This window comes from Centroberyx affinis, unplaced genomic scaffold (assembly GCF_046629955.1).
Source record: "Centroberyx affinis isolate AG114_WGS23_722 - 3 ecotype Tasmania unplaced genomic scaffold, CSIRO-AGI_Caff_v1 ptg006586l_1, whole genome shotgun sequence".
Lineage (NCBI taxonomy): Eukaryota > Metazoa > Chordata > Actinopteri > Beryciformes > Berycidae > Centroberyx > Centroberyx affinis.
The window spans coordinates 7,326-79,414 of NW_027283338.1; the positions used below are offsets into that span (position 1 = coordinate 7,326).

The following is a 72,089-nucleotide window of genomic DNA, read 5'->3' on the forward strand; positions in this document are numbered from 1 at the left end:
AGTAGTACTAGAGTAGTAGTAGAAGTGGTGGTTGTACTAATGGTGGTAGTAGTAATGGTAGTAGTAGTGTTGGTGGTAGTAGTAGTATTAACAGTATTTCTGGAGGCTTGATTTTGTTTACCTTTCTCTAGGTGAACCTTTAGTTCATGTGCAGTGTCTCGGGTGTCTTCGTCAGCTGCTGGTTCAGATGCTGTTTGGCCTTTTTCCTCTGGTGACAGAGTTTCTAAAACACCTTGATGTCCTGCAGGAGGAAATGATGTCAAAGACAGAGATCTCGAGCCTTCTTGGTTCTCTGAACTCTGTGTTTCTTCCTCAGCCGATGTCGCTGCAAGCCGCTTCTCCGCTTCAGCTGAAGTGTCCGATCCACGCGATGTCTCCAACGGTGGTTCCCCCTTCGAGTCCTTCGATCCCACGGCCGATTCTTCTGTGGGATCGGTCAGACTAAGAGGACCGAGAGAAGGGGCCTCTGTCTCTCTCAGAAACTTGGGAAGAGTAGTTAGAGTTGGTGTCAGGGTTTCAGCGTTGGGTTCTGTGTTGGGATCTGAACAGTCCCTGCTTGGCAAAGAGTTCTCGCTCTCATTGTCCCTGCTCAACGATGTGGGACAAACGTTGGCGATGTGGGTTTTGGCAGCAGCTCCGGCGCTATTCTCTTGATCCATAAGGATTCTGGGAGCTTCAGCGTCATTAAGCGGTGTTTTAGGGAACTTGAGGTCATGTAGGGGCGATGATGATGATGATGATGGTGGTGACAGCGATGATGTGCGTAAATCTGATGGAGTGCGCTGGATCTGAGAACTCTCCTGTACCACGTCATTTGGTTCCTCTTTCTCCGTCTTCTTCTCTACTTCCTCCTTGGCTTTCTCTCCTTGTTCCCTCTCTATCTCCTTCTCTTCTTCCTTTGCCTCTACCTCTTCTTCCTCCTTTCTCCCCACGTCTTTGTCTGCTTCCTTCTCTTCCTCTGCCTTGTCTATTTCTTTTTCGTCTACGTTTTCTTCCCGTCTTTCCATCTCTACCTCTTTCTTTCCTTCTTTCTCTTCCTCTGTCTTCTCTCCTTGCTCCCTCTTTAGCTCTTTCTCTTCTTTCCCCTCTACCTCCTCTTCTTCCAACCTTTCAACCCCTTTCTCTTCTTCTCTTTCCCCTACCTCTTCTTCCTCATGTCTCTCTATATCTATGTCTTTGTCTCCTTCTTTCTCCTCCTCTACCTCCTTTGCCTTCTCTTTTTGTTTCCTCTCTACCTTCGTCTCTTCTTCTTCTTCTCCTACCTCTTCTTCCTCATGTCTTTCTATTGCTCTTGTTTTCCTTGCTTCCTTTTCTTTCTCATCCTCCCATCCTTGTTCATTAGCTCCCTCCTTTTCTTCTTCCTTTCCCTCTACCTTTTCTTCCTCTATCTCTTTTTCTGCTTCCTCTACCTCCTCTTCTTGTTCCCTCTCTACCTCCTTCTCTTCTTCTCTTTCTCCTACCACTTCTTCCTTGTGTCTTTCCATCTCTATTTCTTTCTCTGCTTCCTCTTCCTTCTTTCCTTGCTCCTTCATAACCTCCTTTTCTTCTTCCTCTACCTCCTTTACCTTTACCTCTTCTTCTTGATTACTCTCTACCTCTTTCTTTGCTTCTTTCTCTTCCTCTGACTTCTCTTCCTGTTCTCTTTCCACTTTGTTCTCTTCTTCTTTTTCCTCAGTCTCTTCATCCTCCTTTCTTCCTGTCTCTTTCTCTTCCTCCTGTCCTTGATCCTTTACAACCTCTTTTGCTTCTTTCTTTTCCTCTACTCTCTCTTCTTCCTCTTGTCTCTCTATGTTCTTTTCTCCTTTATCTTCTGCTACCTCCTTTTCATGCTCCCTCACCTCAGTCTCTTCTTCTTTCTCCTCTACCTCTTCTTCCTCGTGTTTCTGTACCTCTTTTTCTTCCTCCACTTGTTCCCTTGCTGCCTCCTCCTCTTCCTCTTTTTCATCTTCCTCCTGTCTCTCTATCTCTTTCTCTCCTTCCATCTTCCCCATTGCCTCTCCTCCTTGTTCCCCATCTACTTTCTCCTGTCCCTCTTTTTCTTTCTCATCCACCTCTTCTTCCTTCTTTCTCTCGGTCTTTGTCTCTGCTTCTTCAATCTCAGTAGTCTCCTCTTTTTCCACATGTTCTTTCTCCTTCATGGATTTCCCATTTTCCACTTCTCTCTCTTCTTCTTCTTCTTCTTCTTCTTCTTCTTCCACCTTTTTGTCTTTCTCTGTCTCCACTCTGTCCACCTCTTCCTTTGCTGCTTCTACTTTCTCTCCTTCAATCTTCTCCTTGTCTCCGCCTTTCTCCGCTGTTTCCTCTTCCTTTTCCTCTATCAGCTTCTCTACCTTTTTATCACTCTCTTCCTCTTCTGCCACCCTCACCTCTTCCTGCTTTGCTATCTCAATTTCCACATTTCCGTCATCTTCTTTTTCCACGTTTTCCTCTTTCTCCACTTCTTCCTGTTTTTCTTTTTCTGCAATGCGTTCCCCTTCCTTTCCCCCCTCCTCTTCCTTTTTGTTTCCCCCTTTGCCTTCATTTTTATCCTTCCAGTCCTCAATCTGTTTTTCTTTTTCTGCTTTTTCTTCCTTCTCTCTCTCTTTCTCCAACAGTTCCTCTCCATCTTTCTCCATTGTCACTGTTTCTCTCAGAGTTTCCTCATCTTTTACATTTTTGTCATCTGTGTCTTGAAGACTTTTTGCCAATTCCAGCTCACCTTTTGTGGCCCCTTCAACATCGTCAAGACTTTTGCCAATCCCATCCTCTATTTGGTCCTCAGAGAAGAAGTCTATCGGCTCCATAGTGTCCTCTAAAGAAAGAATATCTCCAAAGAGCCCGACTGCCTGAATTACCCGAGAGACTATTGAATTCTCCTCCAGGTCCAGGCTGTCCAACACATCTCCTGCATTCCACCAGACCGCCATAATTCCTTTGGTGGGAAAATAGTTTTTTTTACAGCTTAGTTTGCTGAATATGTTGGATAGAGGAAAAGTAATGCAAAACGACGAGTATTAGAGTCTGCAAACGCCCCAAGTTTACCAAAAGGAAACCTTTCCTCATAGGTTGAAGCCAATCGAAGCTGTTTGCCTTGGATTTGGCTCGGTCAATCCCCGGTTCAATCCACTTGTCAATGTGATGAAACAGTTCACACTCAGAAAGGCAAGAGGTGGGATTTGATTAATGCTGATTGGCAGAAATGCACTACACGTCACCTCACAGTGCATAGTCTGGTGACCGTAGGCCACGTTTCCAGCCTCAGGGACTCGTGTTTATAAGACTTTAATCTCTCAGGTCTGATCTCTCTCCTTTACTTGAAGCTTTATTTGAAAGCTTTATTTATTTTGTAGCAGGAATTATAGCTACACCAGCTGTAAATTTGATTTGATTTATTTGATGACTTTTAAAACACCTTAAGCACGTTAAAAATCCCCAAGAAAGTCATAATATGGTCTGATACTTATTTCCAGTGTGGCCCTCGTTATGTAAAGAAGGCACGGCAGGTTACACAAAATACATTTACCGTTAGCAAGAATGTGAGAATCAATTCACAGTCATACAATCATCATCAAAAAACATTATGGTACCTCTATCAAAAAACTGACTTTGTTAGTAATCAATATCTGATTTTATAGCTACTGAGTGCTTGAAGACCTATAAAAAGTAACTTAATTTTTTTTAGTTTAGGACACTGTTTTCATAAATTGTGACCCAACATTATAAACCCAGGCTCCTTTAACTTTAGAGGAGACACGTTTTACATCAGAAAAAGTTTGATTAAAATTAACCTTTTTGATTCAATAATCAATAAATCTAGCAAAATAATTTATTAGTCCCTATTATGTAATATACTATTGTAAAGGTCTGAATGTTTTCTCAGGTTGGGCCACAATTTTAGAATGAAACCCCCCCCCCCAAAAAATCTCCATTTCCATGTTTTGATTTGCCATTTGGTTCCATTTTGATCACAGATTAGGATTTTAAGTGTTCAGAGAAGTATGTAGATTAACATTCCCCCATGGTTTATCCCACTGTGGTTTGGAAAGCTTCACAATAAGCTATTGTGTGTCAGAGTCTCACGTGTTTTAGCATTATGTCACCATGTGTAGACCAACACACAGGATCTGATGTGATCTGTACGCCTTCATTCATTCCAAAATAAAACCTATAGCACAAAATTAAAATAAATCATGGCAAATCTTTGCAGGACAATATGGCGGATAGGTAATTTAACTCCTTGGTTGACAAAATGACCAAACTTTTAGAGAAATGGTTATTTTTTATTTTAGAGATAGTGAATAATCTTTTGAATAATAAACTTCAGGTAATGTCCAAAAATGAGCTTTGACAATGAAGTCTTCAGTTGCTGGAGCACTGATTATTCATCAATCAATCACCAAGCATTCCTTGGATGACATTATATTCCTGAAAATATCACTCAAGAATACTGGGAAAAGGTTATTCTCTAGATATTTATCTCTGGAAAACCACTACATTTCTGTCCACTAGATGGCACTATGGCATGTGAAATACAGAGTGAAATGCACTAAAGTTTTTTTTTAGTTTTTCTTTGGTTACTTTGGTTTGATTTGATTTGAGTGTCCCAGCCCACATGGGCTTACAAAACACATTGACACATGAAATGGCAATTTGTGTATAACGAACCTGTTTCCAAACACACACAGATATCATACAAACAAAGTATGTTTTCTCAGGTTTTACTAACATATTTCAAGTCTTTCATAATCATCTAACCAAAAGAAATAAGCAGAATTAGAAGTAATTGTGATGAAATACACTTCCCGGCTCATCATATCAGGGACAATAGAGCATAAAATGACTTTAATGCTTAATTTCTCCCAAATCACCCAAAACAAAAGATTCTGTACCACTGATCCTTTGTGTTTCTATTGCTAATGAAAATGTAGCCTACTTATACAGTAAATTATCTTAAAGAGTTGAAGTGGTGATTGAATTTAAAAAAGCAAATGTGACTAGATACTTGACCGTATCTAAAATTCTGTATTTGTATGTAAATCTACATTTGAAACAATTAATAAAACTCAGTTTTATTCTGCATGAATGTGTGGCTATGGAGAAACAAATCAGATCACTGTTTATTCTGATGTTAATCACAAAAGAACAGTTTTCTCACTTTGTCAGAAAATTTATTGCAATAATAAAATAATGTAACAATACAAATGGGACTGAAAATTTGTTTCAGGAATTGCACAGCATCTTTCATGAAAACACGTAGTAAATGTGTTTTATCATCATCGTGAATTTCACATTCAGTGATGGTACAATCAAATCTTTAGTTTAGGGATAAACCATTTCTGTATAGTCATATATTAATGTAGGCTATGAACAATAATATCACATTCATCATTATACAATGTTAGACTATGCTGAGTATTTCTGTCCTGTACCTTTTTCACTGATATACATACATCTTTGATATGGATAAATAATTTAGATTACTGTAAACAGATATAATACTGTGTGTTGTGCCAACCTGCTTTACACTATATTGAATTACAAATGAAGAGTTTTGTTCCAAATTCAGTTATCCACCATTTGACAAAATTGACACCTACTTTTACATAATTATTGATAGCACAAATTTAAACACATTACAGTATTTCTTAAAGGACATAAAACAAGTCCTTAATCTACAAAGTAACACTTTTACAGAGTGTTTCCTTTGTATTTTAGATATTTTGAATGATGGACTTCAAGTAATTATTTTTTGAAAATGGGTAAATAACTTTTTGGAAACAAACTCTTCAAATTAATGTCCACTCTTTAAAGTTAAAAAGAAAAAAAAAAAGAAGAAGAAGAAGAAAGAAGACGAAGCAGAAGAAGAAGATGAAGAAGAAGAAGAAGAAGAAGAAGAAGAAGAAATTCTCTGTGCAGATGTCTGTGAACTAGCAGCAGCATGATTAGTGATTCCCTCTCATTTTATTCTCTCAAAATTAAAGGGAATTCGCAGTTAGCTCTCATTTTCCTGTATCATTACTATGTGAGATTCCATTGTTTTTTTTTATTAAGATTCATTCCTACTGTGTGACTTTGATTCCTGCTGCGCCCTCCAAGCGGCGAGCACCTCGTCGTCTTCGGCCTCTGCAGCGGCCCGAGCTCGGATCCTCTGCCTGGTTTGGGCAATGAAGGTAGAAATGTCGTCCTCGTCCTCCTCCTGGGCCTCCTCTCTCCTACTCCTCCTCCCCTCCGTCTCGCTGCTTTCATACCGCGACTGATGAACGAACTTTCTCTTAGCAGAGAAGTCGTGGTAGCTCTCCGCCCCCTCGTCGCTCTCTTCGTAAGCTCCGTACGACCTCCCCGCCCGGCTGTAGCTGTGGGATTGCGTGAATCCGTTATCTAAAGGTGATCTTGTGCCCCGGTAAATATGCTCTGGACTGGTGTCTCGACTATATGGATCTGAATCTGCATGAAACCTTGACCTGTATCTGGATGTAGAGCCGTACCCCTCTTCGTCTTCTTCACCGACAGCACAGGAGGCCCTCCGGCTTGAGAAGTCAAATTCGGAGGCGGAGGCGTCAAGATCATCGTAGGGATCCTCTGACGGGCCGGCTTCTGGTCCGTCTGTGTTCAAAGAGGAGGCCGGTTTCCTTGGTGGAGGTCTGACACTCGTCAGCCAGTCGTCAATGCTGGTGTTCTTGTCTTTCTCCAGCGCTGTGTTGAGATTCAGGCACCCAGACTGGCCATAGGTCCTTGTCGGTTTCTCTGCTTTTTTCTTCTTTTCTTCGAGAAAATCCTCCTCTCTCTTCTTTTTCTCCTCCTCCTCCTCGTCTTCGTCCTCCTTTGGTTTCTTCTTCTTGTAGAGAGTGCTGCGCTTGTTGTCCTCCAGGATCTTCTTCTTTTCGTAGGTAGCCATCTTGTCCCTCATCTCAGACTTGATCTCTTTGTCCATCGAGTCCAGTTTACTCAGGTTGACCTGGTCCCGGAAGAGGCTGTAGAGGGGAACGCTGGTGGTCGTGATCTTGTTTTTCTTGGAGGCCAGGCTGGAGCCGAGTGCAGAGCCTCTTCCAGTGAGGCCTGAGACACTGGACGACCCGCCGCCTGAGAGAACTGACTCAGTCCTGCCACGACCGCGGGACAGTGCAGTGGAGTACGAAGCTCCACTCAACATGGACGCTTTGTCATCGTCCACGCCCCGCCCTGAAACCACGCTCGAGGCACCTCCAAAGCTAAGCACTGATCCAGCGCGTGAAGGAGGAGGCAGGCTCATTTCACTCTGCTTCTGCATGATCGTTTCTGAGACGACATTAGCGATCCAGTTCTGGATGCTGGCCAAGTTGACCATGGGTTCACCTCCGGGGCCCTGAACAGTAGGCACTGGGACAATGGGAGGAACAGGCATCATAGGATGAGGCGGGACCATAGATTGCCCTGATCTGGTACTGCGAGGCTGTGATACAGAAGATATGACGGATGATCTGCCGCTGAGCATGGACATGTTGTCATCGTTGACCACGCTCGGCGGGCCCGTGACCCCAGCTCCAGCCCAGAAGGCAGAGAGTGGGATGGTGCCTCCGCTGACGCAGCTCTCCGTCTCCCAGCCGCACATCGACTGACTCTCCTCTAAGGTTTTCCTTGAGCGTTCCAGAAGCTCCTCACGCCTCTGCCTCCTCTTGGCCGTGGCGGAGTCCTCGCCCCGGCTCAGCTCCACAATCTCATCCTTGTTCTCTTCCCCTAGACGTTTCTGCTGCTTCAGCTTCCAGGTCTGGTAGGCTGTCAGGTTGACATCTTGCAAGGACGGTGTCCGAGCTACTCCCTCGCCGTCAGCTTTGTCTCCATCACTTCCTCCTACAGAGCTTTTGTCTCCATCCTCCCCTTCTTTCTTGTTCCAGCCAAACTGGATCCTCTTGATGCGCCAGCGCTCCAAAGGCGTCAGCTTCTCCTTGTTCCTCTGGCAGAAGTTGTACATGGAGCTAGTGTCAGAGAGAATGCTCTCCACATCGTCATCAACCTTCTTTGCTCCTCCCCCTCCTCCTTCTGTAGCGGTGCTCTCGCTTGTTTCATCGTCGTCTTTCTTGCGGTAGCGAGCAGCGGCCTGTTCCTCGATCTCCCTCAGGCGCTGTTTCCAAAGATCAGAGTAACTTGTGCAGCTGGAGGTGGACATTGCGTCTGAGGGCGGCCGTCTGTTCCGACGCTTCACCCGCTCCTTCACAGCTCGTACGTCCTCGCTGGTGACGCTCTCCAGGTCGGCGTCTCCGTCTTCTCCCCGCTTCCTTGGCTGGCCCCCAAGGAGCGATTCCCCGTCCTCCCCGTCGCTGTTCAGCTGCGCCTCCCACCATTCATCGCTCTGGTATTTCTCATTCCTCCTCTGCCAATCACGGATCATGCTGTCTACACCGTCGTCATCTTCCCCCTCTTCCCCGTCGTCTCTCTTGGGCAGAACGAGCTCTTCCTGGGGGTCAGTTGGTCCTCGCTTGTCCAGTCCATTCTGCGCTCCAATCAATCCACTTCTGAGTGCTGCAGCAGCTGCAGAGGAGGCCACGCTGCTCATCACACTAGCTCCATCCTCCTCCTCCTCCATCATGATGGACTGCGCTTTCACCCCTATCATGCTCTGTTCTTCCTCTTCATCAGTATCATCATCATCATCATCATCATCGCCGCCCTCACCAAAGATGCGGGCGCGAGCACGTGCGTCGATAACGGAGCACTGGCTGAGCGTGTCGTCGTCATCGTCGCGCTCTTCCATCAGAGTCTCGTTGAGCTCTCGCAGCTGCTTCAGGAAGCCTTCGTTGGGGTTGATGGCGCGTTTTTTCCTCATGGCAGTCAGGGCCTCCATGATGGTCATGTGCTGGAAGATCATGAGGTAGCACGCCACCAGGATGGCAGAGCGACTCACACCCATCATGGAATCCACAAGCACCTTGCCTGCAAGCAAACCAAATTAGACAAAACTGTTACATGATTCTTGATGTCAAAGAAAGTATGTACTGTAATTGCATGTGTATGAAAATTAAATAGGTAAGAAAAATGGCTATAATATCAAGTATGCTGATTATATATTTTATACCATTTCAACATTTTTGCCCATGCAATTAGTATTAGATTTACTGCTTAAATGTAATGTGTATGGCTGGATTTACAATACCAAAACTTTTTTTTTTAAATATCTGATGCAGATTTGACCTTTTCATTGCTGTATAAATGTAGGAATGCATGGAAACTGATATTCTCTGTTAAGCTGACAGGTTGAGTCAATCAGCTTGATAACTACAGTATACCATGCAGCTTGTGTCAATATTCTAATATTCTTGTAAACTTTCTCACCTGCTGGGGGCAGCCTCCACCCTTTTAAGCATGGGCTGTTTACCCCCCCCCCCAACAGTATTTGTTAACCCCCGGTTTTAAACCATGAAACTTGACTAGGAACATTTCTTAACAACCTATTTGGCCTTGTAAATCTAGTCTAGTGAAAGGCTTCTGTTTAAAATAGCCAATTGTTTAGTGATACTCTATATTTGTAGTAGTAGTAGTAGTAGTAGCAGTAGTAGGCTAGCAGTAGCAGTAGAGTAATGGTAGTACTGGCAGCTGCAGCAGCATCAGTAGCAGCAATAGTACTGCTACTACTGTAGTAGTAGTAACAGTAGTAGTAGTAGCAGTAGTCTGCTACTACTGTAGTAGTAGTAACAGTAGTAGTAGTAGCAGTAGTAAAAGTAGTAACAGTAGTAGTAGTAGTAGTAGCAGTAGTAAAAGTAGTAGCAGTGGTAGTAGCAGTAGTAGTAGTAGTAGTAAAAGTAGTAGCAGTAGTAGTAGTAGTAGTAGTAGTAGTAGTAGCGGTAATAGTAGTAGGAGTAGTAGCTAATTCTAGCAGTACTAGTGTTATTATTGTTAGTATTATTTTAAAGCTTTAGTATGATTATTACACAAGACAGTGAGAGTCAAGGGTTTTGTTGGTGATGTCATCAGGCAGCTCTTTCTGAAGCAGCTCCAGTTATAATGAATAAGAGGCTTTATGACAACACTGTGACAGGAACCATTATCCTTTTCCAGGAATCCATGGGTACATCTTCTGTTTCATAACTTTTAACTTTTCTAAGAAACAAAGACCATTAGGTTGTGTAAGCTGAAACATTTTGTGTCATTGTATCTTAACATTGTTTTGCTGTTCAGTGTGATGGTCCTGTTTTTGAAGGGTCTCATTGGGGGCGGGGGGGTGGGGAGGGGGGGTGATTTGTCAGTGTACTCTATCTTTATGTGGACACCAGGGAGAGCAGCTGTCACCTTGGTGCCGGCTAATGACTAAAACTGTCAAAGCAAAAAAAAAACAACAACAAAAAAACTGTGGTTTCTGGTCACTGGCTTCCATCAAAGTGTCTCTTGTTGTCAGAGAGTCTTGGCTCTTATGATTATTGATTTTACGATTGCTCATGTTCTCCAGTAAACTTCAAACAGAAAGTAAGCAGAAAATTGTAATTCTTGCATGGGTATTTCTGGATTTGCCTGAATTCCTCTTTTCATTCAAGTATCATTCTTTCAGAAAAGATGGAAAATATATCATAAACAGGCAAAAAAAAAAAAGAAAGAAAGAAAGACATACAGGAAAGCAGGAAGGCAAATGGGCAGTTCAGTGTAGTTGCACAAATGATTTCACCAAAAAAAGAAGAGAGAAAGAAAGAAACTATGCAAGTGAGACAAAGACACTCAAGAGGCATAGAAAAACGAAAGAGAAAGAAGGAAAATCCCCATCCTGATCCCTCACCTTTGTGCGTTAGCAGGGCCTCGTCCAGGAATTCCGCGGTCGTCCGGAAGTGCGGGGAGATGTCGGCGTCGGGGAAGTCGTCCACCTCGATGCCCATGTACCGGATGTTCATGCTGGCGTAGAAGGCCTCGCCCGTGTAAACGCCTGTGCCATGCGCGGCGTTCAGGATGTGGGTGATGCCCATCCGCTTCAGACGAGCCTTGTTGACCGCAACGGATCTGAAAGAGACAAACGCGTAAAGTCATGCGTTACTGTAATCACATTACTTTTTCCTGCAACGGAGTAAAGTAAGGCATTACTGTTCCAATGTCAGTAATCACATTACAGTTACTGATCGAACAGATCGGTCGTTACTTGCATTACATTCTTTAGCCTCTTTAACCTCTTTATTGGTGTAATATCTATGAACGATTCCCCTCGTACTCTCCTGCCTTCAAGTTAGAGCTGAAAAATTAATTGAAAAATAAATTGAAATCGCAATATGAACTTCTGCAATTTCCAAATTCACAGAGGCTGGTGTTTTAGAGCCGCAGGTAATCTTTGGTCCATGAATCAAGTACAATGTTGGTGAATCATACTCAAACTCAGTAAATCCAGCACACTGACATCTATTTATTTTTTTTTATCACCCTTGTTTAGACAATTTTAAAGTCCTAAAAAATGTATGACAAGAAATCAATATCTCAGTGTCAATATCGTTCAGCCCTACTTCAAGTCATGTTGGAAATATCAGAATTACAGTAGAGCGCAACAAAGCCAACAAAGTGGTAAAAACATAATAGAAAAACATAATATCGACAGAAACATTTCAGGCAATTTCAGAGTGTCAATCAGAACTAAACAGCCAATGATGTACAAGTAAATTAGTACCTTATTCTGCACTATTGTATTCTACAAGTAAACCCCATTAACTATGGGTTTTCCTTCAATAGCCTCCTTAACCCATAGTTGATAGTTAATATGTGTTCCTTAGTCTAAAGTGTTACCAAAAAATGTTGGGGTTGGCCAATCAGATTCCTCTTCACTCAGTCTAAACTGTGACACCCTGCTCACCCTGCCTCATGTGGACTCACTTCTCGCCGATGAAGATGTTGGGCCACACCTCGTCCACGGGGTTGATGGGCGCCTCCAGGCGGTCCTGCACCATGGCCCTCTGGATGTCCAGCACACAGGGCGTGTTGTAGGGGCTGCGGTCGTCGATCATGTCCTTGACCCGGTTGTACAGGTCCTCCACCATCAGCTGCTCGGCGCTTTCCAGCATGGACTCCGGTATGGACTCGGCCCGCACGCCTCGAGACGGCAGCTCTGAGGAGGAAAAACCATTTAACACGAGTGCGATCTCGGAACCCATCGTCTATCGGTCTGACGACGATTAGACTCTGGGGGCGACCGCCAATATTTCAGGGTTTCCGGTGTAGCCAGCGGACATCCGGGCCAAGACTTCCTCTCCAGTCCAATTAGCAACTTGAGACACGAGAATGGAGTTGGAGTTGAGAGACGACATCTCATATGCAGATATCTGTTTATAGAGATTAGCCGAAATGTTGTCCGGACCTAAAACACCTACAAAAAGTAACGATGTTTCGGACTGTAAACAATGACTGCCGCACAGAAGAGGAAGTCTTGGCCCGGATGTCCGCTGGCTACACCGGAAACCCCGAAATATTGGCCATCGCCCCCAGAGTCTAATTGTCGTCAGACAGATAGACGATGGGTTCCAAGATTGACACGAGTAAAACGATTGGTGAGACACGCTCCAATCCTTCTGCTCATTCCCCTAAAAGCTCCTCCATGTCTAACAATGATTTAATGGTTGCTATGCCAACTCTTGTGGTAACCAGAGAGGTAGTTAGTGTTTTTTTTCTTTTGCTTTCACCTATTTTTTTTATGTTTATGAATGTAGACTACGTTGGAGGACACATTTCAGATAGTATGCATACGTTGATTACTGTGATTACGGGGACTCCGGTGCTGCCAAAGCACCCATAATCACAGTAAAGGACGACTTCCTGGGCGTAATTGCTGTAATATATGGTGCTTGACGAACACTTTCATGCAGAGTGCCTGACATTTGCATAAGTGCATACAGTTTTAACCCAATGAGAATCAAAACCCCTCAATGTGGCAGTTTTAGTGTCATGCTTTGCTCAGTTCTAAAGGGTAAAAGCTGCCTCCTGAGCCACCTGAGCTAAATATGGAGAGTTCAGATATGCATGCACACAGGCATGAATACACACACACACACACACACACACCTAATTTCTTTGATCACAGCGCCGTGACGCTACACAACATCAAAAAAACTCATTAATGCAAAGCTGGATGCCAATTCTCCCCCCTATATCAAGCATGCGTTATACATTAAGCAACCTCTAATGTAACGCCGGATGAAAAACACTTCCTCGCTGGTGCAGAAGGTCGCCTGTCATATGAGGCGGAACTAATTTTCTCAATCAGAGTGGCTCCTCATCTCGCATGAAAACGTCTCAATCTCACCGTCCGATAACGAGCCGCAGGAAGGCAACATGGCTCCACAGTAATTGCAGAGTGTTTGACCAGATTCGATTTGTTGAATATGGAGTTATAAGTCATTAGTATTCCAAATGCTGCAGTTGGATGAGTGGCATAGAGTGCTGAGGATGAGCCCAGTTCTCGTGAAAATAGGGAATGGGCACAGTGATGTTTGGGAGAATGATGACACTGACACCTTTTCTTTAGGAAGTCTTCAGTATTTTTAGTCTTTAAACCAATATAAAACAGAACAGACTTATATGTTATTCCAGTGATGAGTCTTAGTTTATGTAGATGAGCAAGTCTGTCCAAACGGGGTTCAAGTCTGTCAAGCGACCCTCTCTGCATCTTTTCCACTGACAACAAATAGGAGGCCAGATTTGTGGACACTTTGACATCGCTCAGCATGTTTTTCAGGGTGAAATATTAGCGCATTTGTTTTGTTTTTCTTCTTTTAGGCGCTACATGTAGCATTTTTAAACATCAACATATAAAATGAATTGTGATACCTTGGTATAATCATCGTAAACAAATGAGTCCATGGTGGAGACAATTGGCCTACTGTACTCTATCTCACACCAGCTGTATTGTTCTAGTGTTTCTCCACATTACAGTAAGACCACATTTCTTCTAAGCCTTGTTGCTTATGGGAAGTCTCTAAAAAAAAGTCTGTAAAGCAAACCTTTCTGTACCTTTTCCTTTTACAGTGAATAGGAGGCTAAATCTGTGGACCAGGTGACAGAGTCTGTACTGTCAGTTTAGCGGCACTATGCACACTTTAACCTGTACTTAAGCAGATAAGTGAATTGAGAACAGCTTCTCCTTCACAATCAGCAGATAAAGTGAAGTGAACTCTATCTAAAAGCTCTCTTGCTCTCTGTGAGCAAGGAAAAATAAAACTCAAACAAAACAATAGTAGACTTTTCTGTCTTTGCATTTCCTCATCATGTCTCACCCTCGTTGATGATCTGCTTTGCGGCGATGGCTGACGACAGGTGGATGGGCTCCATGAAGATGCTGTCTGCATCAGAGCCGGAGATCATGGAGAACCTGGACTCTGACAGCATGGAGAAACTGGAGAGAGAGAGAGAGAGAGAGAGGGAGAGAGAGAGAGAGAAAGAGAGAGAGAGAGAGAAACAATAAGAGACCACCTTCGTGACTAGTACAGTTTTGGTAAATGAAACCACAAATTCCAAAAAATATTCTCAATACTCAGACAAATCTAATACCGCACGTAATAACAATCATATTTTAAGGGTTTCATTCCAAAATGATTCTATATCCATTTCCATCTTTTTTTTTTTTTTTTTTTTTTTTTTGAAAAGCACATTTAATTCCATCTGCAAAAACATAATTATTTTGCAAAGAAAGGTTTTAAAGTGGCCCCTAACATTAAAGATGCACACTGGTGGCCCCAAATGGCAGCAAGAGGTACCAATATCCAGAAATCGTGAAACACTTCTAGGACTTTTTAAAGTGCTTTTTTTTAATATATTTTTTTTTTCTTAATCAATTGTGTGAAGTTTGAAAATGCTCAGAAAGAAATTATTATCTTCAGGACAAAGTTTCTATCACTGCAACGACTCATTTGACTTGTATTGTCCAATGATTATTTAGGGTGAAAAACAGACTATGGTCTGGACTGTGAAATGATTAATTTCACAGAAACATAATATCATAATATCATAATATCATCATATCATAATATCGACACCTGTCACACTGTTCAGCACTTCTTTCTGTCAAAAAAGGCACCTTGGTCACTTAAAACAATGTTACAATTCAGGCAATTTCAGTGCAGAGTATACCCAAGGGTGGCCAATCAGATTTCAAGGGTAGCCAGTGCCTCCCTGGCCACTCCTTTGGCTCCGCCCTCGACAGTAAACTTCCACTGACACCAGAATTTTATTTGGGCGAACAAGACAAATCCACAGCGTCTCAATGAGAGAGGATGGGACGCTCTTCTCTACTGCAGCCCCACTTTGTGATTTCAGCTAATAAACCAGGTGGATTTTAACACAAAAATCTTGCTTAGTGCAGCTTTAATAGCAACTCATATGTGCTTTACTGTCATTTTGCGAAAGCAGGTGTCAGTTTTTCCAAATATCTGGTAGCTTATCTCATGTTGCAATGAAACTCTTGGTTCCACAAGCTGGTAAACGAACTGAAACACGACAGTCTTGTGCTCATGAAGCTTTTTGGGCCCCTACTTGCTGGGGGACGGACAGCGGAGGTAATGAGACTGGACGTCTTTGACGCTGCTCTCCTCTTCGCCCCCATCGGGCACCTTCTGATCCCCGCTCTCGTCGGCTGACGCCATGGCAACCGGGACCCGTCCTTCCTGCTCGTGTCGAGACCAGATCCCTCTGTTCAGCAAACGGAGAGAAACAGAGATGAAAACACAAAGCTACAGCTACAGCTACAGCGGCCCTTTAATTTACATTTACAATTTATTCTGAAAGGTTTACAGTGAGTGCAACGGGAAATAAGCTTGAATTCCTCAAACAGCATCTTGTTGAAAGCATCCTGACAATATTCCTGTGACCTGAGTGGGTTTATGTGAGGCGGAGGGGATAGAAAAAGCAATAACAGAGAGATAGAAGGGATTCTTTTTTTTCAGTGAAACCCATAGCATGTTGTGTCATCTGATGTTTTTCTCTGCAGGGAGTCAGATGGTTTTATAAGTCTCATGGGGTTTCTTAGTCTCACCTGCACAGCTTGGATTTATTTCTTAATATAAAGAAAGTAGTATCGATAAGAATAAAACAACAAAAACAAGAACAATGAAGTAAATAATAGAACAACTGCAAAACAAGGAATAGGAATATTTGTACGTGCAAATAAAATAAAGTCAAACTAAACTGAACAGTAAGGGATATTACAAGAAAAGTCTATTGGTGTTTGACCTGAATATTCTTGCACTAGCATAGCAAGCAAATGCGAATATCTTTTGCCTCTAATAACTGAAAAAAACAAATGTTAGGATAAGGACTAAAAGGATTTTCAGATCACAATAATATGAGCTTCTTATAAACCTGACCTGCTTTTTAAGGTCATTGTATTGCAAGCTGTATTTGTAGGGATTTTCTGATATGAGTGGAGTCACTAGTTGGTAGACAGTTGATGTGAACGCATGTTAAAAAAAAAAAAAAGGTAACTGATCCTCATCTCACCTAAAAACAATAAAGGGGTTTTTTAAATTATTGTTTTCATTCAGTGTCCTGTGTGTTTTAGGCTTTGCTTTTGGATCAGATGATAGGATGTTTGTTTGGGAATGTGTGTCCAATCAGAGGAGGGCATGAGAGGATCCTGTTTGCATTTCAAAGTAAAGGTCTTTTTAGTCTTTATCATTTTAAAATGTTAGAAACAATTTCTCATGTGTCTTGGCTCACTCCCTGAAGACGGCATAGGAAACAGGTCAGACTAAATACTTTTTAAAAATGTCATGTTTGTTTTTTTATGTTTGACAATGTCAGTTTAACACAGGCATTTTTACTGAAAAGAGAAGTTTGTCTTCTTGTGTTTTGAGTTTCTCTCGACTCGGACTGAACTTCACTTTGAACTTCCAGTCCTGCCAGCTCATATTCTGCCTCTAATCTGTTTCTATGAGATCAGATCAACTGGAATTAAAGACAAATCACAGCGGTCCTATAAATGGATTATTGAGGCTGCATGTAAACACGCCACAGAGATTGGATATCATGTCACCAATAGGAATGATAACTAATCTATCTGCATGGCACTATTCTTAGCAACGTTACAAAGTGCAGCAAACAACAACAAAAAAATGCTGTAATAAAGGGAAGACTCGTCCAGTTACAGTCTGTTGAAGTTTGAGTGACTATTGACTGACTGACCAGTGATTGCTAGTAATGACTGGGCAACAGTCTGTCATCATTTTCAGAACAGAAAATTACTAAGCTTGAACTGAGACAGAGAGAGAAGGAAGGTGAGGGAAAGAAAGAAAGAGAGAAGAGAAGAGAAGAGAAGAGAAGAGAAGAGATAAACTGACCAAACCTTCACATACTGTACATCACATTCATCACATGTAATATACCAATAATACTAATTTCACAACCAATATCTCAATATTGAAGGATCTATTGGATGGGTGACAAGCTGTGATTTTCAGAAAACAGAAATTACCAAGAAAAAGTGCCCAGAAAAAAACAAAACAGAAAGAAAGAAAGGAGGTGAGGGCAAGAAAGAAAGAAAGAAAGAAAGAAAGAAAGAACAACAGCCACAGTCAGCCAGAGAACAACCTGGCCAAACCTTCACACACTTCACATTCGTTTGTAATAACAACAATACTAATTTGACGACTAATATCTCAATATACAAGGAAGGAAGGAGGAAAGAAAGAAAGAAGGAAAGAAAGAAAGAAAGAAAGAAATTAATACAGAAACAAAGAAAGAAAGAAAATAAACTGACCAAACCTTCACACGTCACTCTCATCACGTCCTAACAATACTAATTTCATGACTAATATCTCTATATACAAAGTTTTAAAGTGATGCTGTTGTACGTGTATGTATGTGCAGTGTGTATGTGTATGTGTGTGTGTGTGTGTGTGTGTGTGTGTGTGTGTATATGTGTGTGTGTGTGTGTGTGTGTGTGTGTGTGTGTGTGTGACTCAGCGGGGGCAGTATCAGGCCTGTGAGCTCGTCTATTTTTATCGCGGGGGCGACAGCTGCCCCAGAGACTGTCAGGCCCGAGCAACGCAGCTCACTGAAGGCCACAGACGGCCTGAGCCTGAGGCGGGGGGGGGGGGGAACCAAAAAAAAAAAACACACACCCAGAGCCTAGAAAACACACTCAAAAAAACTGATAACAACACTCTTCACTACACACCAAACTCTTCTTCTCTTGTTTCCTACCTCTGTCCTGACGGTGTTGTGGTCGTCCTCGTCCGCCTTCCTGAAGGAGTTTCTTCCACGTTTCCGTCGGCGGGACTGACACAAGGACCTAAAGTTAGAGAAGTCCCCCCTGCACTGGCACCCACCTACCACCCCCCCCCACCCTCCCACCCACTTATCCCCCACCCCCCCCCTCCCTCCCTCCGCCCCTGTCTGACACCTGACACCCCTGTGATGTCACCACCGCCGCACAAGCTAGAAACACCGCAGATACAGGGACACACAGGCAGAAAAAGACAGTAAAACGGTAAAATATTATTGAGAATGTTGCCCTAATGTTTTTCCTTTTTGTCTCATTGTTATTATCAATATATACTGTAATATATAACCTTTTTTTTTTCTCTTTTTTCATGGGAGGGGGTAGGGGGGTAGGGATGGGCTTCACTGTTATTACTATTACTTACTTATTTATTACTTTATTTTAGGTGTTGTAGCTGTCCAACTGGTTTCAGTATGTCTTGTCTGTCTGATCTTATTATGTATGCAAAGCCACTATAATAAAATGTTCAAAAAAAAAGAGACATATTAATGCACACACACATTCACACAGTGCCAATACACACACACAGACGCACACATACACACACATACAGGCGTACACACAACTACACAAACTCTCACACAGAGTGTACAGACACACAACACATGCAAAGATGTAAAAAAAAAAAATACTGTACATTCACATAATAAAAGCCAAACAGAAGCAGTTTTTCTACTTGTAGGGATTCTGTGCCTTGCTCAAAGACACTTCAGCAGTCAGGAGGGTTCAAACCCGCGACCCTGAACCTCTAGGTCAGCACTTCTCAGGACTTTTAAGCAGGTGACCCCATACTACGCCTTGGAAAACCTTGAAGTCCTTAACATGTGAAACACAGGGAAACGATGCATGGACAGCAACAATCCGACTGTTGGCCTCATTCTAAATAAGAAAATATTCAAATTAAGCTGCTTCCAAGTGTTGCTTATAGAACCATTCCATTCATATTCCTGTTTAACATTAACAGGACAAAGGAGAATCACTGGAGACACAGACAGTTAAAGACTTTATTGAAGGTGCAAATAGACAAAATCCTGAGCATGGTGACAGCTTCAGCAAAATGTTGGACTTCTTTCAGTCGCCTTTTTCCTCTGGAAACAAGTTCACAACCACTAATTGGATTAAGGTGTTTACAGTCTAAAATTCTCCTCAATAATGAGACTAACATCAGAATACTCCACATGTCTTAATGTGATTCTGCTTACTCTATGACCTTATTCAGGTTAAGATAATCAGAAAATGCTGTTTACATGGCAGTTTCTTAATCAGACTATTGTCTTAATTGGGTTTTTGGATTATTGCAGTCCATGTAAACATAGTCATTGTTGGCTACTGATGACAGTGTATAGTGCCTTGCTCTACCTGTTGAGCTACAGAGGGGATTGAACCCTTAACTTAACTTGTGTTCTCAGATACCAATGGTCCATACTCAGCATAACTATGATACCAGGGCCAGTGTGTGTTCATGTCAAGTGCCTCGAGTGAATAATGTAGCCAGAAGTTGAAGTTCCTTTTTTTTTTTTACACTGGTGCCATGTTGTGGAACAGCCTTCCATTACACATCAAGTTTTTAAATATGAGAGGGGCTTATAGAAGTCAGGTTAGGACCTTTTTATGGAACAGGGTAACAGATTTATAATGAAATCTGCAATGACATTGTTCCTTTAGCCGTCCTTGTTTTTCTGATGTGGGAGTTATTTTTTTATCTTTTACATTTTGGTGATGTGTTTTTGGTTTTTCAGGATTGTGTTTGTTTAGTTTTTATGTTCAGTGTCTTGTGCTTCCTTGTGTTTTCTTTGTCTTTTAACATCTTGGGACCATGTTGGAAATAAGTGTTTTCACTTTGGATTTCCTTTGGATTTTTTGTTTTGTTTTTGTCTGCTAATCCATAAATAAAATCAATCAATCAATCAGTCAACCCTAGTAGTGTTAGTACCATAGTCTATCCATTACACAGAAGCATTAAATGAAGCTGGATCTGAGGTAGTCTCATGATGTTGCTGCAATTCAGAGAGAACAGAGCTTACAGTGGACTTGAACATGGGCTAGTTTGGTCTGAGGTGTGCTAAGTGGATTTTAACAACAAAATCAAACTTTTGAGGATCTATTTTTCAGAGACGCTCAGTATTTTGCAGTATTATGCTACAGAAGGAAGCCGCTGCATCAGATCTTGTTTTTCCTCACGCTGCTTCTTGCCGCACAGTATGAAGTCAAGATTTCCTCCAAGGTTTTGCATCAGTCGTGTTTGGACAAACAAGGCAATAGTAAACATGTCTTCCCCCATCTGGACCAATCAGTAACAAATGTGTCACCTTGTTTTGACCTGTAATTGCAGTTCCCCCTTGGGCCGATCAGTGTCAGTTTGAAAGCTGGAATGCAGTTTTGTCAAAATCAGAGGCTTACAGTGCATATTAGCACATCGAGACACATTTCTGTACATTTGTTCAATAGAAATAGCTGCTAGCAAATCACATTTACATCCGTTTCAACCTTTAAATCTGTCAGTGAAGACGCTGTCTCTTCATTTATTTATTTAACTATTATTTTCAGCATGCTTGGTTGTTGTAATGATTTGTTTTCTTATCTTCAGTACTCTCCATGTGTCTTATTTCTATCTATCTCCTGCTGACCCAGTTTCCCCACATGCAGGGATCAATAAAAATTCATTGAACACATTGAAACTGCTGCAGAGACGGATAATCTAATCGGCTCTTGTTCCTCTTTGCTTTTGGATCAGATGATTGGAGGTTTGTTTGGGAATGTGTGATCAGTCTGAGGAGCGCATGTGTGTGTGTGTGTGTGTCTGTTATCTACAGCTGACAATTGCCATGGCTATTTATAAGCTCAGAATGCAGACTAATTTAAGTCACAGGGTCACACACACACACACACACACACCCCACATACTGAGGTCATTGTACATCGTGTATTAGTAATGTGAGTGATTTCCTGGCTTGAAAACATTTACTCAAATGTCGTACTGGAGTAGAGTTTGACCGATGAGTTTGTGAAGGCCGATACAGATACTGATATTTAGTTTGAGGGTGCAGAGTTTTTTGGATGTTCAATATCTTTAGATTTGACCATTTCCATGCCAAAAAACAACTTCGCTTGAGTAAAGCAGCTACATAAAACGTTTATACTTTTATTTTTTATACGTTTACACTACTTTTCAAGTAAATATCTAACTCTTAATTCTACAGGGCAGCAGCAGAGAAACATGCTTGTCCCTTCCCTAAACAACTACCAGGTGTGTGTGTGTGTGTGTGTGTGTGTGTGGGTGTGTGTGTGTGTGCTAGGCCAAACTGTAGAAACAGATGCAGAGGAGGTGAACAGAATAGACTTTATTCATTTAAGTGCTTAAAGCGGACAACAAATCTTCAACAAATGACACAATTCTCCCCCTGAATCCAACATATAGAAAAACTAAACCACTGCTTATGGCTCTGTGCCTGTTTCTGAACAGATTTATAGATTATAGTATTTTTGTTTCCCCAACCAGTGTAACATTTTACTGATTTCTTCCACTCGGAGCTCTCAGCAGCCAATAGCAGAGGGAAAGGGAATACCTTGACTTTATGATTTTCAGATGGTTATTTCTCCTCACCTGCTCCCATTGTGGTAAAAAGTTTCTACCCTTGTTTAGTTACCCTAAAATGGCTGGTTAGCATTATTAGCATTTCTCAGTCTAAACGAAGGGTAGACCTAGCGAGCTAGCTAACGACATGCGGCTAGCTGTGCTCCTTAAAGTGAGGAAAGCTATTGATGCTAACAAACCAAACTGTCTAATGAGGAAGAATCGTTAAGAATCAGAAAGGTAAAATACTTTTGATCATTTTTGATTCTTAGTGATTCTTCCTTGCAGTTTTTTTTAAAGAATGGCTTGTTAGTGTTGATAGCATTCCTCACTTTAACCAAGGAGCACATAGCTAGCCACAAGCTAACTAGCTGACTACATCCAGCTAGCTGCGCCCATTGGTTAAAGTGAGGAATGCTATCAATGCTAACAAGTCATTTTAAGAAAAACTGAGGAAGCAGCAGCAAAGCCTTTCCACTTTTCTTTAACAGAAAACGTTTCTATCCAACAAGACAAAGATCTAATAAACCTGACAAACCTGAAGAACATCCATGGTGGATAAACCTTGTCTGTTAGTTTTTATAAGTGGTGAAAAGGAACTAATAGTGAGCATGTTTTTACCAATGTTCTGCTGATTTACTCTCTATTTCCAGGCAGAGGAGTGGCACGTGTTACTCAAACAGACCGCTGAGAACTCAACAAAATGGACGAGGAACCACAGAGGAATAAGAAACGATTACTGGTGTGTAAAAAAGGCACGTACAGGCACAGAAATATCAATCTATAACAGCACAACAACCGACAGCAAGAGCAACATCACAGAGAGAAAAACAAAGTGACGGCACAACATCGCTGCTGGCTAAGTTCCTAATGTCAGGAGTGAGGGAGGGAATTATAAAACCATCGCTTTTTTTAATCTGTGGTCCGTTTTTGTCAAGTGCTGTCTGGGGTCGCTTTCGCTTTTCATTGATCCTTGATTAGCACCGGTGTCAAGACTCTGAGCATTTGGATAAAATCTGGACAGATCGTACGACTTACGACAGACAGATGAACGGCAGCCATCTTGAGAATACTTACAGGTACATTAAGGGAACAAAATATTATGACCACCTTCCTGACATTGAGTTGAAACCGCTTTTACGCAATTATTTCTCAGTTGTCAAGGCTTTTATCCTGTCTCCTCTTCTTCATCTCCATCTCCCCTTCATGACTGAAGAGAATTTAACAGATGAAATCAATAAGTTTTGACATTAACACACTTCTTTCTAGTCCACTGAAAGGAGGAGGTCCCATTTAGCAAACTTAATGCATATTGCTCTCTTTTACGATCTTTGATTTTCCCGGCCGAAAGATGAATCCTGAAAACTGATTTCGTTGGGATGCCGATTTTTCTCAGTCTAATTCCATATGAAGAGTTCATTTCCAAAACGCCAAAAATATACCCATTTTAAGAAAAAAAAAAAAAAAAAACTACCTGAGTGTTTGTCATTCAATATCTTAAAATATAGAGAATACAGTCTGTCAGAGTGTTCGCATTTTGTCTAAAATTACCCATTATTTTTCATAAAAGTTACATAATTTGTCTTTTAAATAACTGTGAGGTGTTTTTAAAATGATGGATCTGTTGTTTTGGAAAGAGAGTCTTCATATGTTCTCTGGAAAAAAAAAAAGGCATCCAGTTTAGAGACTTGAGAAAACAATAAAGTGGCTGATGTAGTACAGGTGAATATTAGAAGAGTGGCAGTTTGTTCTGGTTGCACCAAACCTCCTGTGCGTGATGCATAGAGATCCACAGGTTTTAACAGATCGGGAGCTTAAATTCACAGCATGCGTCTTCCTGAGGGGGTTAATTCCTGACCTCTTATCGTAACGTTTCAAAAAAAATAACTATCTCAGTTGTACTGAAGAGCATTTTGGATTAAAGTTATTGTTGAACGTCACTCATTGTCACAGTGTGGGATTGCAAGGCTTTCTCCTTGAAATCTCCCCGTGTAAATATTGCCCAGAGAGAACACAGCAGGCCAAAATACTGAAGGATGAGGATGAAAGAGGGATGATGTGAGACAGAGAGAGGCAGAAAGTGAGAGAGAGAGAGAGAGAGAGAGAGACGCAGAAGTCCCTTTCACACATGCAGCTTCACCTAGAAATCGACAGAAAATTAATTGCTTATAATTTTGATAGTCGATTCATCATTTTAGTCATTTATCAAGTAAAAATACCAAACACTTTCTGGTTACTGTGAAGACAATGGAGTAGAAGTGCTGCTGGGTCTTTGTGGTGATCACAAACTCCATATTTACTCCAGCATCTTTGCACTTTGCACCATTGCACTATTGTCCTAGGGTTGTTTACTTTTTTATATATATGCATATTTGTACATAGTAGTTAAATGTTTAGGTTTACCTCTGTTCATCTTGCTGTCCTTGTTTTTAGCTGTATATTTATTCTGTGTAAGTACATTGAGAGCAACGAAAAACCACTAAGTCAAATTCCTTATATGTGCACATACTCAGCCAATAAAGCTGATTCTGATTCTGATTCTGATTCAGGTGCTCTTTGGATACTTCAGGTGTACTGTGCTTATTCCATCTTGTGAAGGTCTCATTGCATTAGTGGAATATGGTCTCAATAAGAATTGTAAAATGCAAGTCTCCTTCAAAAACGATCCAAGGCACACTGTAGGGTTTGTGCAAAATTAAAATGCCTTTATTTTACATGGCAATATGTATTTAAAATGACCAACGCGTTGGGACCGACATCGTCTTCGTCTTCATCAGGGTCATTGTCAGCAGTGGCTTACACACCTATATTGTGTTACACTAATGAGTTGAGTGGGAGGATGGTTCTCTATCGATGTGCAAGCCTATTGGTCAAAAAACTAGGAAGTGATACATCATCAATAGAAAGGAGAAAGAAGGAAGAAAGAAGGAGGAGGGAAGAAAGAAAAGGGGAGGGAAGGGGGGTGGAAGGAAGTGAAGAAGAGAGAGAGGAGTTGAGAGCAGGGGTAAACCTAAATCATTAAAAAGAAGATAGATATAATGTGGCCTAATCCTTTCCTTATGTGCACATGATGAATTCCTCAATCTATAACCTGGTCCACATTTTTCTGTTCATAACTACAAACACATATTGACTACACAATCACCTTAGCCAATAGTTCCATATATTAAAATATAATTTTTATATTATTCCTGAAGTGATATTTCACAGAAAAGGAGAAAAGTCTATCTCAGTGAGGCCGGGGGTATTTTGTTGCTTTCAGTTGTAGCTCTAATGTCCTTTTCAACAACTTCGAACACCATGACTTTCAGTGGATTAGGGTTGCCATGTCCCGTTTGCACATGATGTAATGCCATAGCATAATCAACATTCTTTGTGCGGATGGCATTTTTATGTTCTGCAACTCTGTCTTTTAGTCTTCTTTTTGTTCGTCCTACATAGGAACAACCACAGGCGGGGCACTCCAGTCTATAAACAACATGCGTGGTGTTGGCAATTGGCAAAGTGTCTCATTCGATATGTGCGAGATGTGCTCCCATCTTGAAAATGATTTGATTTTCACAATTTGACATTATCACAGTGATTGCAACTCCCACATTTAAAAGTTCCACGGGGCTTCTGTAGGCAGGTTGTTGGTGTGGGAGGGGGAAGATCCGCTCCGTATACACCTCGTCTCTCAGGGTCGGTTCGCGTCTGAACGAGAACATCTAGGTGGTTCTGGGATCAGTGGGTGGAGAGAACCGTCGCTCTGAAGAACGTTCCAATCGCGTTTAACGATGTTTCTTATTTGAGATGCTTGTTCGCAAAATATATTTTTGAAGACCGGTGTGGTTTCTTTTTGGTTTGGAGTAACTGTTTTCTATTTAAGGACTTGGCTCTTTGAAGTGATTTTTTCCACTGTGTTTCTTTTGTTTTCTGTAGCTTTGTCCACAAACTCTTCCATATACTGTACGTCTTAATCGTTGGAACTGGCCAAATGGAATGTTGTCTATAAGGGTCTTTGGATGGAAACTATCGGCCCTTAAGATTGTATTTCCATCAGTGGCTTTTCGATGGATCGTAGTATGTAAGTCCCCATCATCTGTTTTTGTGATTTTCACATCTAGGAAATTGATTTCCTTTTTGCCATGTTCCAAAGATAGTTTCAGGCTCTTATTGGTATTGTTCAAATATTTATGAAATTCAAGTACTACATGTTCTTCACATTGCATAAAGAATGACTCCAAATGAATTTCTCCTCCCGGTTTGTCCTCCTCTGTTGTGTTGTCCCGTTCTTCTTCCTCCTCCCCCTCCTCGTTTTTCGTTTCGATTGGGTCGGGGGTGTTCGTAGTGTAAAAAAATCAATCTCGTCTCCAGAGTTTGTTGCGTTGGTGGGGTTATCGTCCTCATGATCCTCATCACTAGTGGGGAGGTTGAATGAGACAGAACGAACTCTTTTGTTCTCATGAGGGGGTCGGGCAGATCTATGAGTCCATGTATACACATTGCCCTTCGGAATTTGGCCAGTTTGTCCCGTTTCAATAAATTTGTTAGTTTCTCCATCTGCTCTTTTAGTTTGTTCTCAAATTGAAGTTTTTGTTCAGAGGGATCAATGGAATCTATTATTGATTGGATTTCATTTATTTCTGATTGTAGGTTGGCTTTCTGTCGCTTAGCTTCTTCAATTAATAACAAAATCAAATCAAGAAAGCATTTGTTTAGGATGGCTCCCATTTCCTTTTGAATTCAACATTGTCATAGCCAAATGACGGGAATTTCTTAATGCGTAATCCTCTTGGGATCATCTCCACCCTCCAGTAGTCTGATAATGTGATTGTGTGTAAACTTTTTCTCCTTTTCTTGGAGTTTCCTCAGACTGAGATATAAGTTCCACACATCACTTGTTTGGCCACTGGCTTGTCCGTCTAACAGGGAGTCTTGTACAATTATGTTTTTGCCTCGTTCATTTGTAAAGAAAAATGTATCATTCAAGGCCATGTGGAAGACGCCCAAAAACGTTCAGACAGAACTGAGGACTCACCCAAACACAGTCCTGCTGAACGTGAAGACGATGGAGTAGAAGTGCTGCTGGGTCTCTGTGGTGATCACAGACAGGTGCTCTTTGGATACTTCAGGTGTACTGTGCTTATTACTTTCTGGTTACTGCTTCACAAATTCTAAGAATTTTTTTTGCTTTTCTCCGTTTCACATCATTATAAAATGAATACTTTGGGGTTTTTTTGGCTGCTGCTCAGACTAAGTAAGACATTTTAAGGATCATTTTGGGCTCTGGTAACTTGTGATGAGTGGTTGTCATTATTTTTGACATGTTATAGACTAAATGATTAATCGATTAATCAAAAAACATAATAATGTTTTGGTTGCAGGCCTAATTTAATGCGACTTGCTCACAGCAACACTTGTGAGGATTTTTTGGTGAAATGCTCACGCTGCCGGAAAAGTTAACATGGAAATCTGACAGGTTCTTTGTGTGAAAAGGGCTGAAGGGAGAGAGAGAGAGAGAGAGAGAGAGAATGAAACCGCAAAGGAGAAATTCAAAGAGTGAGAGAGGCAGACAGAGTGAGAGCTGCTAAATGTACCCAGCAGTTAATTTCTCTCATCCACACTTAAAAACAACCCAAATTCCAGCATGTTTATGCTTCCTTGACATGAAATGGCACTGCACTTTTTTTTCTTTTTTTTTTCCTGAGTATGACATGCGACCCTGACTGTGATGCTTTGCAGAGTCAGCCATGGCTGGGAACAGTAGCATGTTGCTATGTGGCCTCTATGTTAACATGTTTGACTAATTTAAAGCTGCACTAGGCGACTTTGCACTTTAGCGACCCCAAATGGCAACGAAACATAACTTAGAATGTTTCTTTAAAGTTTGATCTTCATTACCCATAAATCATGTAATGTGATGTCAGTAAACTGCAACTAAAAGTCTTTTGGCAGCAGTTTCAGCCTTTGTTGGTGAGTCCAGCTCTTTACACTCACCACTGTTCGGGAGAAGACTGAATGACCATACCAGAAATCTGATATTAATTTGAGCAAATAGGATGAAACTGCAGCATCTCAATTAATAGAGATGAGACTCTTTTCTGTGTTACAGCCCCATTTTGTGATTTAGGCTCATAAAACAGGTGTATTTTTACATAAAACCCTTGCCTAGTGCAGCTTTAACAATACTCATAAGTATAAGTTTGGTCCTCAGATGTACAACTGCTTCTGATTTGGATTTGGCCACAGAATCTCCCAAAACCAGAACAACATTAAGGGCTTGAGGTGCCTTCACACAGAGAAGTAGGAGAGAAATGTTGCCAGGTTTGCACTGCACACAGCAATGCACAGTCTAGTGTCTTTTCTTAGGCAGACAGCAGAGCCTGCACTGTTCTCTCATCCACAAACAATGTCTGTTTGTTGCATTTTTCTCATCGTTTTCAATGAGAGGTTTGGACTTCTGCTAGCTAAAAAAGCCTCCAAGGCCTTGTGTCCGCTGTGTCCTATTAGACAGTCTTCCAGGTATTCTTCTCCTCTGAAACTCGGAGATGGAGTGGAACAGAACAGAATAGGAATAGATTTTTGTATCGAACCAGAATGTTACAGCAGATATTTGCTTTGCACTCACATCTTCCAAACAAGGCTGAGAAACAGTCCTCACTTTTAACATTGATCTTGCTGCAGAACATTTCAGCAAAGTGCGTTTAAGAGTTTTCACAGTCTTTGGAAAGTGTTTCAGTGTGTGTGTGTGTGTGTGTGTGTGTGTGTGTGTCCTTGTCCATTGTTCAGCCCTTGTTGTCGACAGCAACAGGCAGCAGAGGCACGGCCACTTCGCTCTTCTCTGCCTCGCCGCCGTTCGGCGCTTTCCTCCTGGCCTGGCGGTCGGCCAGCTGCTTCTTCTTCTCCTCTTCCTCAGACTCTTCCCTCAGCGGAGGCGGGAACTCCTGGCCGTACGTCGGCGCCAAACACGGCACCAGGTGCACCTCGCCGCTTTCGTTCATGAGCTGAACGCAGGTGTAGAAGTCCTGCGGCGAACGCCCGGCGGGGGCGACGGCGGCGGGCTCGGGGGTCGGAGCGGGGGCGTCGGCGGGGCCGGGATGTCCCATCACGCTGTAGTCCGTGCCCGGGAGCGACAGGATCCCCGGCCACGCCCACGGGGAGGGAGCGTCCGGCGGGACGGGAGCGAAGGCTTCCGGAGGCGAGGAGCAGTAAGGGGCGAGGTTTTGCACGTAGGAGGCCGGATTTTGGCCCGTGACGTGGCGGCGGGCGGCCACGGGTGTCGGGCCGCGGGGAACCATCAGGGCGTCCCGCTCCCTGTCCGCCGGGTCAACCGGGACGACGCAGTCCCTCGGCAGGGGGACGCAGCCGTCGTCACTGCTCACCTGGTCCCACACCTCCTCGCTGTACCTGGGAGGACTGTAGCTGTGGAAGGAGCTGAAGTGACGGTTGATTTCATCCATGTGACCCTTCTGAGGAGGAAGGGGTGGGGAGAGAGGGAGGGAGGAGAGAGAGGGAGAGGGAGAGGAAAGGGATGGAGAGGTGGAGGAGAGAGGTGAAAGGGATGGAGAGGAGGGAGGAGAAAGGAAAAGGCAGGGAGAGAAGGAGATAAAAAAGCAAAAGAGAGAGGGAGGGAGGAGAGAAAGGGAGAGGAAAGGGATGGAGAGATGGAGGAGAGAGGTGAAAGGGATGGAGAGGAGGGAGGAGAATGGAAAAGGCAGGAAGAGAAGGAGATAAAAAAGCAAAAGAGAGAGGGAGGGAGGAGAGAAAGGGAGAGGAAAGGGATGGAGAGATGGAGGAGAGAGGTGAAAGGGATGGAGAGGAGGGAGGAAAAAGGAAAAGGCAGGGAGAGAAGGAGATAAAAAAAAGCAAAAGGTAAGGAGGGAAGAAGAGAGGAGAAAGCGAAAGTTAGGGAGAAAAGGAGGGAGGAGAGAGGAAGAGGTAGGGAGGGAAAGAGGGATGACAAAGCGAAAGGTCAGGAGAGAAGAAGGGAGGAGAAAACAAAAGGTAAGGATACAAGGAAGGAGGGGAAAGGAACAGGTAGGGAGAGAAGGAAGGAGTAGAGAGGACAAAAATAGGGAGGGAAGAAGGGATGAGAAAGCGAAAGGTAAGGGGAGGAGGAGGAGGGAAAAAGCGAAAAAGAGAAAAGGAGGGAGGACAGAGGAACAGGAATCGGGTACGGAAGCAGAAAACGAACGAAGGAATGAGTAATATACGGATGAGGAATATACGACACATGAATAGTGTATTTGCTTAGTCAGTGTGTGTGTGTGTGTGTGTGTGTGTGTGTGTGTGTGTGTGTGTGTGTGTGTGTGTGTGTGTGTGTGTGTGTGTGTGTGTGTGTGCTCTTACCTTCAACAGCAGCGGGTCAATGCCTATGATCCGAGGCTTTGGAATGGGTGGCAGGAAGTACGCTTTTATCCTGCAGATAAAAACATGAAGAAATGAGCCAAGAGGGCACACACACACACACACACACACACACACACACACACACACACACACACACACACACACACACACACACACACACACACAGACTAACCAAATACACTATTCATGTGTCGTATATTGCATCTTACAGATAAGACACAAGTCCTAACAAGCTGCATAATGTCCTACCATAATCACCTTATTTTAAACATAAACAGTTATGCAAATAAGGTTAATTAAACTCATTAATGCATTAATTACCAAATATTTCTATGTCAACATATTTGTTTTCGCATAACACATGGACCGTATTAATCGTATTAATAGTTTCAATAGTATAAAGTTATTCCTTATCAGATCATCTACTCCAGTGGTTCTCAACCTGGGGGTCGGGACCCTGCAGGGGGTCACAAGATAATTTTGGTGGGTCGGGAGATGATTTATAGGATAGGAAAAATAACATGTTTCTACTATACTATGTAATTTTTCTGAATTTTCTCTTAATTTTTGCTTTTTTCTCATCAAAATAAAGACATTGGAAGCACCCTACTTGTGCAACGTCAAAATAGTTGTTAAAGCTTCAAAAGCGCATAAATGAACAACAGCGCATAATGAGCAGGTGAACATATATAGACTGTAAATATGCAGAATATGCAACGTGTTTCGAGCTCAGTGCTCATCCTCAGGCAGCATTTTTGCTTTTTTCTTGTGAAATACTGAATAGTTCTCAGCCTCTAGGCCTCCTCTGATAATCAAATGAAATGACCTGAAAAGGGAAAAGCATTCTTGGGGTGAACTGTTCGCCTCCTTGCATATGCAGCCTGTGACGAGGGGGGGGGGGGGGGGACGAATAGACATTGCTTTGTTTTAAGGGTCACAAGCAAAAAATAAATAATGTCCTGCATACCAAGTGCCGTGTTGGCAGGACATAAAAATGTGTTTTGTGTTTTCTTTTACTTGTTTACATCTGTTTGTCATTTGTCCATATTTTATGCATTCTCTACTGAACAACAAGCAGAGGATGGATCAGATTTCTGTTCATTCACCCACAGTGCAGCTTGCTGTGGTGCAATGTCTTCAGTGGAAGCTGTTATAAGGACGATGGGTTTGGGACTCTGCGTATCTGCAGGTTTCAGAAAGCCAAATTTAAGACTTTTTAAGACCTTTTTAATGCTTTAATTCAATTTAAGACCAATTTAAAGTCAACACAGCTGGCAAAATCAGATTATTTCTGACTGAAAACAGCTGAGGAAAGTTCTGAAACTATAAATGGGCAGAATAAGAAAAAGCTCACCAGAAAAAATGTTAAGTGTATTTTTGTTAAATGTTAAGGAACATGAAGTCCAGTATGACAGGATACATATTGTACTACTAACCCTGTTCTGTATTAATTCAAGAGTGGACATTAAGACATTTCAATACTTTGTAAAGGCCTTAGATTTAGCTAATTTACTTTAAGACCTTTCCAGACATTTTAAGGACCCACAGATACAGATACATCATCCCTTCTGACCACCCAGCAAAAACAAACTTGGAAGGCATGTTAATGAAATGTAATGCATCCTAACAAGTACAGATCCTGTACAGTCCCGATGACGCATAGACCTAATTAACTATTAATTTACAGTAACTGAATCTCAGCTGTCTGGCTCCTTGGCTGATCAGCTGCCTGATCAGCCAACAATTAGCTTCACGTGTCATCACACATCACTGCTATAATTCATTAGATGCTGCTCAGTAAACACCAGGCTTGATCTGTGATGAAGTTGGAGTTCATCACAGGTGGAGGAGTGAAGCGTTTCGCTCTTGATTGACAGACTTGAATTGATCCCAAACCCTGGAGCTTTGGTTAGAAACCTCGGGGCCCTGGGACCTCAATGATGCACTTTACTCCACATCGATAGCGTTTCACTTTGCGGAGTGAGTGCTCAGGGTTTTTTTTCCATTGCACCAGCATCACTCTGTAGCTACACTGGCCCTGCTATGGCTTTGCTACAGGCTCAGCAGGCTTTGGGTTTCCATGGGAATATTAAGAAGGTTTTGGAAAGCAGCAGAAACCAGCGTGTCGCCCTCACAGCACCCTCTGAACGTGGGCCAGTGCCAAATATGTTTGGGTGCTGTACCTCCATCAAACCCAAACCAAATCAAACCATGAACAAAACTATCACTTTACTTATTACAGTCAATTAACCTGTGTGTTAACCTATGGAAATGTACTCTATGTACTCGCCCAGCCCTAATGTACACAATAATACTGCGTACTTGATGAAAATCTCCACAATACATAATGTACTTAAAACAGTTTCAAGTACCTACACAGTAATAGTGTGTACTTACAATACTTTAATACACTGGCATAAGTCCATTGTGTGGCCATTGTGTGCCAAAGTGGTACTGATACAGTGGACCAAGAAAAACAAGAAAAACAAGTTGATTTCTTTTTTTTTTATCCATGCATTTTGATTTTGCAGTGTATCATGAGTGATTTGGCTTTGGCTCGGGTCACAAAATGCTTTCTACATACCAAAGGCATCTGTCAATCACAGTAAAATGAATAAGCAAATGTTTGTGTGATGTTTTTGCAGGATAAGAGATTATTTCCTAGCGTGCTTCAGTGTGGGAGGGAGAGACACTTCACAAGGCAGCAGCAGCGTTTTTACTTTTTTCACTGATTCTGCTTCTCTATTCAGAGGTTTGTCATAATATGAATGTGTTTTCAAGGCCAAGCAGGTCTGTGCAGGAGAGCTACAGGCAGAGAGGTTTGTGTGTGTGTGTGTGTGTGTGTGTGTGTGTGTGTGTGTGTGTGTGTGTGTGTGTGTGTGTGTGTGTGTGTGTGTGTCTCTCACCTCTTGCTCTGTGGAATGATACCAAAGCCAATAACCAGCAGAGCCACAACACCGACTCCCGTCACCAGAATCAGAACCAGGAGTTTACCTGCATGGGATCGATCACAGAATATTTATTCACACTCCCCCTTTCCTTTCTCTCTATTCATTTCCTCTCTCTCTCTTTGCCTTCGTCCGTTTCCTCTCCCTCCATTCCTCTCCTCCTTCCTTAATTGTCTCTGCCTCAGTTTTTACCTTCAGGGCTACAAATTTGATTGAAAACTAAAATTAAATTACAATATTAGATAATGCAATTTTCTAATTATGAGAGGATGTTTTTATTTTTTAATCAGAGGTTCTGCCTTATTCAGGTTTTCTGGTGTTGAATGCAGAATTATTCTTGGCTTAAAAAAAGGACAAATACTTCTTTGCTTACAAAATAGTAGTATTTTACTAACATCACCACTAGTACTGCTACTATTACTACGACTAAAACTACTACAACTGCTACTACTATCTCCACTAATACTACTATTACTTCTATTTCTTCTATTTCTTCTACTATTACCACTGCTGATATGACGACTTCTACTATTTCTACTAGTACTTCTATAAGTACTACGACTACTACCTACTACTTCTACCACTGCTACAACTTCAACCACATAGTAACACCCTAGCAACCATGTATTTACACCCTAACAACCACCTAGTAACACCCTATCAACCATCTAGTACACCCTTGCAACCACTTAGTAAGGTGTTCTTCTACTCCCAGCTGCTCACAGCGAGCCCACACATCATCGTCGTGGCTGTCGTCATGGTAACCCCTCCCACACCGCGTACCTGCAGGCGGCCTGGCGGGGATGGTCACGAGCAGCGAGGAGCTCCACTTGCTCCACAGGCCGTAGTTGTGCGACCGGCAGCGAACTCGGACCACGTATTCTCCGACGGGCAGGCCGAGCAGCTCCACATGAGACTCGCGCAGAAGCTGTTTCACCTGTGAACAAGAATGACAACATGCAGGTTTTCCTTTAGCACAAGTGGCTGTACTGTCCCATGGAACAGATTTTGATCAGAAAACACAGCAAGCAGGAGAAGAAAGTGCAGAAAAACTCAAACCACTGCATCAACAACACATAAAATGACCAATATGGTAAAAAAAACTGAGGGACAAGCATCACCGTGGGAAGTGGGAAAGAAGTTACAAAAGGACAAAAATGGCCCAGAAAATCTTGATGATTTCAGATTGGTGGTCATTCCAGTGTACTGAGTTATTTTCTCATCAGTATACTGCGTTGGGCTTTGTTGATGGAAATTACACACAGTAAATGTCTCCAGCTTAAACAAGTTAATCACCCAAATTGTAATCTTTAAAATTTGATTATAATATATAAATTTAATCATATTTGGGGTTTTACATTCCTTTGCCTCAATTAAATGATCAAATTATTCAAAATCTGGCAGGCCTCCTGCCACCTTGGACCAACCCAGAGTCAGGACCGACTGTTGTTAAAACCTTGCTTCTCAATGGCAAAGATACAGGAGTACAGGAATTGCATTAGTGTTATCTACAGCAGTAATTCTCAACCTTTCTAGTTTAGTCCACATTAAAGCCACAGACCCCCATTTGATGATATTTTCTCTCTCTGACCCATATCTGAGAATATTTTTATTGTTAGATATGATTTTGTCCAGAATTCCATGACTATCTGTATTGTAGGTAGAGAGATAACAGAGAAACTATGATCAAAACAGTCATTCTTCTACATTCTCTGATTGTTAACTTCTTGTAAATTAAATAATGCTGAAGTTTAACATTTCATCAATTTGCTGGGGACCCCCTAGAACCCCCTCAAGGACCCATGGTGGTCCCTGGACCCCACGTTGAGAACCACTGATCTAGAGGAAGTAACTACCACCAAGCATGTTTAGAGCGGTTTATTCAAACTCTGCAGCGTTTCCTCTTTTAGTTCAGTTGGTTTATTCAGGTGAGAACGATGACCTTTGAACTCTGGTGGCACCAAATAAAGGCACCGAGTCTCAGTCGAACATAATCCAACCAACTGCAGAAAACCACCACAAGGGATTATGGGTAGAAGGAGACAGATGTTGACATGTGACAGCCAACAGTTCCTCCTGCTTGGAAAGCCTAGCAGAACAAAATGAAGTCTGGACTGATGCTCATATTCAGCTACTTCTTCATGTGTTCTTAACTGGTATGAACACCACAGAAGAAGAGACAGACAAGTCCATCATGCTGAGATAAAGTTACAGGGACTTGAATTAGATTTGTTTTGACTCTCTAACCTGCAGGACGACAGGTTATCAAAACTCTGTCCAATAACCACCGACCACTTATAATTGGTCGGTGTGAACCTAAACTAACCAAATCTAAAAATGCAGCAACATCAACTTTTCCGCTCCGGTTCGGACCAAAGAAAACAAACCGTAGGTGTGATCGCACCCTAAATCTGTCACATTACAGAAGCTGCATCTATATATTTGTATTTTCATGTTTTCATATATATGTGTACCTTCCAGTTGTCGGGCTCGGTGACTCGGCGGTACTGCAGCTCGTACACCAGCGTGATCCAGCCGAACTGCAGGTCAGAGGGCACCGGGTAGGTCCAGGACAGGAGCGCAGTGTGGCCCATCTCATCCCCACCAGCATCAGTTAACATGTAGGTCAGGTTGACCGGTGCTTCTGTCTGCACTGTGGAGGACACACACACACACACACACACACACACACACAGAGACACAGGGTCTAAGGAACATAGTCTGGCAACAGGCTGTGAGATGATTTAATGTCTAAATGCTTCAATCAGCATTTAGATTTAATGTCTAAAGAAATGAGACACACTTATGATGGAAAACTGTAAAAACAAGATACTGATTTTGTATTTCTCGAGACAAAAACACTTCTGATAAAAAGAGTAACCAGAATCCAGGACCACACATCACTTATTTGATTTTTGTTTTTACTTGTATTTGCTCAGTAACCGTTTGTTTATTTGACTTTCTACTATCTATATCTCTATCCACAATTGATTACACAATAATGATTCAACCTCGTTCATGAAATCTTTTCCATTGTCTGTTCTAGTGAGTCAGGTGATGCGTTTTACGTTTCTGGTTTGTTTGTAATAAACAGAAGAAGAAGAACTGGGTAGTTAGCCTGAGCAGCGATAGCCACCATGGCTGAACAGACAAAGAAAAGAGAAACTTCAAACTTCATCAACCAAAAATCCAAGCTCCGCCCCCACACTGTTTGATTGACAGGTGATCTCTCTGGGAAGTGCAGTGCAGAAACACCACAGCAGTGAGCGCTGAGCAACAAAGATGGAGACTGAATAATGATGTGGTTGCTAAGGACTAAAAGATTATCGGTCCTGGCAACAACACATTCAGTCCCGTGGATCGCGGCATTCAGATGGTCATGAGGTTAACAAGCAAATAAGAGTGAATGAAATAACAATCCGTGCTGTGAAGAGGAGCCAGGCTGCAAACACTTCCAACCAGGCTCTAAAAATAAACATATGGGGAAATTCATTCTTTAACAGGCATTAAAAAGGGAAAAAACACTCAATTTAATGGTATATATTTACAGATATATCTTTGCTGTTGCTGGGAAGAAGATCAGAACTAAAAGCAGTGCAGCTTGACCCAAATTTCAATTTGAAGACTCATGACATGAAGAGTCTATAATGAATTTATAATATGATTTTTATGAATTTTACAATGACACACTGTTTTCTATCCAGTAATACTCCGACAGGAATGAGTGAGTTTTGTTCCAAATGTGGATATTTGGAAAAAATGACATTTGGAAAAAACAAACAAACTTTCACAGAATGATTGAGCGAACAAAATGAAATTAAATGATGGTACTTTTAGGATAGAAGATAACTTAGTTGGTCAAATCATAATGACTTTGTAGCCCTGGATTCTCTTTTTTATCAGAGATTTGAAAGACAAACTTCAGGTAATTTTAGTCTAAAATGGGTAAATAACGCCTATATGACTTCCTCTCCTCTTCTTTCATTTATATCATCCAGCGAGAGAGCAGGAGGCGGTTCGGCGTCTCGCTCAAGGGCACTTCGACGCGACACAGGGATCGAGGGGATTGAACTTGTGACCCTTCGGCTACATGACAGTCTCTCTGACCGCTAGACCTGCCGCCACCCGCTGCGCCTTTAAAAGTGGGGGAGGGAGACGACCCTGACCGCCGTTTGATCTGAAACCCGAAACAGACGAGTGATTATTTCTGCAGTCACATGGAGGAACATGAGTCTCTTACACACGCATGTCGGCTCTGATGAATTACATACGGCTCACTGCACACACACGCCTTTGCACATGACGAGCTCCTATAGGGGAAACAGTTCATATAGAGGAGGAAACGTCAAATTCTGCAGCAGCTGGATGATTGAAGACGTTTTGTCCAAATCAAATTAGGTTAACTGTTAGTGAGAATTTCATGCTGTTGTCAGCAAAAAATCATTTTCTCAGTGACACCCATGTACTTTTGCAATTATGCAATTTAGGTTTAAGAGCCCAAGAACCATGAATCTCACTCAGCACAAAAAACGACACAAAAAACAAAAAAAAACACCAAAAATGTCTTCAGATGACTCAAAACAGCCAACAACCACTGTAACAAATTAGTTGTCCATTTTTTCAAATTCTGGAATAAAGCATTGGAATAAAGCACTCCATGTCTATTGTAGTATTTTGTAAAAACGAATAAAAACAATGTAAAAAAAAAACGAAAATATGTCAAAAAACAAAACAAAACATGAATTACACATGTGCTATCGTGTTTCACATGTGATATTATGCGATATCATGTGAGGGTATTATGATCAACATGTGAAATACACACTTTAGGTATGTGACACCATGAAACGTACACATGTGGAATCATGCAAACACATGAACATATGACATGAAGGTTCTGTAATCATGTGCTGTTATTTTAGCATATGTGGACTCATATAAACACGTTAAAAACAATAAAAAAAAAATGCATGTGACAGTTTCAAAATGACGGTAACATGACACTGTATCTTCATGATTGTAATAACCTGCAGAAATCAACCGTATAATTTAAATATACCATGAAACAGCAACGTTTTGGGTTCAAATCCGGATTTTTCCATTTGAAATTCATGTGTTTTTTCTGTAAGTGAAGCTGTATCATTGTGACCTTTTGAGCTTTTTTAATCTTCCATCTTTTTTTTCCTCTCTGCTAACTGGCTGGAATTGCCTGTTAACATTAGCTTATTAAATCTGGCTCATTAAACCTTAATGCATGGGAGCAAGTGAGGCCTAAGGGCATTTCAACAGCACAACATTTCTGCTCGGTTGAACCCTTCGGAGCCGCCACCGCTCTGACCCCGGGTCGCCCGTCACGTCCCTGAAGACGACCTCCAGCCAAACCACTGGGTGCTGCGCTGGTTCCACACACTGTGTCACCAAGCATGAGGATGTCTTCAAGCGTAGGAGTGTCTCCAGTTTCAGTTTTTTGTCATTTTTGCATTTAAAATTCTGGTTTTATTGGGAATCTAGCACTACAAACATCACCCTGTTTTCGTTTTTTGCTGCCTGGAGGTCTACTTGCTTGGGAAAGACTTGAAGAAGACACTGTACATAACATTGTGCAATACAATGACCTAGTGGTTAGAGAGACCGTCCTGTAACCATGGCGATACATCCTTGAGCCCAACAGCAGCTGATGTCTCCATCAATGGCCATGTGTCCTGTCCAAGCTTTTATATTCTGCAACTTGACCTCTTTTTATGCATTTTAATTCTTTATATATTCTCTCTTCTTATAAACTCTATTATCTGTCTTCTTTTAATTTATCTTATTCTGTATTTCTTATCTAAAGTCTTATATACCTTGTGTAAAGCACTTTGAATTGCCTTTGTGTATGAAATGTGCTATATCAATACATTTGGCTGCCTTGCCTATTGTTTTGATGAGTTTACAAAGCTTTATAGCAAGCGCTAATTGGTAACATTAATGGGAAACGGGGAGAAGGATGGAGGTGGAGAAAAAAACCATCAAATTCCATCCCAATGATGGATGCAACTGACATCATTTTTTGCTTTTGAGACAGCAGTCTTTCAGATAAAAGCTGTAGAGAACTGGGAAGCTTTGAATGGCTGGAATCAACTTGTTTTGCACTTGCCAGGCAGAACAACTGATCATGAAACTAAATCATACCGGTAGAGAAACAAAGAAGCACGGAAATCAAATTTGCTGTTGTTGACAGCGGACGACCAAGACGAGTTCAGCCCCGGTCAGCTTTGTGCTTACCGATCTCTGCCACGTCCAGGCAGTGCTCCTGGGAGGTGTAGTTCCTCTGGGCGGTGACGGCGGTGACGTGCATGCAGTAGATCTTCCAGATGGACGTGTGGCTGCTGTCGAAGTGGCAGCTGTGCGGGCCGCCGCTCACATAGTCCGGACAGTCGTGCTTCGGCCCCTTACTGCAAACAGAAAAAACTATTTAGGGCTCTTGATGTGAGAAAACCCTTCTTCACTCTGTTGTCCTAACATATCTATTTAATGTTAGTGAATCAAGATTGAGTGAAAAGGACATGAAAACGCTAAAATCCTCACAGATGTCCCACCGGTCTGTAACTAATCAGATTACTCACTTTTCCTGGGCTAACAACAGCATGATACTTTATTTTTGTAATTTATTCACAGTTGTTGTTTTTTTCCAATGTATTCACCACATAATCCCAGGATTACAAGACCAACCCCTGCACCTTGTATGCTAATCAACATGCTAACCACTGGAGGTCAGACTCAGTCAAAGGTACAATCCAGTTTGTCCCAATTACTGTGAGCAATTGATTCAGTCTATCTGTGATGCCATTTGGGCAGACTGGCACTTATCTGATGAAATGTAGGCTCAGTTGAGGAGGATATTTTAAAAGCCTCATTTTGAGCTGGAGTAAAATGGCATTTGCGGTATTAAATTGCGGTAATTTGTGGTATAAATGGTATTATTTTTATCAAATTCTATTTTGTTTATATAGCACAATTCATTCATCATGAATGTGCTTTACACAATGACAAAAAAAGGAAGAACAGATTAAAACAGCTTTAGAATATATATGTAAAGTTGAGCCCCAAAACAGGTAGAGACAAACATGAGACACACAGACACATATCAATTAATAAAATGCTGCGTTAAGAATGCTAATCAACGTATGATTTGATTATGATTTGTTTAATCCTCTGCAAGTGAGTGGGGTTTATGATATATAATATATGATGAATGGCAAGAAGTTGAGACAATCACAAAAAGGAATTTGAAAGTAAGCTTGGTATTCATTTCAAAAGCCAAATGAGACGTGTTGATGATAAATGCCTGTGAACTTTGGAAACTGTAAAACAGGTGCCACACAAAATAGTTATTATTGTTAATCTGTAATTCTGCTGCTATCTAATAAATGAAAGCTTAAAAAATGTCTTCCACATTTTGCTGGGGACCCCCTCAAACCCTCTCACGGACCCCTGTGGGTCCCCGGACCACACCGTGGGAACCGGTGCGTTTGAATACTCACTCTTTGGAGTAGCTGAGCACGTAGGAGACTTCCTCGCCGTCGGACACGTTGTCGAGCGGGTGCCACCAGCAGGTGAAGTCCTCCATGTTGGGCGAGCGGCAGTAGTAGATGTGGGGCCTCGTCGTCACGGTAACCTCCTCTGTGAAATCAGACAGAAGAGTCGGAGTGAGTCTGACGCCATGGAGACTGAGCCGCACCATGGTGACACGCTCACTGGAGAAAAGGTGGATTCATTAATGTGGAAGTTACACACACACACACACACACACACACACACACCTTCAAGAACACACACAGGCACATTCTCACACACACACACACACTTACAGAGACAGAGGCTATGATTACACTTGTCATTTCAATGCATGTTATCATCTGATCACACCGAGTCAGGACACACAAAAAAATTGATTTTGTTCACATTGCTGTCATATCTTCAAAACCAGATAAGGAAGCAGTCAGGCTCACACTGGGATCTGGATTTTACATAGTCTCGATGCAATCAGATCCAACACACATGCAAACAAAGAAATGGAGAAGAAGAGTGAGGAAAAAAGTACCACAGATTTAAATAAACAGAGCCACAGAAGAAGAAAAGCCACTTCAGGCCAAGTGTTGACGTGGTCTCATAAAATCTGATGTTTAGATCAAGTTGAAAGAACAAGTCTAACCATACTTTAGTCTTCTATAAACAGAAACAAGCACACAGACAGAAACACACATAAAGTCTAGAATTAATCAGCCTTAAATCCTCTCTCTAACCCTAATTAACTCTCAGCTCTCTGCACTGAGCAGCGGTTCAAACAAAGGCCTTGTGTTGGACTCCATCCTACCGACTGATACACAGGGTGGGAGAGTTCAGTGATCATCTGTGATCTACACATCTCTTCTTATGTCAAAACATGAGGAGAGATTCTGGTCTGCATTTCATGGTGTACAACGGTGTTTTAGGGCCACTGTTGGTGAAATTGTTTTTTACAGCATCCGGGAGGAGAGGGGTAATACTCTGAATTTCTGAGGTTAAACTAAGAAATTTGCAAGAAAAAAAAACTCTACAGAACATGAGGAGGTGCAACAGACATGGCATCAAGTTTACTGATACAGATAGTGAAATTAATGAAGTTGGTAGGTTATGATTCAGAAATTCAGAGTTTTTCTGTATTTCTGTTTTTTTTCTCTGAGATTTCTAACTTCAATCTCAGAAATTCTAAGTTTTTTCTCAGAATGTTACTCCTCTCCCTCTGGCTGCAGTAAAAAAAATAATTTCACCTACAATGCCCCTAATACACCGTCACACAGGGCAACATCACAGGCAATGTCATTAGTATTATAATGTTATGAAACTAACTGGTAACCTAATATATGCTGACCATGGATGCTGACGCAGATGCTGACGCAGGCTAGCATTTCAGCAACAGAAGCGTTATTTTTTATGCAATAGATATTCATATATTCTTTTATTCACACACCACCGACAACACAAAGTATGTTCTGGTCACTTGGCTGAGGAGTTGTTTGTGAGTTATTGGTGTTGCTTATTGTTAGTTTGAGTAACAAGGTAACAAGCTTTATTTCTTCCCGATTACATAAGCAACATGTGCTGCTCACAATTTCAGTCGATCACAACTGATTTGATTAATTTTATCCGTGCAGCAAATTAATGGAAGAGGACCTCCAAGAGGACACCCTGGGGTAAAATGTGTTAGTTTTGGTTTAATATGATCGTGACATGATGTCCTTCCTGCCACACTGGATGGTTCAATCTGCAGCTTGAAGGCATTAATGGATGTAATCTGAGACTGTGTACTAAACAGGCCTGCAGGTAATGAACTGTTAATCCAATATGGATGAAAGTTCACTCAAATTAAGACTGACAATCTGCAATGTACATCTAAAGTAATGACATGACTGATTATTAAAACATTCAAGCCAAAGAAGAACTGACTGATTCTTGTTCTGTCTCCTTTCCTCTGTGCAGTTCTCTGAGGACTTAAACATAAAAATAATTGACTTTTACTGTAGTGTTAAAGTCAATTCTTTTTAGTTGGACTCTACTTGGATTCTCTCGTCTCCAGTTAGCAATTTCAACTGTCAGAGACACTGACAAGAAATGGAAGTTAAATGCAACAGCTGAAGGAGTGCATGCAAGGAAGCGTGGGGGAAAAAATCCAAAGTATAGAGATAGAAAGATGAAATAGAAATAGAAAGAATAGAAAGACTCTCAGGTAACGTTTGGAAGCTGTTATATCTGCCAAAGGAGGAGTTAAAAGGTACTAACTGCACAAAGTTTTATCATTAACATTATTTTGAATCTGTAATGATTCAGTTAGTCTCTTAGTGGAGGATTTGTAAAGTGTATGATTAGAAATGGAAATCCCATAGATAATGACTGCATATCATCTAGATTTATGTCATATGGGGAAGACAAACATTTGTAAAAGACTTTACAATGTACACAAAAATCAATAAATTCCCCCCGTGCGCGCGCACACACACACACACACACACACACACACACACACAGGAACAAAATCAATCAATCATCCGTCATTCTAAGCGTCAACCTCTTTCGTCCAATCATTCACACCCACTAATCAATTGACCATCTCTCTCCATCTCTCTCTCTCACTCACTCACTCTCTCTCACACACACACACACACACACACACACACACACACACACACACACACACACATAGCACGTGTGTTCAGGAGAGCGGTGATAAGCCACTGGTCTCATGACTGTTATTTAGACAAGCAAATTCAAGGAAATGGGAACACTACTGATTTCTGGATATCAAACATTTCTGGATTGAAGTGTGCTATTCCTCTTCCTTTAAGTTTCTGCCTGTATGCATTACTGTAATATGCAAATGTAACAAGGTGCTCCAACATCTAATCAGATCATCTACTCTGTAGGGGGAACCTGTGGTGTAAGGATGAAGCTTCTATCATGTATTCATCTTCAGTTATTGTGTTCACAAGAATGAGTTAGACAGACAGAGAGACAGACAGGCAATGACATAATGTCCCCTTATGTACTATAAAAAAACATGGAACCATATTTTATTCAATAACCAGGAGGATGTTAGAGCAGAGAGAAATGATGGAGCACGTGTGTGAGATCATAACCCAGTTGGAGCGCAGCAGTAATCCATCATGGAATGCATGGAGCTACTGTGGGAACACAAAGGCCTCTTGTGTTTTCTGCTAAGCGGCTCAGTGGAGCTGGAGGGTTTTCTAATAAACAACAGTCACCCCGAGTACAGGCTGCATGCTGCGGTGCAGCCCGAAAAGTTGGACAGATCAAATCCGATTGGCCGGGCCGTAACGGGGGGGCTCCATTGTCCGGCTTCTGTGAAAGACTGTGACTTTGAATTGGATTTTAGAGGGGAAATTAGTTTTTTACTGCCCCACTGCACAAAGTGATTCTCAATCCAAAAAAGCAAATGACAAAGAAGTATTCCAGTATTTAGCATGGATACCATAAAACTTCAATTAAAAGCTGAGTCCCTTTTACTGGCCGGGTGTGGCTACACGTTTTGACAAATAAAGGCCGGTATCAATTAGAAGCCGGTTGCCACTGACGCTGCAAAGCAGTTTATTTTATTTATTTTTTACTTGCATTCAAACATCAGTCACATTTGCTGATCGCCATGGCGGCACAGAGAAAAAAGTACGACCTGAAATTCAAGCTGTCAGTTGTCAAATTTGCTGAACAAAACTCAGGAGAAGCAGCAGCAAGACATTTCTCCGTTGATCCCAAGAGAGTGAGAGAATGGGGAAAAAATAAATTTGAACTTCAATGTCTGTCTGAGGAAGACAGTAAAAGGGCCAGAGTGCACGGTGGGGGGAGGAAGAAATAACACAAATGAAAAGTACAACCTCTTGCTGCCATAAACATTTTTCGGCTTTCATCCTTTCTAAGGTAGGTATTTTGATATGGGGCTCTCTCTCTCTCTCTCTCTCTCTGATTCGTAATTGATATGTTATTCGATAGCCTCATTTTTATACAAGTAATATTCATACTGGTTTAAATAAACAATTTGATAGTATTTCCCATCTTTGCTGAGCAAGAGTTTTGTGGGAAAGGAATTAAAGGCCTGTCCCAAATATAGGCCGGTTGAGTTCAGTGTTTGAAGCAAATAAAAGCCCGGGCAATTAATTGACGTTTTATGGTATATCACTTCTTCTCTAGACTTTTCTGTTGCATCTCTGCTCTGATCAGTTATAGCTTACTTGTCTCTAATGTGAAAATTAAACTTTATTAATTGTGTCATTTACAGGCTCCCGTAGCTGAAGGGGACGAGAGGGGAATCAATGTTGTTGTAATTCCCGCTCGTCCTACAGAGGTTTAACAGTACTCAAACTCTCTTTAAAATGTTGAAACGATGTTTCTGACCAATACAATTTTCAATTCTGGAGAAAGATTTCATGCAATTTTCATGCAATGTATGTGAGGTCCTGCTGTACCATGTTTACTGTTGTTGGTAAAAATAGAGATCCTTCATTCTACCTCGATACTTGCTTTTATTGTCTTAAAAGCAAGTTATTTAGATATTATCTAGACAGCTTCACATCTGTCAAGGGGGGGTGGCGTGGGGGTGTGGGGTGTGTGTGTGTGTGTGTGTGTGTGTGGGGGGGGGGGGGTATAGTGGAAGTTGTGTTTCCTGTGGGTATTGTTGTGTTCTCAAAATCTGGACAAAATCCAGTATTTCCTTTCAAAACGAGATATCCACAATTTGAAACACGTGACTCCCTACTCAGACAAAATGATCACTATGGAATATTATTTATGCTATTTGAAAGTTTTAGGGTTAATTACAAGATGGTGACATTTTAGAGGATGTAATAATAATAATAATAATAAACTTTATTTCTATAGCACCTTTCATACATGAAGTGCTTTAAAACAAAGAAATAACATGCACCATGTGCTTCACATAAAACTTGATAATAATAGTAAAAATAAGATAAAGATGAGAATAGAATACATAGAATGCATCTTCACATGAAAATAGACATAGAATGAGCATAAAAACAGGGATAGAATGCCATAATGAATGTAAAATAAGATGGAGAATAAAACCCACTTGATAATAATAGCAAAAATAAGATAAAAATGAGGAATGCATAATATAAGATGGAAAATACACCCACTGAATAATAATAATAAAAATAAAGTTAAAAAATACAAAGAACACAAAGAAAGCATAAAATCAAGCAAAATACAACATTTTAAAAGAAGTGCAGCAGTGCAGAAGTGCGAAGCAAAGTGCAAAAAAGAGTTTCAGGCCTGTATCAGGAAAGTCATAGCTAGTTAAAGGCTAAAGTGAAGAGATAAGTTTTTAGCTTTCTTTTAAAAATATTTAGTGAGCTGGCTTCCCTGATATCTATAGATAGTTTGTTCCATAGCTTTGGGGCGTAATTGACAAAGGCTGAATCCCCGATTTTCTTTCGGCTGTTGCTGGGAACCTCCAATAAACCAGCAGCTGATGATCGCAGTGTTCTTGAAGGCAAGTAGTGAACAAGGGAGTCAGCAATGTAGCTCGGGCCTAGCCCATTAAGGGCTTTGTATTTAAGGAGGAGGACCTTAAAATAAATTCTAAATGTAACAGGAAGCCAGTGTAGAGCAGCTAAAACTGGACTAATGTGCTCTCTCCTCTTGGTTCTGGTTAATAGCCGAGCTGCAGAGTTTTGAATAAGCTGAAGTCTCTCAGTGGTTCTTTTCGGGAGACCAGTAAAAAGTGCGTTACAGTAATCGAGTCGGCTTGAAATAAAGGCATGAATCAGTTTTTCAGCATCTTTTTGATTTATAAATGGTCGTACTTTAGCTATGTTTCTAAGGTGGAAAAATGATGTTTTCGTCACCTTGTTAATGTGGGACTTGAAGCTTAGATCTGAATCTAGGGTAACACCAAGACTTGTAACCTCAGATGTAATCCAGGGAGTCAGTTTTCCCAGATTATTAAACAGCATTTCTCTTTTTGTTTTAGGGCCGACTAGTAGGATTTCAGTTTTGTCCTCGTTTAACTTTAAAAAATTATTGCTCATCCATTTATTTATTGCCAAAAGACAGGTAGTAATGGAGTTTATAGCTGCAGCATCATTTGGTTCAGCAGAGATGTACAGTTGCGTGTCATCCGCATAACTATGGAAACATACATTGTGCTCTCTAATGATGTATAGTATAGTAATATAGCATGTATAGTGAGAATAATGATGGACCAAGGCAGCTCCCTTGTGCAACCCCAAAACAGATGTCATGTTTCTCAGACACATGATCTCCAAGACTGACGTAAGCATGTGTGACTCCACCATAAATCATGTCAAGCATCTAATGAGTGTATTTGTCAGTTCAGGACTCTCAGTTCTTGGGACAGTTGGAGCTTTGTAGTCGGGGCAGTCGGAGGAGGGGGCCGTTCAGGAGTGGGTAAACGGTTATTTGTGTTTGACGTCACCAGACCAGCAACGGGGGACAGAGAGAGAGAGAGGGAGAGAGAGAGAGAGAGAGAGTGGGGCAGAGAGAGAGAGAGAGAGAGAGAAAGAGAGAGAGAAACATGTGGCTTGTGTGATAACATGGCAACCAATTACCACATGGCCCATTCACTTAGGCCAAATCGAATGTCGATTGTCCCCTGTCCCCCAACACACACACACACACACACACACACACACACACACACACACACACACACACACACACACACACACACACATACACACACACACACACACCGACAATATCAGAGAAGGTCACTGGTTGTGTGATCTTTGTCAAAATAGGTCGTGTGGTCAAAAGCCTGAACAGTCTGCCATGTCAGACAAAACAGGCAAATGTAAACTGATGCGAGATCAATAGTTAATGACAATAGTTTTCACATGAAGTACTTTAATTGATAATCCACATCATTTTCATGTTATTAAATGTCTCTTTTCCTGCTCTCTATCTGACTGATATAACACAACAGTGATTCAGCCTATATCCAGTTCAAGAAAGCTTTTCCACTGTCTGTTCTAAACAGCCGGTGTCTGGTAGCTCTTTCCCGGGAAAAATCCTCTGCCGCACAGGAAGTGATGCGTTTTACGTTTCCCGTTTGTTTGGAATAAACAGAAGAAGAAGAACTGGGTAGTTAGCATGAGCAGCGATAGCCACCATGGCTGAACAGACAAAGAAGAGAGAAACTCAAACTGCATCAACAGAAGATCCAAGCTCCGCCCACAATGTTTGATTGACAGGTGATCTGTGGGAAGAGCAGTGCAGAAACACCACAGTGATGAGGCTGAGCAACAAAGATGGAGACTAAACTAAAAAAAACAAAACATGCAGATTACCACTTTAAATATACACAAAGATGAGTGTTTAGAACCAGGTTTTGAGAAAGCTACTATTTTTACTACTTTTATAAGTCTCTAAACATCTAAAATATGTAGGAAGTACATTTAGAAACATAAAAGTACCATTGCAGTTTGAGGCCTTTAACCACCAGACTGCCCAGCACAACCACAAGACTGTGGTTGTGCTGGGCAGCTATAATTAGGATAATTAGGAGTTCCCTTTTTGGTATTTCACCCTGTTCTGTATTATTGTGGTGGTCAAATATCCATGCATCAACACGGCTCCTGTCCCCCGTGGGCCACCGTAGCTGATTCACGACTGGGCAAATCTTTGTGGTCAAAGCAAGAAAAATTAAGCAGTTTTTTGATCAGAAAACAAGCGAGAACGCAGCCTGAAGCAGAAAATAATGGCGACCCTCGCACAAACCACTGCATCAACATAACATAAATCAACCAATATGGTAAAAACTCAACGATGGAGGGTGAAGATGGACTGGCTGGGGACAGAGAGTCTTCTGTAAGGCCTGCCTCCTGTTTCCAGCAGTGGGAAAGACAACAAATCTTAGTGGTACAAACTGAGCGTTTATTCCCAATATGTAATGCAACTGAATTATTTCATAACTCAAGAAGATTGCCCCTGAAAAGGAATGAAATGCCCCTACAAATCAGATCACGAGGGCCAAAAACGCCCTCTGAGAAAGTTCTAACCTGGATAAAAACATGAATAAAATAAAAATCAAGGAGTATATATTCAAGAAGTAAAGGCGGCACCAGCTCATGTCTGTGCTGCCGGTGCGGTGAGTCACCCCCCCCCTCTGTGGTATCGATGTGCTGCTGACACATCCAGCTGAGTGGAAGAAAACACACCGTCTGACCCAAATCCTGCTCAACAGAGCCGCTCTTTCAAAGCTCGTGTCTTTTACAGCCGCTGAACTCTCTGGAAAGTTTCTCCTGACCTGAATATGAGGTGTGAGTCCCGCCAGAGCTAATTTAAATTTAGTGGAAAAGTCGTTAAAACCTGCTCCTAGCTTAGCGTGATTATTTTTCTTCGGAAGTTACACACTAGGGTGGGGGGATATCGACAAAAATAATATGATAATCATTGGAAATAATTTTGATATCGATATAGAATGGTATCTAACATCATTTCATCATTTCAGCCATTTTTTCACCATCCAAGGACACACACACACTTACTTAAGTCACTTTTGGGGTATTTACACAGACTTACATTCATTTCCTGGAGACATCCCCTAACCATAACCATAACCATAACCATTACTTGCCTAAACCTAACACTTACCCTAACCTTAACCTAACCCTAACCTAACCTTAACCACTGACCCAAAAATCTGCTTTTTACCAATTGGGGACACGGCTTTTGTGCCCAATTGAAAAAGCCATCCCCAATCAACTGGTCTTAAGTCTGGTGTGTGTCCCTGAAAGTGACTTAAGTACACACACACACACACACACACACACACACACACACACACACACACACACACAGTCTTACTTATGTCACTTTTGGGGTATTCACATAGACTTACATTCATTTCCTGGAGACTTACCCTAACCATAACCATAACCACTACTTGCCTAAACCTAACCCTAACCTAACCTTAACCACTGACCCAAAAATCAGCTTTTTACCAATTGGGGACACGGCTTTTGTGCCCAATTGCACAAGCTGTCCCCAATCAACTGGTCTTAAGTCTGGTGTGTGTCCCTGAAAGTGACTTAAGTCATACCCACACACACACACACACACACACACACACACACACACACACACACACACACACTCACCATGGCCCTGTCTCTCCAGGTAGGCGGCGTCCTGCGGTGCGATCCTGCTGCAGCTCACCAGGGGAGCGAGGCAGAGCAGCAGCCACAGCATCCTGCCGCTCCCAGCCGACCTGCACAAAACACACGGACACACACACACAAGGGTCAGGCACCATCATGACTCCACAGTGTGTGTGTGTGTGTGTTGAGTGTGTGTGTTGTGTGTGTGTTGTGTGTGTTGCGTCCACTTCCATGTGACCAAGTCCATTTGCATGTGACAGAAAACGTGTTCAGGGACAATTGAACAGAGTGAACGGCGGATTAAAGGCCATCAGTCTATTTGCCTGCGGCTGTCTGAATTCAAGGACAGGGGGTTGAGCTGCAGTGTGATGCGCAGTGGCTTCATGTAGTCATGGGACAAATCACAAGGGATAACACCACCCACCCCTCCCTCCCTCCCTCCCTCCCTCCCTTCTTCCCTTCCTTCTTCCCTTCCTTCATTCCTAAGGCAAATCCTCCGGCACGTACGACCAAAACATTCAGCATTCCCAAAAATTATAGCATTCCCTTTTTTGAGCAACGATGAAAGAGGAAAAACATTCAACACATTCTATTCCTGCACTCGGTATTCAGCATGGGGACAAGGGGAATGTATTCCCACACTAATAAAAAACTAGAAATAACCGCCTCGTGGTTGTATGCCTCCGCCAATAAACTTTATTTTATCATTGCAAGGACAGTCTTTATTTATTGAACATATATAATTAATGTGATTATTAGTTCAACTTAAAGGATTTTGATGTCTGCAAAAGTAAGTGACAGCACTTCCACCGTTTTTGTAGAATGACCCAAGATCGTTTTCTCAGCTACAGTGGTAAGCAAAACATTATGATGTCACAGTGAAGTTGACCTTTGAACTTTTGGATATAAAATGTCATCACTTCATCATTTTATCCTATTAGACATTTGTGTGAAATTTTGTCATTATTAGTGTATGAATTCTTGAGTGATGGCCAAAACAAAAGTCTTTTGTGAGGTCACAGTGACCTTGACCTTTGACCTTTGACCACCAAATTCTAATCAGTTCATCCTTGAGTCCAAGTGGACGTTTGTGCCAGATGTAATGAAATTCCCTCCAGGCGTTCCTGAGATATCGCGTTCATGAGAATGGGACGGACGTGAAGTCACAGTGACCTTGACCTTTCACCTTTGACCACCAAAATTGATTCAGTTCATCCTTGAGTCCATTTGGACGTTTGTGCCAAATCATACTATAAAGCAAGGAATCTCTGTCTGTCTGTGTGTCCGCCGCATATCTCGAGAACCGTTCGTCCGATCTACTTCACACTTGGCGGGTGTATTGCTGGGAACTCAAGGACGTGCAGTGTCAGATTGGACATGCGACACGTTCAGTATTAGTCAACTTTGAATAAACAAGCGAACAGCGCTCTGTGCAGCAGCGGGACTCAAAGCAAGCGACTGATAGCCTACGCCTATTGTGTGGGGGTTTTTTTTGTGAACGGGCACTGCACTAGTTTGAAGAAATTCCCTCAAGGCGTTCCTGAGATATCGCTTCATCGTTCATGAGAATGGGACGGACGGACGGACAACCCGAAAACACAAGCTGTACCATTCCCACACTCATAAATAAGGAGAAATTGCATTTGTTTGCTAAGGCAGAGAAATAAAGTGTAGCTTGAAGGAATGTGTGTGTGTGTGTGTGTATGTGTGTGTGTGTGTGTGTGTTTCCCAGTGGTTCTCAATCACTGCTGCACTGCTGGTTTTCTATCCTGCCAGCTAAGTATTACATTCACCTGGCATCCCAGGTGTAAAAAAATAGACCTTGATTAGGTGGGTTGAATGAAATCCAGCAGGGTCTCTGGTGATGCGTTCAGGTCATATCGGGAGAAGCAAAAGAACAGGTTGATGTTTCGTTGCTACAACTTGGAAGCGTTCACCTGTCTAACTCTTTGGAAACCCTAGATCCCAAATCCTTTTTATTTAGGAATTTAAAATCTACTACAACCAAACGGCAGCAGCATTCTGAGCGTTTTACTCATAATCACCACTAGTAGGCTGACATTAATGTTTTTTCCCTGTCTGTAGCTCGAATTTACGGGAAAAGCCGACACGATTTGAATGCAGCACGGGTCGCTTGGACTGGAATTGAAAACCGCTGGTGTATGTGTGTGCACTGGCTATGTCTATTGTTTTTGTGTGTTTGTATTGCATTTTATTTATTGTATTGTGTCACATTTTAACCAACCTGTGATTCTATTATATTATATTCTTTTCTATCCAACAACTGCTGTATCTCCTTATAAATTAAAGTTACTCAAGTATTGTGTTGTGGCTTTTACAGACATCATATCACATTTGTAATAATACGGATAAAACCTTTATCCTGATTATGGGAAACCCAGAGAAAGGAAGCTGGGATATTAGCCGCGATACTGAGGCACACACACACTCCCTTTCCTTATCCCATTATTTTCTCTTGGCTCCCCATTAGCCCAGTTACAGAGGCAATATATCACAATATCCTGCGTATTCATGTGTGGGGGGATTTTTGCGATTGAGGATTAAGATTCCTGTAATCAGCTTTCACCTTCGAGTTATTAACAGGAATACTTTGTGCCTCTAAACACACTCGGCCCACCAAACATGTCAGACTTACACACTGACAACTCCCTCATGAGTCACATATGCTGACTCGGCTAACATCGTGCGTTCATATGTCCCTCAGCAACAATTAGCGTTATTAATTCTACTTGTCAGGCCCAGAGATCTTTGTGCTTGAAGAATCTGGTTAAAGCTCATTATGCTAATCAGCTTAGCCCAGCGCACTGCTCTGTTACAGTCTATAGAGCATGTGTGGTATGTGAGTCCAGTCTCCAGAAGTCATGGCCGCACATTAATATGGAGTTAAAGGATAATACTGGTGTTTTATTAAGTTTAAGTCAGTCCCAGCAGTCCAGGTTCCTCTGTGGTTTCTGCACACAGTCAGTATAGTTGGAGATATCGGCGCTTTCTGTTTTCTCCTTATTTCATTGAGCTGAGTTGAGTGTTTTCATCTCAGCGCTGCGTCACGTTATCTCCTCCAAGAAATAATCCCTCAAAAACAAATATTACTGTCACATCAATGGCTTTTTATTTACACCGAATTCATCATGAAGTGCGACAGAACTCAATATAAAAGAGGTGTTCAGATTTTATCATTGCAAAAAGTTACCAGCCGATGAATGAGAGCATAGTGGAAATGACAAATCAAGACTACATTTCCTATAAGCTTTCTCCCTAAAGAGGGCCAACATGTTGGAAGTGATTTTTTTCCATCTCCCTTTCCCTCCTTCCACCATCTGCTGCCAGAAACTCTGAAAGCTTTAGCTCCGTTTGCTCTGGAAGAACAGAACCTCTTCCTGTTTTGTGCCGTAAAGCGATCCAGCAGATTTCCCTCCAGATCCACCAGGTGGAGAAACAATGGAGGATGCAGAGCAGAGGCCGACGGAGGCTGACAGGCTTCTCATTCTCATGGTCTCATTTGTTTACTGTAATTATACTAACGTCTCAAAATGACTGCGATAATGATTTATTGATGTTACAATGCTACATGTGCCATCTTTAATTGATAAAACTTGATGCTGGAAACATGCACAAGATGAACTTTCCTCTGAAAATAATAGAAGGAGAGGCCCTCAGTGGAAACAAGACATAAAACATCTTTTCCCCAACGAATTCCCCGGCTGCCTCGATCTTTCAGCTCGGTCTAATGCAGCTGGTGACAGCTGCTTGGGAGCGATGATCGAGACTAAGAGTACTAAACATAAAATACACCTCAAATAACACATGGGAAAATATGTAAAAGCGTTCCTCCATCGTCCATCATCAAGATTCTCTAGATTGACGGGAGCAAAAAAGGCGCATGGGAGCTTAAGGGCTTGAAAGTCCCCTCATATTAAGACGAGAGAATTTACATGCAAACAGCAGCATCCCGTCCTCAAGCTCAAAGACAACAATCACACTAAAAATAATCCTGGCTTGATCTTGCAGGAGGGGAGGAGATTAAAATGGGACCTTGTTTAGGTTTGAGCATAAAGCCTCTGCTCGCTTTGACACCACACACACCACAGGAGAGCTGAGAAAACACAACAATACAACATGATACAACAAACTAGGACGGATCACAACACGACTCGAAGCAACAGGTCCGCACCACAAAACATCCTCCGTACCGACTCACTGCTTCTTACGGCCTGAGCGACTCCTCCGCCCTCACACACAGATAAAGGACGGATTACACTCTGCAAGTTCAAAACAAGTCACTTCACCTGACCTCACCACGAAAAACACACACACACACACACACACACACACACACACACACACCCCTGATGGCCATCTTCCTAATCCCCCCCCAGCGTCTGGCGTCCTTTGCTCTTTTCTCTGCACTGACAGCTCTGCCCTACAAAGACAAACAGCAGTAACCGTCTTGGATGTTTTAAAGGCCAAAGACCATGAATAGGGTTTTATTGTTTGTTTCAGTCAAACTGATGCCCACAGATGCTTCTTTTCAGTATGCCAAGCTGCATATTTCTTTATTTGAAACATGTAAAATAAATCAATTAAAGTGTCTTTTTTGAGAGTGCGGATTTTCCTTTTTTTGGTTCTTGAATATTTGATGATATTTATTTAATGCGACTAAACAATTTATTATCCACTTGTGTACCAACAGTTTCTTAGGTGGGACAGGAGACAATATAAATTCATTTTTTTTAAGGATATCACACCTCTTATCTCACCTCCAGCCAACATCCAGGATACTATTCTATTCAAAAACTGCATCAAATGCTAATAACAATACACTGAAAAAAGCATGTAGTCTAGTATTTAAGTGTAAAATTGTTTAAATATGTGAAAACAGGGTCTCAATAAGGTGAGATAATTTGTTTAAATGCAAATACGCTAGTTTTAAAACTTTCTTCAGAGACATTTTCACAAAACAACAAGTGAAACTGCATTAGAAGCAAGTGCAATTATCACAATTGTCACTCAAATGATCAAATTGGCAGAGTTTTCCAGATCTTAAAACTTAATCCTTGATGATATGACTAGTTAAAGGTATTTTTTTGGTGGTGTAGTTAAATATAATCTGGACGTACAGTGGGATCTATGCAGCTGTGCCCAATATCTAAATATATTAAAATGTATAAAAAACTTGTATTTGCTCTCAGCAATAAAGTTGTTATGTTCTTGATATTCCTACTCATTTTACTCCTCCTCTTAATCCTATTAGCATGTAAAGACCTCGGGGTTAAAAAGCAGATGAGGCTTTATCTGGGCTAATCTCTCAGCCAACATGGCTACTTGGACATGCAATCAACTCCCAGTGGCATCCAGTGGAAATCCAAAGATAGAACAATGATAGCAACAACAGTAAAAAAAAAACAGGGCACTGTTGGTTGTTGATATGCTCATGTAGTTTGGTTTTTTGCTTTGAGAAACGTTCTGAATAATTCTTATTATTATTATAATTATTTTGAACAGTTGCGATGATGGTGGACAGATAAGGACAACAACACATCTCTGTGTAGATGAGTTGTCATGACACTAATAATAATAAATCTCAAAATGAGATCAATGAGAACGAGATAATCAGCTGTAATTAACTTACACTGCTGACTCCATTAACAGCCAGAGGACATTAAGGAAAAAGTGATGACTACAAAATATGCTCAGACCTCCTCCATGTCTGACAACACCCCGCAAGGAGGTTATGCACCTTTTGGTGATAAGCCCCGCCCACCACCACGCCCCCTTTCGGCCAATGGACATGAAAAGTTAATCAGTTCTTCTTTGGCCCATAATCAACCTTCATGCCAAATTTTGTGCCTCCTTGGCGGAGGTAATGTAAATGCTAATCAGATGTCAGATCACATGATTTGTTATTATAATGATAAATATATTATTTTCATGCATTACATTTTAAAGACACTTTTCACATCTTCACCAATTATTTCTGATTATGATCTATGATTAAAATCTGACTGTTGATTGTGGCCGAGCTCTTAAATCAGTTTTTGACAAGTTAATCTCATTTAATCATAACATCCACTGGAGGAACTGTGTCCGACTTTGTTCAGTTGTCCTCAGCGGTGAAGATCATGGGATCATGAACACACATTCCACACACACACACACACACACACACATACATACACACATACACACACACATACATACACACATACACACACACACATACACACACACCAACCCAGTCACACTATATATTGTAAATTTACACATTTACTGCTTCCACACACAATCACCCCAAACCCAGATACACAGCAGCAATGACGTACACACACACACACACACACACACACACACACACAGACACACACACACACACACCACAGAAGCTCTGCTCCAACAAAGTAGGAACTTCAAATCTTCTGATCAGCCATGTTGTGTTTTCTCCAACACTGTGAAATAAATCTTTAAACTGCAATGTATGGGGGGTTTTGGTTCAAAAAGTGATTTTTGAAAGACAGAAATCTCACCACTAGGTAAAGTAATCGTTGAGTTACTGGTATTGATCAACAACCCTGTAGATATATTACAGTCTTTTGTGATATGGCTCAGGAAAAACTTTACTTACTGCCCCTTTAAACTGTCTTCCTCTCCATTATTTTCCCACCCGGCTGCTCTCATTAAAAGAAAACTTTTTTCACAGCAAACCGAAAATAACTTCCGGATCGGACCGTAACAGGAAAAACACAAGGCAAGTCATGGGGATAAATTTGTTCGCATCATTTTTTTCTGGCCACTCTTGTCACAGAGAGTCATCAACAACGCATTTCATAAACAAGATGTTGTAGCTGGTCCGGAGCTGGTTTATCAGTCACATGGATAATGAAGCCGTACGATTGTGGAAATGAATGAAGCCGCCTCGTGCCGTCACGCGTCCTCACATCGCCTCCTGGACATTATTTTGGCGTGTGGCTAAACTCGCATCTTCCTGTCGCACAAAAACATGTGTGTTATCGAATCAGCCGGAGGGGAGGAAAAGTCTTCTGCATGTGACTCCTCAGACCGACCCTGACTGTCCCTGCAGGCCGCCTCTCTGTTTCCACGCCGCATCGCACAACAAACCCCACAGGGGTCAGAAACGACAGAGGAATGTCCACTGCTGCCCATGCATGTTCCCAGAAATACAGTGAAGGCCTTAGAGACAGTCGGTTAGCTGTAAATAAAGATATACATACAGAGCTCAAGGGTTTCATTCAAAAACAATGTGGACATGATTTGGGAAAATGCATAATATGGGGATGCACTTTTATGTTTTTTTTGAGGCTGATACTGATATCTGATGTTTTCCCACCCATATCGGCCGATACTGATATGCAGTTTTGTAAGAATCTTAGTACAAATGCAGCTGCAAGACAAGTTCAGCTTTTCAAACTGGACTATCTTAAGATAATTAAGTAGAAAAGACCATGTTAGTTTTATTCTGTTGCTAATTTGACAGTTGTATTAAAATGACACAATCCGAGAAAATAAGTCACTAAAATGCCAATTCCACATACAATCAACCAAATATCAACAGCAAAAGTAATAAATTGGACCGATCCGGATATTGATTTTTAAAGCTGATATCAGCCGATATATCGGTGCATCCCTGGGAAAAATTGATATTCATTACTTAATACTTCAAAAATACACATTATTACATCCTTTATAATGTTACTATTTGGAACTAATGTTACACTTCTTCTAAGTGAAGGTCTTCAGATTCCAAATGGCAGTGTTACTTTAACAGCAACAGTTATTTTGACAGTGTAGTTGTCACATTTTCTAATGGTGGCCATTTAATTTTGGGGAAAAAAACTATAAACCTTTTTGCTACTTGATGAGTTTAATTTGAACCTGTCAGACATTTGATTAAACTCTGAAGTAGAACTCACTGATTGCAGGACAAAACACTACTGGACCATCCATAATTCAACATATTTTGTTATTTTGAATTAAGTCTAGGGTGTCCAAATGGTTTGAGAGTCTTGTAACTGAATGGTCTAAGCTTCAATCCCTGTAACAGCAAATTCTTCCTGTGGAAAGGCATTAACTGAACAATGACTTGCTCACTGACTGTACAATGCTTCAGATAAGAGCATCAACAAAACACCATAACTTGTGTTGAAGCACACAGTGTGATACATGATGCATCCGCTCAAAATGTCCTCTTGCACAGCTGTTTTTTAAATTGACGACGGCAATATCAAACTAAAAGTCACAAAAAAGAACAACAAGCCTCAGCTCAAAGTCTGGTTCTTGTGAGACCAACCGCTGACCTCTGAACCTATACTCTATCTGTCTGGGTAAGCTATAACGAATAATATAACAGCAGGGAGCGTGTGTGTGTGTGTGTGTGTGTGTGTGTGTGTTACACGTGAACGTCTTGCTGCAACAAGCAAGCAGTCACGCATAGCAAGTTCAAAGGTTCAAAGGTACTTTGTAATGAAGGAATGTATCCCTGCTCTGCACTTTGATTGAGGCTGCGTTCACACCGAGTGTGTTCAGAGCGGTTCATTCAAACTCTGCAGCCTTTCCTATTTTAGTTCAGCTGCTTTGTCCAGGTGAGAAAAAAAAAATGACCTGAACTCTGGTGGCACCAAATAAAGGCACAGAGAGTCTCAGTTCTCTAACAAGAGAACTGCAGTGCAGTTTGTTAGCAGTGAGAACGTAATCCAACCAACTACAGGAAACAACCCCAAAACACAAGGGATTATGGGTAGAAGGAGACAGATGTTGACATGTGACAGCCAACAGTTCCTCCTGCTTGGAAAGCCGAGCAGAACAAAATGAAGTCTGGACTGATGCTCATATTCAGCTATTTCTTCATGTGTTCTTAACTGGTGTGAACACCACAGAAGAAGAGACAGACGAGTCCATCATGCTGAGATAAAGTTACAGGAACTGGAGTCAGATTTGTTTTGACGCCGCCAAAGTCTCTAACCTGCAGCATGACAGGTCACTCTGTCCAATAAACAAGCTGCTTGTGAGTCATGTGACTTTTGTTTACAAGTCCTGGTTCACTTGTAATTGGGCAGCGTGAACCTAATGAACCAAATAAAAACCACTGTTTTCCCTTAAATCTTCAACAGTCTTCAACAAGGCAATTTTTTTTTGTATTTCTGATAATGTAGCCAAGGTGCATTTGCCATATTTAAACATAAAAAACAGAAAGGCAATAATATTTTCTGTCAATTTTGTGAAGTCCTAAAGGTAAAGCTAATATACATTACATATTATATATCCTCACAATTTTTCCCCCCAAACAGTGTAATGAAACTCAAATAGCCAACTGGGAATTTGCTCTCAGTCACCCGACTTTTATTCACAGTCATGTCATCTGGGCACGGCCCTCTGGTTTATATTGGCTGAGTGTGGCACACGCCACACGGCTCATGGCTTCACACAGCAATAGAGAAGCAGTAAATGCAATCTGTTATCTCAAGTGCAAACAGTAATTATCCCTGAGTGAGTGTTACAGCTGGGTGTTATCTAAACATTACATAATAGGTAATCAGTTTAAACCCCAAATGACAACACAAACACATTTTTTCATATGTTTTTTTTGTTTTATCACTTTCAAATTGACAGATTGACAGACATTGAGGATTTAAGGACTGGAACCCACGGCTAAATCAGATTTTTCTTGTTTAATGGAAAAGTGTACCCCAATGGAAAAAAAACAAGTTCTTTCTCCTAGCAAAAGAATTGGAACGGTGACAGTAAAGAAACAATTTGACAATATGTACTATTGGTATCAGCTGATCAGTTGTAAAAAGCAATATCGGTATCGGTCTGATATTTTCACTGCCGACATTTGGCCGACTGACCACTTAATTATCTTAAGACAGGCAATCTGAAACCTGTTTTTCTATTATTTTTCTATCCTGTATTTCTAGTAAGATTCTTACAAAACTGCCTATCAGTATCGGCCGATATGGATGGGAAAACATGGTATCTCGGTATCAGCCTCAGGAAACCATATTGGTGCATCCCTACTTACTTTACTATAATGTATACTATCTACTATTCTACTAACTATTGATACAAAATACTGATTTAAAACGATGTTATTACGAGCTAATGTATGGAATCGGAAATGTCACAAAAGATTTATAAATATATATCATGACTTGGAAATAAACCAGGGAGATCTCAAATGTGTTTTCCTGTACATTTCCTAACAAATACCATCTGACTTGTGTAATACCAACCATCTGATTAGCCTAAATATTGAACAATTCCACATATACAGTATATTGCCAATATACAGTATATATATATATATGTACAATTAAAAAAATGTATTTGAAGTGCTTAGTGTGCATGTTTACATCAAAAAACTTGAGTTTCTTTGCATTTATTTACATTTCCAGATCAGTGTTCTGTCTTCCGATCCACCAGTGTCTTCTTTTTTAAGCTGTATTCTCTTTCCCATTAACATTTTCAAACAACTAATTATGTGCTGAAGGGAAATGGTAAAACTCTCAGTTCCCCTTGTTGAAAGCAATATAAAGCTGTTGGTGAATCTGCTATTCAGAAATAGAAATAGCATCACAAGCAAAACTCACACCGACATTTCATATCAACATCAGGCTGATTTTCCAAAGATCTGTCAGCTGTAATTGAAGACTCCACCATCGCTCCCGCCTGCCGCACCTCATATCTGATCGGCAATCATCAACAGCTCGCGCGCTTCATTCACCCGTCGCCGTGACGACCGCTTCCCCCCCCACACCGCACCGACGGCTGATCAATTCCTATCTCTTTCCCCCCCCGCTGGTATAAAGAGTCAAGTCCCATTGAAAAGGTTTGTGATGATTCAGGGGCCCGACGGAAAATCTATTTGCCCGCGCTCTGCAGACGAATCGGACAGCAAACACGCTCACAACAGGGAATCTGTCCGCACACAGCAGCTTTGTACTGCGGTCATCATCTGTGTTCGAGTGGTTAGGGGGAAAAAGCAATAAATTACACATTACTTGTTACTTTTCACTACTGGTTACATTAATTTCATGTTACACCCTAAAACGATTGTGCTAGGTTTACTTGCGTTCATTGGACCAGTAAATATTGTAGACCAAAACCCACATGACACTGACAGTACTGTACCACACACTGTACCCCTTCCTCTACTTACAGCACATTATCTTTAGTAGGGCTGCAACTAACGATTGTTTTCATTGTCGATTAATCTGTCAATTATTTTCTCGATTAATCGATTAGTTGTTTGGTCTATAAAATGTCAGAAAATGGTGAAAAATGTCCCAAATTTCCCAAAGCCCAAGATGACGTCCTCAAATGTCTTGTTTTGTCCACAACCCAAAGATATTCAGTTTACTGTCATAGAGGAGTAAAGAAACCAGAAAATATTCATATTTAAGAAGCTGGAATCAGAGAATTTTTACTTATTTTTCTTAAAAAATTACTCAAACCGATTAATCCATTATCAAAATAGTTGGCAATTAATTTAATAGTTGACAACTAATCGATTAATCGTTGCAGCTCTAATCTTTAGTGTCTATGTATAGAGCAACAATGAATACATTACGTTTGTTTGTTGTTGATCTGCAGTGACATCAAAGATATGAGAGGAATCAAGCGGCTCTGAAACCTTTCAGTGTTTGGCAGAATGCTTCGGGTATTGTGTGGATAATTGTTTCTGCCTGAACTGGAACTTGAGAAACGCTGTGCTCAGGGAATCTACAACCTGAGATATTACCAAAGGAATTATACAAACATAAAGAAAGAAAGAAACACAAAGCATAAATAAAAACATAAAGAAAGCATGAATGACAGAGCAACACTGTCATGTTTCTTAGGTGAACTCAGTCGAGCTGAGTGGGTAAAACACCGCCAGGGTTAGAGGCTTAAATACGTGCTCAAGGCAGTGGTTCTCAAACTGTGGGTCGGGACCCCCCCCAGAGGCTCATGAGATCGAGAATCGAGAATCAACAATCTGCTTGCCAGGTGTCCAGCTCCAGGAATCTCAGTCTTTAGCACTTTTTGAATTTACATGGTGATTCACAGCGGTCTGGTCAAGTCTATCCACCACTGATTCACTGACATAATCTGGAAACAGCTGATTGTTCCTGTTTTAATTCATCAATGCTATTAGGTTTATTAAGGACTGATGAATCGCAATTCTTTTGTCAGTGACAAAAATGAGATATCTACCATTTTATTTTTCTGAAAATGACACCCACTCTCCCACAGTGACTGCTGGCAAGAAGGTGATGTGTTAGTGCTGAAGTTAGGAGTCATCTTAAGACATTTGATTATAAAATAGTTCATTTTATTGCCTAGATTTCAGGTAGCACTTCTCTGGCTTTGATTTTCTATATTTGTTCTCATGACTCATGAGTCATACTTTTTAATATGTAGTTTCACTTGTTTGCCATAATCGATATTGAGCCCTGGGGGGAGGGGGGAGAAAAATCCTGAATGCCTGGTGGTGAAAGCAGCGGTTCCTGATGCTCTATGGAGCTGAAAAAGGGATTGAATGTATATGAGAAAAGTGAGATATCGCTTTCATTTTGGAACAAGGCCTCTGCCAGAAGTATAGCATGTGAAAAGCAGTGAACGGTGAGCAGGGTCTCATCTCGCTGTTCAGTGGAATCCTTTCATTTCATTTCATTTCATTTCGTTTCAGCAAAAAGCTCCAGGGGCAACGTTTAGTGTCCGATGGGAGTTTAGAAACAGTCTCGCAAGAAAACGACAAATTGCTCAAGAAACCCTAAGGAAGCAATATCTCTCCCTTACTGTGAATCCTCTGTCAGGGTTTGGCCCATGAGCCTCGGAAAGAGTCTTTGAAATGAAAAAATGAAAAAATCCAAGTGTTTTCTTTCTCCCCTCAACGACTGCAAGAGAGAGAGAGACAAAAAGAAAGAGAAAGAGAGAGAAACCAGACATTTACCATAACTGATAAGGCTTATTTAAAAAGTGGGGCTGTTCCTGCCTCATCAACAGCCCCGTCTCTGACCTTCAGCAACAAAAGGCACTAATTAAATCCCCCAGTACACAAAGACTGATTCCTCTACGGACTGTACAGGAAGAACAGGCAGAATAGAAATCTGTCACTTGAAAGGCAAATGGAGCGTTTAAGTATCTTGATGCCATTTAGTTCTCTCTGCATCAGTTAATTCATTCACAAGTTACGTCACCGGATTGCTTCAATTACCAGGTTGCAGTTTGACCGTTTTCCCAGGAAAGAGCTCCCACCAATCGGCAACACAGAGTAGTGAAATGGACATTTATTTGTATGAAAATGTCGCTTTATTGGTTTTAAAAGTCTGTACTTCTACTTCTTCTTGAGTATTTTATAAGCATCTCCTCCTACATGAGTATATTTTGTTTTAAGACCATTATAGTAAGTACAATGAAATCTGACATTTCCAGTTATGACAATTGTAGACTTTACCTTTCATGATTGATAACTTTAGCTTTATTGGGAGGAAAATTTTAAATTGAAATTGATGTCCTCAAGGTAAACTAATAGCAACCGGTGTTTCAGTTTGACCTGACAGGCAGAGCACAACTTAATGAGCTTTGCTGTTAATGTGCTAATAGGCATCCTCAGGCCTGAGTCAAACTGAACTCAAAGTTTTAATTTGATTTTTTTTTAAACTAATTTCCTTTAATTTTTTGCCCTTTTCTTTACTGGGAGAAATATTTAGACAGTGTTTGTTTCAAAATATTTACTCTCAAAACAATTTCCAGTGATGGAAAAGGGGAAAGGAATGCAGGAAATGAACAAAAACATGCTGAAATTGCTCATTAAGATGTACAGTGTTTTTCACCCTGACGCAGAATGATGCTCCTGTTGCTCCTGGCTTTCAGTCTCATAATAAAGTTTTGGTGTATTTTCCTGAGAAGTTGAGACAGTTCAGTTTCCATGTGACAGAGCGAAGGGTCTGGAGACGCAGCGTTGGACTTTGAGGCTGCGACTCCAACCGTCACAGCAGATGCAGAAGTGATAAGTCTTATCTTAAGCATGTGTGCTGCTTTAAAGCTCCAGTTTCAGTCGGTGTGTCCACCCATCCCACCCCCCCCAGGCAACACACACACACACACACACACACACACACACAGAACACAAATCCGAACAGACAGGAGCATTGGATCTACAGGGAGTCACATGCGCGGCTGCTTGCGAATCCGATCGACCACAGTTGCACACACACTGACGTCACGGAGGGTTAATTCCTGGCATAAACATCGCAGAATTATATAATCTTGCACTTTGTCGTGTTACTAATTAACAGACATGCCACTATCATATCAAGGACAGGCTGTTGAGACATTACGGCCACGGTGAAAGGGCATTAGTTGAGGTTAAATAGCTCACTTTGAGTGGTAATTAACTCCCCGCTCTGCTGGGTTCAAACTAATAAATCCATATGACTGAATTGCTGCAAACTACACTGACTTCAGTGGCTTTTCATGCACATCAACAACATCCTCGCATTTTGTCACTGTATCTTATCGTAGAGCTGGGCAATAAAGTTGAAATCAATATCACAATAATCATCAGGATTGTTTTTTTATAGATACGCTACCAGTCAAAAGTTTGGACACACCTGATTGAATGTTTTATGCTTTTCATCATCTTAAAGACATTTTGATCGAAAGGCTTCTGCTTAAATGCTTGAAATTAGTTTCTCAGACAAATATAAATAGTGAAGTTGATCCTATGTATGAATTTCTTTCCAAAGCCTTTGCCTTTCCATCAAGGCAAAGGGCGGCTACTTTAAAGAATCTAAAATATATAGTTTTATACACTTTTTTGGGTTGCTGCATAATTCCATTTGTGTTATTTTATAGTTTTGATGTCTTTACTATTATTCTAAAATGTGTAAAATAGTAAAAATAAAGAAAAATGTGGTGTGTCCAAACTTTTGACTGGTACTGTATAGGCTATATCACGATATGGCTCGCGTATGATCACGTTAAATAATTAAATTAAAGTTCATGCCTTTGAAGATAATGGTAATGATAGGTGTGATGTCAAAGGTTTCAAACAATATCCCTACCACACCTCATTTTGTCAGAGTTTTTAAATAACTCCTCCAGTTTTGCCATAGTTTCCTCATTTAAAAACCATGTGACTCTCCAGGCCGTTTTGATTGGAAGTCCTCAGTGACGTCACTCAGGCTGGAACACACACTACACACACACGGAGTAAAATATGGGACCTTTATAGGATGTTTTCCCCTCTATTCTGTCTTGTGCCTGTCTGCCCTTATGACATTTACTTCATTAAATTAGTTCTGCCCCAGCCCGTACATAAACAACATTTTCCTGCATCAAGTAGAACAAGACAGCTGCTCAGATAACAAGCATGTGACCTTAAGGACATACGACGTATAATTAGCTAGTAGTAACGGCAATTGATTTTCCATTGGAATGGACAGTGGCTGTTCAGTGTTACATAATGCTGATACCAGTGCTTCAAACTATAGGGAAAGTCCCTGGTGGTTTTACGCATCAAAATCCTAAGATTCATAAGCTAATGCAATCACACTAGAAGACGAAACTATAGATAATAAACTGGATAGTTAAGTCACTGTTTTTTGGGGGTGGGGTTAAGTTATGGACAGCTCAAGTTTGGTCTTAATAAGTTGATTATTTTCTCCTGCCAGACTTGTCTTGCTGAAATTTAACACTATCATTTTTAACTATTGACAACTGGCTAATTCATTAGTAATTTTGGGACAGCTGCATATAGAGCCAAGCCTAACACCATGATTTTGGGTCTGAAACACTAAATCGTTCTCACCTAAACTTCACCTGCTATGACCTAAATACCTTAAGTAAAGCTAATCCTAAGTACTCATTTAAAGTCAGCTAAGTATGCTAAGCTAACTAAACTAACTGGCTAATGTCAGTGCTTCATGGTAGATATTAGAGTTGGTCCGATGGACGATGGCCGACAGTCATCGACCACTGAGCCTCTACATCGCAACATCGTGATTTAAAGCAGCGGTGACGAATCCGTCAAGAAAAAGTTCAACTGGGTTGAACTTTCTGTCTGTCAAATCAGCGTTGCCCGGACAACAGACAGCTCTCAATGAAAATGAATTGAAATGAACAGAGACGGACAGACACAACGGACTACTCTCCCGTTCTCTCCTAGAACTACGCCTACCAAACATGAAGCAAAGTGCTGCAGTTATGCAGTTACAACACTATGACCAGTATTTAAAATATTTTTTTATAATCAGATGATCTGCTTAATGAGGTTGCTTAAGCATAGGCTATAGGGAGGAAAAGTAAGGAAAGACCGGGTGAGTAGGTGAGGATGGACTGTGGGCTCGAATGTGCAAAATATAGAAATAGTAATTAATATCCAACATAGGCTACATACATGTAAAAGTATAAAAGAAAGTATATATAAAAATTTTAGTACCAGAGCAGTTCACAGAGCCTTGTCCGTTTCATTATGGACATATGGAAGAACATCTTTTCTTGTCCCCCGCCCCCCCAACAACGATATCATCGTCCATCGCGATGTTTCACTGTGGACATCGTCATATGCCAGTTTGGTAGACATCGCCCAATCCTAGTAGATATTAGCTTCTAACTTGAAAATACCGTTTCACCTCAGCTTTCAGGAGGAAAATACTCCTTGAACATACCGTTCGCCAAAGCTTTCAGGAGGTAAATACAAGTTTTAAATGCCATCCACTTCAGCTGTCAGGCTGTCTGTGATATTTGAAAGTTAATGTCAGCTTTCAGGTGGCAAACACTACTTTGACCCCAATTTCTCCAACTCACTGAATTCTGGCGTCACCAATAAGGAAATATCTGCAGTCAATTCAGATCATTTTGAGATCAGAACTATTAAAACACTTCCAAGTCGCTGCTTTAAGCCGTCAAGTCATACCAACAAGTATTCCCAGATATAACATGAATGAAGCACAACAACAACATTTAAAGTGACTGGTTAGTGGGAGCAGGTGAACATCCATACCTGCTGCAGCCACAGGGGGAAAATGTTTCACCAAGCAGGGACTAAACCAAACCACCATGCACTGTGACCTCCAGGCACTGACCATCATACAGCAAACAACCAAGTCAATACAGAAAAATATAAATAAATATCATTTTTCCCCTCAAAAGACCCTATCCTCATACAACTTCCATCAGTTTGACACTAGTTACTACAACTATGCACTTCAGTTGCACAGGCTCTATTCCACATATAAAAAGGTGTGTAATGTGAGTTTATGTAGGTTTACCCTCCACTACACCCCTGCTTTTAAAATCATCAGCAGCAACAGGTCATTACAATCAGACTGCGGGACATAAGGATTTTTCTCGATACCAATATATATCACGATATGGTTCATGTATGCAAAATCACGTTAAATAATCAAATTAATGTTCATCTCATTGAACTGAATGGTAATGTTAGGTGTGATGTCAAACAAAACAGCAATATTCAAATAATATTCCTACCATACCTCATTTTATGAGAGTTTTTAAGTAAAATTTGCTTGTCATCATCAATTTAGACAGCAGAAATGTGTGTCACGATATCAAAATATCTTCATATCATGAAAGACAATAAGCGATAATATTGAATTATCGCCCAGCCCTATTTTGTATAGATTTAAATATAAAGGCAATCAGCAAAGGCCATGTCTAGGTGATCAGCAAAGATGATATTAGAATTAGAATAATAATAAAGTCTAAAGTGTAAGAGATGTGTTATGTGTATATCATCACATCATGTTCATATAAAACTGGCAGGAGGAGGGCAACAGTTCTTATCACGACTCTGTATAGGATTTGCTAAACAGTTTTGTGAATGTGAAGCAACACACAGAAGAGAAGAAAAACGTGAATTAAAACACAAGAAGCATCCCTTACCAACTACAGTATGTATGTTAATCAGTAATACAGTATAGGGGTAAATAAAAAAGGTGAATAAACTATGGATTCTAGTCAGTAGGCAATAAACCAATTGAATCAAGTATAGGCTACATTCAGAAAATTATTTATGGCTTTCCCTTAATATTGATATAGCTCACATGAGTCATATCAAACTTGTAGACAGAAAGACATATCAGCATAAAAAGGAGGGTAGACTTGACTCTTTTGGTGGGTTTTTACCTTCAAATGCATCCCTGATTAATTAATTGACAAGTTGTTTAAGTGTGTTTAAGATCCCCACCGCACCCCTGATTAATTAATTGAGAATTTGCTCATAGCGAAACTGTTCTCAACTTTTAACGAAGTCTCTCTCTCAGCTCGTTTTCGGCGCTATAGTAAACGGAAAAGCTCCAGACTGTAAAATAAAACATGAATCCGTCTTACCTCGCGAGTAAAAGCTTCATCCAGAGCCGCTCGGTCCGCCGCTGCTCACCGCTGCCTGGGAAGTGTTTCCCCCCGCCGGGCTGCTATCCATCCACCTACAATACCATGACACTGGGCGGTTATTGCTGCCGCTTGGACCACAGCCACTTGTCCTTTACTCCATGCGGCGAGTGGGGAAACTGGTGTGGAGCAGTGTGTGTGTTTCAGTCGGCTCAGACTTCAGTCCGCTTGGCTCTCTATCCCCCGTAAAGAGCTTTTCCTCCACCTGACCCCGCGTCAGCTGCCACACAGCAGCTGTGCCGTCCCTCTTTAAACTTAACCGACGTCCTTCCTTCCTTCCTCCGGTCTGTTGGCATTTAGACAGAGATATAAGAAACAGTGAGACCCTCCACTCTCAACGGAGATCAGGGAACAAATGCCTGCGTGTTGTTTTTTTTTTTAAGCAGACTGGAGTTTTGTGTTTCAGAGGCAGCGCTGCTCTCGAGGCAGAAATAATCCCGTTGATTGGGTTAAAGCCAAAACTCAGTGGGCGGAGCCAAATAAACCGTTTTTCAGAGCGAGTTAGCTAACTGACAAACTTTAGCAACTCAGGTCAAAATATAAATAAAAAATGTAAATGGCAATTATTTTTTTCATTGTACCCCTTCCTCTACTTACAGCACGTTATCTTTAGTAGGGCTGCAACTAACGATTATTTTCATTGTCGATCAATCTGTCGATTATTTTCTCGATTAATCGATTAGTTGTTTGGTCTATAAAATGTCAGAAAATGGTGAAAAATGTGGATCAGTGTTTCCCAAAGCCCAAGATGACGTCCTCAAATGTCTTGTTTTGTCCACAACCCAAAGATATTCAGTTTACTGTCATAGAGGAGTAAAGAAACCAGAAAATATTCACATTTAAGAAGCTGGAATCAGAGAATTTTGACTTATTTTTCTTAAAAAATTACTAAAACCGATTAATCGATTATCAAAATAGTTGGCGATTAATTTAATAGTTGACAACTAATCGATTAATCAATTAATTGTTGCAGCTCTACTCATGACCATGGTTGCTAACTACTTACTAACTAAATCACTATCTTACAGGCTAGGTTTGAACTTGAAAACTAGGCTAACTAGCTAACCTGTAACTTGATTAACAGCCTATTCTGTTCCATCACAGATATCTTGGTAGGAAAATAGGTGATTGTAATGAATTAACAGTTGATAGTATAATCAAATGACAGCCAATGATCTGTGTCTATGGTAAAGCAACATATTGCATGCATGTGATCATTGGAAAACTATCAGTCTACATTTTTTCCAGTTAGTGCTATGTTTAGGCCTACATGCACAGAAATATTTCATTTAGGCTATATTCAGGATATCCAATTATTCATATTCATATCTTGTGTACAATAACCGGGATTTCCATATTCAGAATATGAAAAATCCAAATATGCTATTTGCCGATAAACACCATGCCCTTTGGGTTTGGCGAACAACGCAAGTTTCCATGCATCAAAATAACATGCCACTAATGAACACAGCAGAAAAACTATAGAAAGTTAGACACTCTAGGTACGAAAAAAATGATTACACCTACTGATCATTCCATGTAAATGCCATATCTCTACTAAGACCTAAGGTTAGGGAAAGGGTTTGGTCAGGGTTAAATAAAAAAGACTTGAAAAAGAGCTAAAAATGAAAACTTTACTCACAGTAGGAAAGTTGTTGTGCTTCCAGGAAACAGCGTCACTACATATTTATTCTCTATTCCATAACACTTCTTAGTCAGGGCTGAAACTTTACTTGGAAGAATAAGGTTAAAAAAATATTTAGTGAGATCATGGAGTAATAATGATATGTAAAGTTGTATATGTAAATTGTGAGAGGGAAGAGTGCTAATGTGAGTGACCATGTTGACTATACAGTCAATTGTATGGGCTTATGGATCTGTGCTTGCATTTTTTTATATGTCCAACAACATCTTTATTGTCTTGTGTGCAGGAACCCTGGGGCATGAACTGTGAAATTAATTTCTTTGGAAACATACATAACTATCATCTTCCCTACAGGTCTCAAGCTGATTTTATTTGAAAGATATGACCGGTTCAGAAAAATCGAAGCTTCTGCAGCTGGCAGGTGTGTGGAAAACTGAAGTCCAGAAAAGAAAAGAAAACTCCCACACACTGTCCTCTACACTTGCATAGAATAGGTTACTAAAAAAAAAAAATTAATAAATAAAATTCGGACCTTCGCCAGGACCTTCAGGTTTTTTCTTCCTTTAAAGACATGAGCAGAAAAAAAGGAGAAAAGGAGAAAAGTAGGACACCTCATATCACAAAACGACTGCTGGCTAGAAACAAAGCAAAACAAAGCATTATCATCAACATTACTAAACACTTTGCTATAAAATAGAGGCATTTCAGAGAACACAACCACCTGCAATGCAGAGCAATGAACATCATAACAATATATCTAGTGTTTCAGGCTGAAACCGTACGTATGGCATAACATCCAGGCTCATATCCACCATGTCAAAGAGCAGAAGCATCTCAGATCTGTGACCAGTTTTGCCCTCCAGAGATAAAAAAAATAAACAGCTTATTGTTTTTGTCAGGGCTGCTATATGCTGGGAGGCCTCATACTGTAGGCTATACGAACCAGAAATCCCTTAAAATAACCTTAGATTTTCATGAATTTACATTAATGCACCCCTTAATTCATGCAAAATTAATAAAGAGAGTTATTAATGGAAGATACTCCATCGAAACCACCTTAAACACCCCCTTAATCTTGACTCCTTACTTTCTAATTTAATGTAAAATTCAGGGAGACAGGAACTTTTCCATTAATTTCCACTTAATAACCCTGTAAACCTGCACAAAAGGCATATACTGTATAATCCCTTAATTTCTAGAGTCTCTGTGAATCAACCCATGAATAAATCCCTTATAAACCCATGATACTAACCTTAGTTTTTTTAAAGCTATGTTATTTTTAATGAATAATTAATGCTTATGTAATGGAGAAACTAAGGACATGTCATGGATAAAATGAAGGGGTTTTGTTTCGTAGTACCGATCTCCTCCGGCTCGGCGCCCCGCAGCTAAAAGCCACGACTCAAATTAGCTGGAGTGCATCTTCCTCTGAATGATTCATCCGAGCTGCACGCAGATCCAGATCCAGATCCAGATCCCAGGATACAGTGATGGAGGCACTGAAGCGGCTAAACGCAAGCGATGCACATTTAAAAAAAAAATTTTCCACTAGCTGACATACGGTCGTGTCAGTTATGGTACACATTAACACGTCGCCTCTGGTTGTACTATAAACTTGCATTACGCAAAACGTATGACAAACTGAATATCTTCCCTCGCACAGGAAAAAAAAAAGCAGATAATAGAGAGCAGACTGGCACAGAAATCTATTTAAAAAGGGATTGAAAAGCGAAATCAGTGTGTTCCAAAGCAACATAACCTGACATATGGCATCTGGTGGAAGCTTTTATCCAAAGTAATTCACAGTAACTTGAATACAATAATATGAGTCTGATTCCAAAATGAGTCATCCACCATTAAAACTTCAAAACTTAAAACTTCACCTCCTACACTGACTGAAGGATTGCTAGCATGGAACATATGGAACATCATCGAAGAGGAATGGCATTGAGGTTTATTTGAATTCTGAAGGCCTTTTTACAAAACAGTACTATTATAAAAGAGGTAATCCTCTGTCTTTTAGTATGACAGGCTCCAAACTTGCCATTACTGCAGCTCTTAAACTCTGATCCAACAGACAGTCCTAATGGATATGGAGGAGAAGGAGGTTTAAAGTCACAATGAAGAGGACAAATTACTTTTTCACCTATTTTTATATCAAAATCCCATTACTCTTGGTTACTACGGTGTTCCACACGTGTATAAACCTTCTAACCAATAATACCACCATGGATTTTTGAATAACTGTCACTTTTGAGCGACTGTCCCTTCAAACGCATGATTA

General features: G+C 41.0%; 1 protein-coding gene and 1 pseudogene across 1 annotated transcript; both read right to left on the minus strand.

Moving 5' to 3' along the window:
• Positions 1–6,025: 6,025 nt before the first annotated feature.
• dusp27 (dual specificity phosphatase 27) lies at positions 6,026–15,548 on the minus strand. Its single transcript, XM_071512860.1, has 5 exons — positions 15,439–15,548; positions 14,184–14,302; positions 11,791–12,022; positions 10,718–10,935; positions 6,026–8,886 (listed from the first exon to the last, which is right to left on the minus strand). Exons 1-5 carry the CDS (start codon positions 15,546–15,548, stop codon positions 6,026–6,028), a joined length of 3,540 nt encoding a protein of 1,179 aa, XP_071368961.1.
• A 12,977-nt stretch (positions 15,549–28,525) lies between these two features.
• LOC139638820 (growth hormone receptor-like) lies at positions 28,526–50,113 on the minus strand (annotated as a pseudogene).
• Between the last annotated feature and the right edge of the window lie 21,976 nt (positions 50,114–72,089).

Excerpts from the sequence above, each read along its gene's own strand:
- dusp27 (XM_071512860.1), bottom strand. The coding sequence starts at position 15,548 with ATGGCGTCAGCCGACGAGAGCGGGGATCAGAAGGTGCCCGATGGGGGC. Across the intron at positions 14,303-15,438 it reads CGCTGTCCGTCCCCCAGCAA|TTTCTCCATGCTGTCAGAGT; the intron begins GTAGGGGCCCAA and ends CTCTCTCTCCAG. Across the intron at positions 10,936-11,790 it reads AACATCTTCATCGGCGAGAA|ATCCGTTGCGGTCAACAAGG; the intron begins GTGAGTCCACAT and ends TGTCTCTTTCAG.